We start from the raw sequence: 72,089 nt of genomic DNA, 5'->3' as shown, positions 1-72,089 counted from the left end.
CTGCTGAGAACCATGGCCTCCGATTTAGAGGTGCTGATCCTCATCCCAACCGCTTCACACTGCGGGCGCGAACCGATCCAGTGAGTGCTGAAGGTCGCAGGCCGATGATGCCATCAGGACCACATCATCTGCAAAAAGCAGCGATGAGATCCCCAGCCCACCGAACTGCAACCCCTCCCCCACCCGACTACGCCTCGATATCCTGTCCATAAATATTACAAACAGGATTGGTGACAAAGCGCCGCCCTGGCGGAGGCCAACCCTCACCTGAAACGAGTCCGACTTACTGCCGGAGACCCGACACAGCTCGTATCAGAGATTGGATGGCTCTGAGTAGAGACCCCCTCACCCCATACTCCCGCAGCACCTCCCACAGTATCTCCCGGGGGACCCGGTCATACGCCTTCTCCAAATCCACAAAACACATGTAGACCGGTTGGGCATACTCCCAGGCCCCTTCCAGGATCCTTGCGAGAGTGAAGAGCTGGTCCGTTGTTCCACGACCAGGACGGAATCCGCATTGTTCCTCCTCAACCTGAGGTTCGACTATCGGCCGAACCCTCCTTTCCAGCACCTTGGAGTAGACTTTACCAGGGAGGCTGAGAAGTGTGATACCCCTGTAATTGGCACACACCCTCTGGTCCCCTTTTTAAAAAGGGGAAACCACCACCCCAGTCTGCCACTTCTTTGGCACTGTTCCAGACTTCCACGCAATGTTGAAGAGACGGTCAACCAGGACAGCCCTCCACACCCAGAGCCTTGAGCATTTCTGGACGGATCTCATCAATCCCCGGGCTTTGCCACTGTGGAGTTGTTTGACTACATCAGTGACTTCCGCCGGGAAATCGACGACAATCCCCATCATCCTCCAGCTCTGCCTCTAACATAGAGGGCGTATTAGTCCGATTCAGGAGTTCCTCAAAATGCTCCTTACACCGCCCTATTACCTCCTCAGTTGAGGTCAACAGTGTCCCATCCTGACTGTACACAGCTTGGATGGTTCCCCGCTCCCTCCTGAGGTGGCGAACAGTTTTCCAGAAGCACTTTGGTGCCGACCGAAAGTCCTTCTCCATGTCTTCTCCAAACTTCTCCCACACCCGCTGCTTTGCCTCTTTCACGGAAGAGACTGCAGCCCTTCGGGCCCTTCGGTACCCTGCAACTGCCTCAGGAGTCCTCTGGGATAACATATCCCGGAAGGACTCCTTCTTCAGTCGGACGGCTTCCCTGACCACCGGTGTCCACCACGGTGTTCGTGGGTTACCGCCCCTTGAGGCACCTAAGACCCTAAGACCACAGCTCCCGCAGCGCAGCTTCAGCAATGGAAACTTTGAACATTGTCCACTCGGATTCAATGCCCCCAGCCTCCACAGGGATGCACGAAAGCTCCGCCCGGAGGTGCGAGTTGAAAGTCCGTTGGACAGGGGCCTCCTCCAGACGTTCCCAATTTACTCCACACTACACGTTTGGGCTTACCAGGTCTGTCCAGAGTCTTCCCCACCCCTGACCCAACTCACCACCAGATGGTGATCGGTTGACAGCTCTGCCCCCTCTCTTCACCCGAGTGTCCAAAACATTGGGCCTCAGATCAGATGAAACGATTATAAAATCTATCATTGACCTTCGGCCTAGGGGGGTGCTGCTTGGTACCAGGTACACTTATGAGCATCCTTTGTTCGAACATGGTGTTCGTTATAGACAATCCATGACTAGCACAGAAGTCCAACAACAAACAACCACTCTGGTTTAGATCAGGGAGGCCGTTCCTCCCAATCACGCCTCTCCAGGTGTCTCCATCATTGCCCACGTGCGTTGAAGTCCCCCAGCAGAACAATGGAGTCCCCCTGGCGCCCCATGCAGGACTCCACTCAAGGTCTCTAAGAAGGCCGAATACTCGAACTCCTGTTTGGTGCATATGCACAAACAACAGTCAGAGTTTTCCCCCACAACCCGCGCAGGCGAAAGGGAGGCGACCCTCTCGTCCACCGGGGTAAACTCAACGTAGCGGCGCCAGCCGGGGCCTTGTTAGTATCCCCACACCCGCCCGGCGCAGCACACCCTGAGCAACTCCGGAGAAGAAAAGAGTCCAACCCCTCTCCAGGAGTACGGTTCCAGAACCGAGACTGTGCATAGAGGTAAGCCCCACCAGATCTAACCGGTAGCGCTCCACCTCCCGCACCAGTTCCGGCTCCTTCCCCACAGAGAGGTGACGTTCCACGTCCCCAGAGCCAGCGTCTGCTGCCCGGGTCTGGTCCGTCGAGGCCCCCTGACCTTCACTGCCACCCATGTGGCAGCGGCACCCCACCCCGCGGTTCCTCCCACAGGTGATGGGCCCATGGGCTGGAGATGGGAGCCACGTAGCTTGTTCGGGGCTGTGCCCGGCCGGGCTCCGTGGCAAACCCGGCCACCAGGCGCTCGCCCGACGAGCCCCGTCTGGGCCTGGCTCCAGACGGGGCCCCGGGCTTCCTCCGGGCAGGGTCACTCCATTTCTACCTTGTTTTTCCATTGGGGTTTTTGAACCATTCTTTGTCTGGCCCCTCACCTGAGACCACTTTGCCTTGGGAGACCCTACCAGGAGCACAAAGCTCCAGACAACACAGCCCTCAGGTTCACAGAGACACACAAACCTCTCCACCACGATAAGGTGATGGTTCACGGAGAAGCTAAACTTTAAGAACACAAATGGCACAAAAGACAGCAACCCAGCTAGCTAACAGCCTAATGTTAAAGGACAATTCCGGCGCAAAATGAACCTAGGGGTTAATAACAGATGTGTACCCACTGTGTCATTCTCTGGGACACGTTTTCATGCTAATCAAATGTATTTGTAGCTTGAAACATGCTAGCGCGGACCGCTGATGAGCTTAGCTACAACGCTAGTATTTGGGGCACAGGGACACACAAATTAAATCGCTATTTAATACCACTAAAAAGGCTTTATAATCTCTTTTCATGCTTTGGTTAACATTTAGGGACCCTAATTAAACTAAGGTTGAAGTGTGGTGATATTTTGAGCCTTTTTAGTGGTATAAATAGCGATTTAATTTGAGTGTCCTTGTGCCCCAAATACTAGCATTGTAAGCTCATCAGCGGTCCACGCTAGCATGTTTCAAGCTACAAATACATTTGATTAGCATGAAAACATGTCCCAGAGAATGACACAGTGGGTACACATCTGTTATTAACCCCTAGGATTGTTTTGCGCTGGAATTGTCTTTTAAACTGTTAAAAGGATTATGGAGTGACACATTAAACGTTAGCTAAATGATAGGTTCAGTTAGCTAGGGTGTATCTACCTAATTATAATAACAATTTGTACCAGCCTTAAAGCGTTAAGCTTTACATTGATGTAACAAAAAAAAAAAAAAGGCAGCATGGTGGCCCAATGGTCAGCACTGTGGCCTCACAGCAAGAAGGTTCTGTGTTCGAATCCAGGTCGTTCCGGGGTCTTTCTGTGTGGAGTTTGCATGTTTGCGTGGGTTTCCTCCGGGTTTCCTCCGGGTGCTCCGGTTTCCCCCCACCATTAAAAACATGTACTAGGTTCTCCAGTCAGTACCCTTGATCAAGGTACTGGCTCAGATCTGAGTTGGTCCCCGGGCGCTGTCATTGGCTGCCCATTGCACCCTTGAGGGATGGGTTAAATGCACGTGTATGTGATAAATAAAGTACCTTTACACATTAACGGTGATAACAAATGTACAGCAAACACTAAAGATACTTACTTTTAAATGATAATAATGATAATAATAATAATTGATAATCCTGCTTAGGTCCGCCATTGTTTTTTTTTTTTAACGAGCCGGCAAAGCCGAGTGCATAAGATTGTGAGTGATTTGGTAGGGCGAAAGACAGATAGTGCGTCTGTCCAATCAGGAGGGTCCGTCCTCTGCTAGATAGACCCTACCTTTTCCGGTAGAAGTGAATGCCATTGTGTTTCATGATTTGTTGAAGTGTTTTTCTATTTGCCGTTTTGTTTTATGATTTGTTTAAGTGTTTTCTTATTTGCCGTTGTGTTTTATGATTTGTTGAAGTGTTTTTTTATTTGCTGTTGTGTTTTATGATTTGTTGTTGCTTTTTTCTTATTGCTGTTGTGATTTGCACTTCAGGGCCACCATAGAGCTATCCTAATAACTATGAATGTTATAGGAATCAACAGTGGTTAATATAGTTACTAACCGAACTAAAAGCAGCAGCTATATACTTATAGTGCACAATAATATTATCTGTAGCTGTTACCAATGACACAAATAGGCTACAGACATGGAGCGTTGAATAAACCACAACGTGATTAAATACACATAACCTACAGAGCACAGAAACTGAGATTCACTTCACAATAACCTCCTACACTATATTATAAAAAGTAAGTTAACTTTAACATATAAACACTCAAAGCACACACAGAGTGTGATATAAACTGTGTGAAACTGGCAGTATCACATATTAACGGCGATGATTAGCTAAGTAGACTAACGAGCGTGCCGTGGAGAAAGGAAAATAAGGCTTTCATGACAACTCTTTTAATAACTTTGATCTAAATAGTTAAACTATACAGATATATTTGTCCTACACGGTGTCATACAACAAACTCCACATGTACTCACGTTTTCCTCACAAACGCACAACCAGGGGGGTCGGTGCGCACTCACAGACGGCTTGTATCATGTGGACGCGCCGACAGTGTTGTTGTCATTTCTTAGAATTCCTCATGGGGGAGACAAAATCTATCTCAACAAAGCTAGTTGCTTACGTAAGCATCTCAAAATCCCAGGCTACACAACTGACCTGAGATCAGGTAGTCTTCTGAATCTAGGTCACGCAGATCTCTGCTATTCCATTACAAAATTCACTTCTGAAACTTTTTTATGCAAGAAATCAACTATGTAATGCTCAAATATGGGCCGTTTTACAAAAATGTATGTCTAATTGCAAATTTTGTCCAACTGTGTGTTGGTGCTGCTTGGGTTATTGCCTCGCCGCCCGGCCTGTCTTCCTTCACAGACCCCAGCCTGCTGTGAGCTCGATTGAGCTCCGTTACGGCTGGCAACCCACGGCACTTCATACCCGCGCAAAGTCACCGCTTTGTGGGCTAATGGACTACCAAACGCCGCTGCCTGGACATACAGTAGCTACAGGGCCTGCAGTTCCCCTCTTCCTAATGCCAGGTGTATGTGAGTGAGAGCGCGGTCAGTGAGCTTGTTATGCCAGCAATCTCTTACCACAGGTTCCAGTTAATCTTATAATGTAATTATAATGTGTTGAGTTATTTAAACAAACGATTGGTGAAATACACGCCTCTTGTCCGCGAGTCTCATTGATAGAGCCTGCGGCTGGATGTGATAGAGCCTGCAGCTGGATGGACCTAGCTAGCCTCCGCTTAGAATTCCTCTGGAATTCAACCAAATTCATTAACTTGAAATCGGACACCATTGTTAGCTTTATAAGACATTTAGCTAGATGTTGTATACATGCTGTGACAAAATTCAAACTGTAAATATACTCGAATTACGCCGAAAATGAAGCTAACTATCCGTGATTTGTAGCTAGCTACACACAGCTAAGATTGAAGGGACAGTCGCAGCTAACGAAACACCTAGTCTTCACAAATATTCATTAACTTGAAATCGGACACCGTTGTTAGCTTTATAAGACATTTAGTTAGAGGTTGTATAAGTGGCGTGACATGTGTGTAACATGTGGTAAGAGATTGGTGGTGTAACAAGCTCGCTGACCGCGCTCTCACTCTCACACACGGGCCATTTAGCTAGCAGGAAGATGGGAGTTGAAGGCCCTGGAGCTCTGTCAGGACAGCCAGCCGTAACGGAGCTCACAGCAGGCCGGGGTCTGTGAAGGATGGCAGTCCGGGCGGCGAAGCAGCAGCACCACCGCTGAACTCCGACACACAGTCTTACCAAATTTGCAATTAGCCATCAATTTTCGTAAAACGGCCCATATTTGAGCTTTATATATCTAGTTGATTTCTCACATAAAAAAGCCTCAGAAGTGAATTTGGTAAGGAAACATTGCAGAGTCTGGAATATGAGATTCTGTCGCTTCTCTAATGTGTGTGTATTGGGGATTCGCTCAACCAATCAGCGTGCATCTCTAATGTGTGCGTATGGCAATTTGCTCAACCAATCAGCGCGCAGCTCATCTAAATATTCATGAACATACCATATATTACAAATAGGGCCAAAACACAGGGATGCATAAGGGCCAATAAAATATAAACCAGGCCATTTTCAGCCCAACCAATGTTACATACCCCATTAGGAGACCATAAGGAACAGTGTGAAATACCCTATGTAATCATTCTATCAACCCTTTAAACTTCTGACTTAGGTTTTAGACAGACAAGTTAATCAAGCTACAAGGAAGTTGAAAAGTAAAAAATCTGGAAGATATGTCATACGTTGGCAATTTCTGTACCGTTTTTTGTTGACTACAAATAGCGTGAAGAAATAATGATGAGCAAATTGATAATGATGATGATTAATGTAAAAAGATCAATTGACAAAAAAATGTTTTTAAATCAAAACCAAAAATGCTTAAAGTCACCTTTATCAGTGGACTTTTACTTATAAATGCTGGGTATTAAGTTTACAAAGTTCTACAAATTATTTTGCCTAGGTTATAGTTTTTCAAGCTGTAACCATCAATCACTCTTTTCAGCTGTCAGAAGTTCCTTAATTCCCATTGTGCATTGCATTCTGGGATAATAGTGTCTATCAACACCAGTTTTACATTATTACACCACCACTGTCTCAAAACAGGGTTAGATTTTTATTGTATCCAACTAGGACACAATGTTAGAAAACATGATAGTATAAGTAGTATATTTATATGCAAGAATACTGCATCTCTCTCAAATATATTTCCGTTGTCTTGCACACATCATCCAAAAACTGCATTGAAAAATGTCTCTTGTCTTCCCAGAAACAATGTCGACAATTACTCTGGACAATCAAAATAACTCAAAAAGTAAATGCAAGAAAGAAGTAGTAATACAATTTTGTGAAATTCAGCCACCTGCCACTTGAGGGCAAAATAAATCAGAGACTACAATCACAATAATACTACTCGCTGCTTCATCACTGGCCGATTTGCTCACTTGTTTTAAGCAAATACAACTTTTAGTTATCATAAAGTGACAAAACCTGAGTTGATAAGAAACTGTGTATAGGCTGTAATAAACAATGTATGGGACATAAAGTCTCACTTACATTGGCAAACACATTGCTTACCCATTGGCAAAGGGCAAAAAAGCAGGAAAATATACGGCGTACCTACCAGTGACAGCACCCCCTTCTTTCTGGCTGGATTGGAAGCATGAAGTTCTGTCCTTCGTTTGCTCTCTGCCCTGTACCTCCGGCTTGAGAGTTTGACATTCCGTACAAGCGATGGGTTGATGGGGCTGTCCTTCGACAGTCTGGAGTAGTGGTGAATTGCTGAGACCTGCATGGCCTTCACCTGGTACTTAACAACTTCATAGGCCTCCACATTCAGGCTTGATGTTGGCCATGATGTTGGCCATCAAACTAAACGAAGACTCTACTTTAGGGCCATGAAAAGGGCATAAAGCAAAGAGTGCTATCTTGACAAGTGTTGGGTATCTCAATGTTTGTCTTACTGCATTCCACCACAGGTCAACTCTTGTGTCATCCGTCATTGGTGGCAACATCATGTCATGGATGAGAAATGACAAAAACATGGTAAATTTTCATTTAGCACACAGAAAGTAAACATTTTCTAGCACTTCACGTTCAGTAAAATATCTTTTCACCTTAGTCTTACTGTGATATCCTATGTATTAATAATATGAGTTAATGTTAAGCTGATAATTATACGGCATAATTATATGACTTAATATGTGCAGTGACTGTTTAAGTAAAATGTACATGATGTCCAGTAGATGGCGCTCCTACACTTTGGATAGTGTTAAGTTCCATGACAAGCTAATTCAGAAGTGTGATCCAGCCAGATATGCGAGGTAGGAAGTACCAAGATGTGTGTCAGTGTGCAATGAATATGCTGACCATCCATTAAGTAAAGTTCATATTCAAACTGAGTGGACAACACTCACAACAAAAACTAATAAAGCAATGTGCATTTTAACAAAATCTCTTTTAGTTTTTAACTACTGCCTTAATTATCTTTATTATCACTTCTGTATGCTATATGAATTTGAGCTTTTAATGACAATGTAATGTCCATTGTTATCGTTAAGAGTAACTTTAAACAAAAACTTCAGAAAATGGTTATAACCCAGCTAGCCACTGCCACTGTATGTTGTGCCATTAGCAGTAAAGCTAGACTTAACAAACAATATACCACTTACCTATACATGCATGATATATGTAAAACCATTTCACAGTAATAGAGACCATCCATAAAGCAAATGTTTCTAAGTTGGCTTCCTTGAACTTCAACATAGTGCTGGTTACCATTTAGCATAGCTAGCTTATAGCTAAGCAATAACCAACCTGGCTTGCAAAGTTTAACATTACTTTGCTAGCCCAGAATCATTTTACATTGATGTCAATGGCTCCATGACAAAAATGATCAATGGATCACTTGATTAAGTTTAAGTAGACCTGCATATAAAAAGGAAAGACAATACTGGCTTTGCCTACGTGAATCATCCGTGTTCACCGTCTTGCCAGCTCAATCTGTTCACGTGAGTAGATTGTTTGGCACGGTTTACTTTCTTTTTCTGTGTTGCTTGCTTCGCATCTTGGTGTCACATACATCACATTACTGCATGAAAATATCTAAAAATCTCATCCAAACCTTTAGCAAACCCCAAATTTTAAAGACAATTATTTTCTCCTTTGTCTTGTAAGGGGTAGATTACAGAATTTATTATACTTGTCAAAATGAAAAAAAGGAACTCCACTATTTCTCTCTTTACATTTATTTTGTCCCATTGTCGGCTTCAGCTAAGAAAGGAATAGTTTGATCCACATGAAGATCCATCGTGACAAATGAATGGACTACTTGCGGAGTGACATGGAGACAGGAATCAGAGGCAGCGGTGAGAGGCCATTATGTTTACCAATACGCGACCCGTGACTTGCGCAAAAATTGCATTCAAAAATTTCTCTTATCTTCCCAGAAACAATGTCTACATTTACTCTGGACAAACAAAATAACTCAAAAAGTGAATGCAAGAAAGAAGTAGTAATACAATTTTGTGAAATTCAGTCACCTGCCACTTGAGGGCAAAAGAAATCAGAGACTACAATCACAATAATAATACTCCCAGCTTCATCACTGGCCGATTTGCTCACTTGTTTTAAGCAAATACAACTTTTAGTTCTCATAAACTGACAAAACTGAGTGGATAAGAAACTGTGTATAGGCTGTAATAAACACTGTATGTGACATAAAGTCTCACTTACCATTCTGAAAAACAGCCACAAGGGGGCACTCAAAGCTCACAGAGTCAAGTCAAGTCCACAATGAAGAGGTTAGATGCACAAAAAAGGGCGCTGACTGCGGTCATGTTGTGTATTTGGTCTGCTGTGTGTGCCCTGTGTTTTTTTTCTGTTGTGTTCAATGTTATATGCAAATAGGGGTGTGCCATAGCCGTAAGAGGATTGGTGGAGAAGTTCAGGCCCGACCCTGTGATTGGCTGCAGCTGGTGAAGCAACCCAGATATAAGGAGCCAATATGGCGGCCATCGGTGGACAGCAGGCATTTCCAAGGGGGTAAGCTTCGCTTCAGAACTCGAGCCATCTATGGCGCCATTTTGTTGCTACCTGGCCATCACCTCATGTTAGCATTCCGCTGACCGCCATTTTTTTTTTACGTCACTTGACTGTGAATAACTTTACATCTGAAGCGTTTAAAGACTCTATTTGTCCGTTGTTTATTTCTAAAGAAACACGACAATGTATAAAAGGCTCAATTCCCTTGTACCTCATGTTATGGCTCCGTAGCAGACGTTTTTGTAAAAATAGGCTAACGATTGTGTCACATAGTAGAGGAATTACCGTATAGTACAGGATAAGCTTGCAGGCAGTTTGGCTTATATGAGCTGTTTAGGATTAATTACTAATGTTAACTAGCATTTTCGTTAGCAATGATTAGCCTGTGCCTATGTTATCTCCTTACATATACCTACACTCTCTGTCTCTGTAAGATTGGGAATGATTGAGATTTCTCTTGGCGCAGCTACCAGAAGACTTCACACTTTCAGACAGGTTGCTCACGTCACATTCTCTCAGTTGGAGGCTGCACAGTAAAGCTGGCCATCACCGGAAAAGTGCTTCTAATAGCCTTCACTGGTCTCCGTCCAGAGCAACGGGGTCTGTTGGTCCATTATATACTGTCTATGGGCATTTCTCATCCTCCTCATCTCCCAACCGGCCACACCTTTGCTTTGCACAACTTTGGTTTAGATTAGGTCTTGCTTTTGGTTTGTTTAGTAAGGGTGGACCACCAGGCGGGTTGATCTTGTTTTCTCCTGTTTAGTTAGTTAGGGAGGTAAGTCTTTTGTCATTCGTTTTCCCCTTTTGTTTGTTAGGTTAGTTTCTAATCTCCCAGTTAGAATTGTTTTGTTTGTTACTTTTTTGGTAGGCCACCCTGAAGCCTTATACATCTGTGTTTTGTATATATTTTTTTCTGTGTAAAATAAATACGTATGCTGATCTAACCACCTAATTGTTTGTGGCTACTTGGGAGACGGGGAAGATGGGGCCTTTTCATGTTGCATCCTAGGCACCCCTAGAGTGGGGCGTAACAGCACTGAAATGCAAGAGTAATTAAAGCTGTGAGCAGCGATGGACGGGCCCTCGCGCCTCTGCGCGCGTCGGGGTTACCGGCGGACGCCGCTCCTTGCGACCGTGCATTCGCGCAGCACTCAGAGGCCGTAAACAGTCACCAATGAAAAGGGAACTCCCCGCCGAGTTCAACGATAGCTCACACAAGACTCTATGTCATACGGTTCATTAGCTGTGAAAGGGGGCGTGGCTAAAGCATAGGGGGCGGGTCCAACCATCACCAATTAAAAATGAAGCCTCTGCTGAGATGAATGATACCTCACACAAGACTCTACCTTAAATGGGTCAGCATGTATGAAAGGGGGCGTGGCTTGAACATAGGGGGCGGGCCAAACCATCACCAATGAAGAAGGAAGTCTCTGCTGAGTTCAATGATACCTCACACAAGGGTATACTTTAAACGGTTGAAACGTTATGAAAGGGGGCGTGGCTTAAGCATAGGGGGCGGGCCAAACCATCACCAATGAATAAGGCAGTCTCTGCTGAGTTCATGTCAATGTCAAACTTCCTGTTTCGGCGGCGAAACGCACAAAATTGGCGCCCCGCCACGGCCACGCCCTATGACGAAAAGTTTTTCTTTTAACAACTTTTCATCTTTAACGTCTTAAGATGGCACAGACCGAGTTTGAAGTTGATCGGATGAAATCTCTAGGAGGAGTTCGTTAAAGTACGACATGTGGAAATGGCCAAAATCGCACTAATTTCGAACTTTGATATCAAAATGGCGGACTTCCTGTTGGGTTTAGGGTATGGCTCTAATGAAGTTTTTTGTACATCTTGACATGTTACATATGTGTACCAAGTTTCGTGAGTCTACGTTAAACGCACTGCAGGGGCTCAATTTTCTTAACTTTCTAGGGGGCGCTAGCGAGCCATTTTTGTGCGCCTATTCCCGAAACCCTTAAAATACGTAAATTTTCACCAGACTTGATGTGACCGCCAAATTTGGTGAGTTTTTGAATATATTAAGCCCCTCAAAAAGCCAATTCATTTGACGGGAAAATAATAATAATTCCTTCAGTTTCAATAGGGCCTTCGCTGCTGTCGGCGCTCGGGCCCTAATAAAGCACAATTACTACAGTTATGATTTTGCCAGATCAAATCTTATTTAACATTGTTTTGGTACAAATCTCTTCTCCTATTACAGACACACATTACTCCATCTATTCAACGAACCCAGCTAGTCAGCATTGTTAAGCCAAGCCGTTTTATTTAACCAGGAAGTCCCTTGACAAGAAAATCTCTTTCCTGTTGGAGAGCTGGCCAAGTCCGTCTTGTGATCGTCACAGCTGTGTATATTCCACCCGACGCCAATGTAAACACGACGCTTTCTCTCCTGCTGAACACCTTAAACAAATAGCAGTGGGCCCGCCCAGACGGTGTTCAAATAATCGCAAAAGACTTTAATAAGGCCAACTTGAAGCACAGACATTTTAATTGCATTTTGTGTCTGTTTAGAGGCACAAAGGCACTCTTTAGAACATGACCCCACAACTGGCATTTTAGCTAACTGGGAGCTCTGGCCGTTAGCTGCAGCAACTCCAGTTTGCTAGCACCGATTTTGGTCTTATTTTCATATTGACAGTACTCGGAGACATCTAGCGATCAAGATTCAGGTAAAACACAGAGAAACTTTGCCCTTCAGCAGATGGATGTAAAAACATCTTCCTAGTGTCAACCTCTGCACACATAATCCTGCACAGTGAAAACCAAACATCCAAGTGAAGGAACAATAGGAAAAATACATTTTTGAGTGAGTTGCAATGTTTACGGTTCACTGAAACAACCGTTCAGCTGTTTATATTCCTCCATATAAAAAAAGTATCCATACTGTCCACCACCACAAACAAGGCATGGCTTTAAAAAGAAGTTCCTATCCTAACCAGCATAAAACGGAAATATGTTGTTAGAATCGGAATGCGGTTGGTTTTATTCATGGATTTATTTTAAGATGGTTTTATTTCCTTTAACCTTGGGAGTGTAAGCAAACGAAGTGTGAAGAGGTCCTGCCAAATAAAGAAGATATGAACGCGTCTTACGCTGCCTGGCGGAGAAGTAAACAACGCTGTGGAGAGAAATAAATGGCAACTATGATTTAAAAACGGGAATAATAAAAAACAAACATTTTCATTTTTAAAGCATTTGGGTCAGCAGTAGTGTAACAATATAAATAACAACCAGACTAACTTCCCAACAAATAACTCCAATGCACGAACAATGTCGCTGTCCTTTAACAGTGTGCTGGTAATGTTTTTAAAGAGCATGCGAAAAACAAATCAGTCTGGCTGTCAGCATGAAGGAAGTGAAGCCACATGTCATGTGATTTCTGTGAAACAGGTCCACATGGGTGTTACCACCTGGTGTTGGTTTTGCGGTATACAAGGGCATTGAAAAAAAAATTGTACTCACAGAACACATGTCTGCACACTAATTTAAAGAGAGAGTAAAGAGAGAGAGAGAGTTGCGCTCCTAAAAGTTAAAACAATAGAGACCGACAACCCCTTTAATATTCCCTGATGGGTATCTTTATGAAAGATACAGATTTTAAGCGGAGGGAATTACATATCGGCTATTTAATCGGCTTCTTTAGCAGTGTGTTGCCATCGGTTAGAATTATGTTTTGATATTTTTTTATTTGCTCTCACAATCGCTTACCACTGCCAGGGTTGCAACTGAAAGAAAAAGGCTAAAGCAACGACAGTTCATGGAAAGGAAAAGTGTAATTATGGTCAGATCTTGTGCCTGACTGATGGGGAAGTGACCAGTGTAGTCTGAAGTATTATAGTGGGTGTACTGTACTCTATATTGGCCAGAATCTGCCTTTGGGGGAAGAGGGGGGGCATATCATAGTGGGGGGGCCTGGGTGTCCTCCCCCAGGAAAGTTTTAAGCATCAACAACTTCATTTCCTGCATTCTGATACACTTTTATGCACCAATTTATGGTAAAAAAAAAAAAAATCTTTATTCAGCCTATAGATGTTAAGAAAAATGTTGTTGACGACAATGTTGTTACGTGTCATAGGGCATTTTTAAGTGGGTATATAGAAATCCTGGAGCTTCCTATCACGTAGACTACACCACTGGAAGTGATATTGATAGGATAAGCATTGTGATTAATGCAAAACAGCGGCAGCTTTTTTGCCAGCTTTCCTTCCTGTGTTTTGCCTGTAAAACCGTGTCTGTGTTCTTCATATTCATGTAGAATTATAGTTTGCTCTTCTTGTTTAAAATATGCGGCTCTGGTAGATGTTTGCGATTGGTCATGATGCGCAAACACCGCCTCTTTTACGTGAACGTGCGTGCAGCTGGATTGGGTAACCCTGGGTTGATTTAACTAGTTAACCACCATCGTGCTACTCGGGCACAGAGACATCGTCAGCCCGCGGGGCTCTGCGGCCGGCGCAAAGTCACTGTTTCTGGGTTAATTTATAATTTAATTGATACTGTTTATTGATCCCCAGTGGGGAAATTACAATTTAGTTTGAATTACAATTTAGTGGACAACCAAATGCTGCTGCCCTGACTGAGATCCGTGGGGCTCTATTTATTTTAAGATGGTTTTATTTCCTTTAACCTTGGGAGCATAAGCAAACGAAGTGTGAAGTGTGAAGAGGTCCTGCCAAATAAAGAAGATATGAACGTGTCTTACGCTGCCTGGCGGAGAAGTAAACGATGCTGTGGAGAGAAATAAATGGCAACTATGATTTAAAAAACGGGAATAATATACATAACAACCAGACTAACTTCCCAACAAATAACTCCAATGCACAAACAATGTCGCTGTCGCTGTTGTTTTTAAAGAGCACGTGAAAAACTAATCAGTCTGGCTGTCAGCATCAAGGACGTGAAGACACATGTCATGTGATTTCTGTGAAACAGACTGTTTATAAGAGAGGCTGGTCCACATGGTTGTTACCACCTGGTGTTAGTTTTGCGGTTTACGAGGGCGTTGAAAGGGACATTGTACTCACAGAAACCCATGTCTGCACACACTAATTTAAACAGAATTTGATATTTGATATTGTTATTGTTGGCCAAAAGAGCTCAATACAGCAGCGTCGGGAAACACAAGACCAAAAAAAGACCAAATGAAAGCAAGACATTAGCCATTTGACCCCAAATACCAACCAAAGAAACTCTTCAAATAAATAAAAGACAAACAAATTAAGAAACATATTCACCATTTTGTTAACACATGTGGCAGAAACATGCTGCAAATAAAGTCACGTGAGTAATATGCCATTGTTCATACAAAGAACTGTATGGTTGAAAAAGCTGGGGGAATTTCTTGGGGTTGTTACTAGGGATGCAAATTATCGATTAATTCATTAATCATTAGTTGATTAACTTTATCGATCGATTAACTGATAAGCGGCTTTTTTCCTGAGAATGTAAATTTCTCACAGTATCAATAGTCTTTAAGATAAAAAGCAAAATATTGCTTATATACTGAATAAAAATGCATGTTATATTGCTCAGTTGATGTTTTATTGTACCAGTTGGGATATGGTACAGATAATGGCATTTATGTAGTTTCACAAAATAAATTATGCACAGAAAATTAAAATGCATAAAAAATAATTGTGCACTGGATCACCTGTTGCATGTGAAACATTAAGCAACATAATACATTTTAAATATAAATCTAAACAATATGGGTAGGCTTAGCCTACATATAATAATCTGGTAAACTATGTGGAAACATTAGCAGCAACACTTATAATCCCCCTTGGTCTGAGAAAGGTTAACAGTAGGATTACTAGCCCAGAAAACTTCAAATATAGAACTGAACACAACTTAATCATCCCTGAGGAAGGTGACAGTACAAGCGTTGTCGTGCACACAGGCTATTACATGCCCGGTGAGTCCCCATGACTCCACAGCCTGGTTGAGTTTGTCAGCTAAATTATCAGCTGTATATCTCTCTGACAGGCTCTCCGTGAGAAGCACTGTTGACTTTACCTGCCAGTCGTTTCCAATGTAGTGGCAAGTGATTGTTGTGTAGCTCTCTGTAGTCAGTGCCGTCCAACAATCCGTCGTCAGAGCCACATTAGCCGCGGCTAACTGTTTTTAGCTCAGCCTTCTTGTTTTTGTAGCGTGCTTCCAAGTGGGTAGTAATGGTCGCTCGAGAAGGGATATTATATCCTGGTTCCATGTAGTGTAATAACTCCCGAAATCCCTCACCGTCAGTGGTGGTAATTGGCATCATATCTTTTTCGATCATGCCGCAAATCCTCTGAGTAATGCCCTCCGCTTTCCTGTGGTCACAGACTCTCCTTCCCACCACAGCAGCGATTGTAGGTTGTACCACCTTCAAGTTATGAAGGTGGTATCTTGGCGAACTCGTAGAGCTGCTGAACTTAAACGTAGTACCGCGGAGTTTACATTGGGCGTCTTTGTCATCATTAATTTGAAATGCTCCCACACGCCACTCCATTTTGACCGCCTCATGCTTGTGTCGGGTCTCTCGCCGCCCGCGAGAACCTCGGGTCACGTTCAATTAGGCCTACGTCCTGTGGAAAACAGTCTTAGTTTGCAATGTTCAATTAGCCGCCAATTAATTTAATAGAGTAAATTCTTAGACAATTAATGATAGTCTAACTGTTTACATCCCTAGTTGTTACCCAGCCAGACTTATTTACTAAAGGAAGATAAAGTTCAGAAACCAGTTATTCTGGTGTATCAAATGCTTTCGGTTTCTATGTGCAGTATTATATTAAAACCACCGCTGATCCAGAAAGCCCCAGAGTCTCCTGCCGTCTGTCAGGTACGTTTCAGTCAAACTTTATAACCTGGAAACATTTTACTTCGTTTTGTTGTTCGTCTTTATCCAAACTATATTGCAATAACTTACCTATAACCATCAAATGCTCGACACTAAAATTGCATGCAAGTGTATCTAACCAATAACAGACTAAGGATACTTTGTGCAGTTCTTTAATTACCTGATTTGATTGTTTGCAACTTTTCTGCAATTAATGATAAAGAATACAATGTTTTTGCTTTTGTGAAAGTAAAGAGATTTATTTATTATTTTATCAAGATTTGAAAGCACAGGGGCATTAAAGGAAAAGTCTGACCATCTCTACACTGAACAACATGCAGGTACATTCCCATTTAAACTACATATAAACCAATGATCAAATTAATGAAAGAAATTCAGCACAAATCATATCAAACTGTAATGTAACTCATAAGTGTGGTCAGCTTTCTTCTTGATCTTAAAACCAAAGTGGGCAAATGGTTGTGCTACAAACTTCAGTTACACTTTACTTGAAGGTATCGGCATAATAGTAACATGACACTGTCATGAACGTGTCATAAACATTATAAACAGTCAAAAACGTTTATGACGTATCGCTTCTTTTAGTAAGTGTCATTCTGTTTTTGTCATGACAAGTTATGGTTAGGGTTAAAGTTATGGTTAGGGTTCATGTATCATGACAGTGTCATGTGTTCATGACAGTGTCATGTCACTCTTATGTAGATACCTTCAAGTAAAGTGTTAGCCAAACTTCTCTAATACAGAATCTATGTTGGTGTGTTTACACCAACATCAACATTTCTGAATTACAGAATCGGACGTTGGTTTTGCCGTTTACTCTGGAGGGTGTTGGTAGTGACACTATACACACACTAACACACACCTGCACACAATAACTTAAACAAATAAGTTAAGAAACACATGCAATGCAAACAATTTGACAACATGTACAGTATGTAGCATAAACCTACATTCTGAAAACATAATGAACAGAGCAAAATTCCTATGTCTAAATCCAAACTGCTTTCTTTTATATAAAATTGTGAAACCAAAGTTAGAGCGTCTCTAGCTTTTTTACTGTGACGGATTACGTGAAACGAATAGTTGAGCAGTGTACAATCACCAAACAACAGGGATTTAAAGCATATCCTTCATATCCTAAAAATAATTTAGCACAATTGTTACAACCCCTTTGATGGATTCAGGGACAGTAACATGACAAAGTTTGACAGAGTCAGCGTAAAAGTGTAACATTTGGCTTTTATTCCAAACATGGAAATATCTCACAACAGGAGGGTGGAGGATGGGACCTGGAGGTTGTGCCAAACAAATGAAATCAATATAACAAAACAGGGCCTAACTCACCACTAGCTCTACAAGCAAAACAAAATCAAACCAAATACCTAGCCTGCTTCTCTACAAAAAGATTAAGAGAACGTTACACAGGCGGCAACAACCACTAAGCCTGGTGTATCTATACAATGATCAACTACGTGCAAAAATGTACAGGGTACCCCAACTTACCTACGGTCCTCAACCTCCACCTCACAAAACTCTTAAGTTTAAACCAAGCAGCCACAGCTTAAAGGACAGGAACACTGGCAACCAGCCAGCAGTGCAGAGCAAGACTGAGCTCCTGCTTCTCAGGCGTCCTTTTATTGACTTCCACCTCGCATGCCGATTGGTCCACTCCAAACACAGGTGGAAAGCAATCATCTCAATCACCTGGAGAGAAAACAGAGTGAGCAAGAGAAAGAACAACAAGAGAGAGCCACATGCAGACAGGCGCTTGGTCTGGCATGTAACTACAATACAGAGCTACAGACGATTGTCAGTCACACTCTTCCCTCACCTGTTGTTTGATCAGGAAGAGAACAAGGGAGAGATGAAAGGGTGGCAGCACTGTTTATCTGCATGTGTTGTACTGTAATTAATGTTAGCTCTGTGCTGCTAAACATTGCAGATTGATTGATTGGGTAGAGGTCATGTTTGGTTGGATCCCCGGATTGTCCTACCTGATGTCAGGTAAGTTTCAGTGAAACTTTATATACTGGAATTATTTAACTCTTTTGTACTTGGTCAGTGTTTTCATCCAAATTGATTGCAATTACTTACCTATAGTTAATCAAGTGCTTTACACTGAAATTGCATATAACCATATCTAATCAATGACACACTGAGCATACTTCATGTTCAGTGTTTTGACTGATCTGATTGTTTGTGTCATATATGCAGAGGTGTCAAGTAACGAAGTACAAATACTTCATTACCTTACATAAGTAGAAATTTTGGGTATCTATACTTTACAGGAGTAATTATTTTACAGCAGACTTTTTACTTCTACTCCTTACATTTCAGCCCAGTCTCAGTAAAAAGCATACAAATAACAAGGGTTTCTCACTTTGAAAATACGTGCAATGTGTACGCCAAAGTCAAAATGTGCGTGCAGTAGATACGTGGAGCGCTCCAATAACAGTAATGGAGATCGGTGCGTTTTATATGCACGCGGCTCTTGCAATCTTGCTCAAGTATAGTATAAACGGACGTGGGACCATGTAAGGAGGTTAGTTGGGTGGCGGATGGGTAAAACACACTTTCACCTGGGAGATCTGGGTTCGCGTCCTGCGTGTGGTGATTTTCAGCCATTTTTTTTTTTTTTTGTTAAGCCTTTTTTTTTTTTTTTTTATTTAAGCCTTCCCCAATATTTCTTCCCTAAACCCAACCGTTTATTAGCGTGTTTTTGTGGTTATGTGCCGTGTTTTTGTCACTTTCTTGTGTTACTAAAGCCTTTCCCTGCATTCTTTTCCTAAATCCATCCATTTTTTATTTTTTTTTGTGTGACGTTCTCGCGATAACACGCAACGTGGCGACGCGATCCGCGTGCATATAAAACGCACCGGTCTCCCTTACTGTAATTGGACTGCTCCACGTACTGCACGAAGAATTTGACTTTGGCGTACACATTGCACGAGTGTAAACCCATGTTATTTGTACGCTTTGTACCAGACTGTAGCTGCCATTGTCTGAAAAACACAGACTTAGCCTGAAATAAGTTATTGTTATTACATTTTTAATAAATCATTTAATTTGGACCCTGTGGCCTTAGCAATACACAAGCCGTTCTTTAATGTCGCCTTGTGCTCCTTTTTTTTTTTTTAAATTTAGATAAACTGTTAATTGTTTTATATTAGAGAAGAGAAAAAAAAAAAAAAAAAAAAAAAAAAAAAAAAAAAAAAAAAAAAAAAAAAAAAAAAAAAAAAAAAAAAAGAAAGAGAGAGAGAGATCACCTTTTTCAGCCCTTCTGAGTTTGAAGGTATGATTTTAATATAACAGTCATTAGGCCCCTGTGGGGCGGGCTAAGCTTATATCCTTAATGGCATTTCTTTCCCCTTACATTACTTTTACTTTTATACTTTAAGTAGTTTCGAACCAGTACTTATACACTTTTACTTGAGTAAAAAACTTGAGTTGATACTTCACCTTCTACAGAAGTCTTTAAACCCTAGTATATGTACTTCTACTTGAGTAATGAATGTGAATACTTTTGACACCTCTTCATATATGGTATTCTAATGCACTTGCTGTGTGTTATACGGTAATGCAGAAAACGGGACCTCCATGGTTCTCGTGAATGTAGATGTACATATGTTGAAGTGTAGTAGCTGACGGTAATTTATTAAAGAACAGCTAAAGCTAAGATAAGCCTCCATCACAATTATTTATAGTTTGTAACTGATCAGCAAGAAATTATGAATAGCTTACAATGTTTTGTGTAAAACTAAAATATATTTATTGTTATCTTTAGGTGCAAAGGCCCAGGGGAGTAAAGAGAAAAGTCTGACCATGTCTACGCAGAACACAGACAGACAACATCCTGCAGGTACAACCCCACTTAGAATACAAAATATATTTTTAGAGGGGGAGCGATTGATGCATGTAGTAATTCATTTTCAATGAGTGGGAAGTCGCAGGTAGGTGGGGCTATTTTCTCAACAGTTATAAGGACATAACCAGTAGGGCTTTCGCAGCATTGGCGCAAGACTTTATGTATCAAGTAACGTTTTGTATAGTTTTGACTTAAATTAGGCTTTAAAGTTAAGACTATGGTAATTAAGCTCACTTTAGATATCAACAATAACAGTCTTAGGTTTAGGATTGACATTTCTTTTTATTAATAAACCTGTGATTAGGGATCATTCAGTTGTAGCGGCAGGGATCCAGTAGTGCACAGATGCCATGGTTACCACGCATATAATGTAGCATTTGGCCTTTACTCGCATAGCTTTTATGGGTGTCTTTTTACAAATTTACATGAGTAGTGCATTTAGACCCTGCAGACCCAAGCTGACATGCAGACAAAGTGTCGCTTACCGTCTAAAAAGACCTTATCCAGTAATGCGCCAAGAAACAAAGTAATGCACCAAAAAAGGCAAGGAAAAAGAGGAATGCAAGCTAGCAGACATGGATGTAAAACAATGCAGTTTTTAAATATTGATAAACTTTGGCTGTGCTGATGTTATATGAAGAAAGAAATGCCTTCAACACGTGTCAGACCTCAAGGATACACACAATGCTTACAGAGAGTAACACTGAATGGAAACATGACTCCAAACACACATTTACATTGGGCACATTCAACATGCATCCTATCAAAAGTCATAGTTGGAAATAGTTTATTTTATCTAGGGATCAGTGATTGAAAATGTATAGCCACTAATAAAATACTAATTGCATAACATTCTAAACTTGTTGTTTTTACATGTACTAATAGGAGTATTTCAATGTGGTAAATGCACTCATGATGAAGATGGATACCACCCTCATGTGAGTTCAATGGCCCTCACTTATGAACGAATGTACGACAGAAAACAAGCTTAAAACTGGCATGCGGTCATTGTGTACGTAAGTTTTAGAGTCAGTGTATCTCGTACATTGCGAATTGTAGGGGCAAGGCCTCAAAACCGAGAATATATTGGGGTGTGATATTTAAATATGATTGTTTCCAGCCGCTGCATTTTTCAATGTACAACCATTCTTACGCTCTGATTGGTGGGATACAAACATTTCATGAATCACACCTGAAGCCTGTCGATTTCTGCGCTCATATCTGCACTGGTTTCTACGTTAGGTTGATAAATGAGGGCCATTGTGTATCGACCTTTAGCCAGCAGGCAGTTAGCTTAGCATACAGACTGGTAGCAGGGGCAAACGGCAATATTGCCTCTGTCCAAAATCCAAAAACATCTGCTTATCAAAACCTCCAAAGCTCACAAACCTGTACACAAACACAAAATGTAAAAAAACCCGCTGATTTTTGATTCAGAGGGAGTTACAAAGTCACTCCTCCCAGGTGTTACTCTCAAAGATACAGCATGTACCTGTAACTCACAAGCAAACACAAACACACAATACAATATGGGCTACTTCGTTAATTTCTAAAAGTGATCTTCTTTCTCTTTGACAGTCCTACTCAACTTCCTCTCCAAAGTTGGACTGGAGAAATTTTATCCTAACAAACTCACTCTTCGGTCTCTCTTGGAGATCAACAAAAACAGCATACATGAAGAAGCTGTCTCATCTGTGAAGGACATCCCATGGGGTTTTCTCAGAAAACTATTTAAACTCAATTCTGAATGCAGGAGCTGTACACAGTTATCAGACGATGATGATGATGATGATGATGATGATGATGATGATGATGATGATTATGACCCTTACACTGCTGATGACCCTGCAGAGGATAATAAGGTCAACCCTCTCGACCTCATAGTAGCACTCTTCCTTTGTGCTGACAGCTTCTTGCAACAGGAAATGGCCCTCAAGATGTCAATGTGCCAGTTTTCTGTCCCACTGCTGTTGCCCCATGGCAAGAACAGTCAGAGTACCCTGATGCTTTGGGCTCTGAGAGACATCGTCAAAGAGTGGCGTCCACATGATTTGTCTGAATCAAGAGGGTTTGTCGAGAACAACATTATCCAAGCAGATATTCCATTCTACTCCTTTGTGAGGCTGAAAAACTGCAGTTTATCCAAGTCCCAGTGTTTGAATCATATTCTCAGCTTTGGTCAGTACAACAACAATATGTTCATACACCGAGATATGAAAGGAATAGCACATGAAAGGAAAATTGCCAATGGTTTAGTAGAGGTTTGCTGGTACCTTCCCAGTGGTACTGAAAATCTTGACATATTTCCAAAACCAGTTGCATTCGCTAATTTGCGAGGAGACGTTTGTGAGTCACTCGCACAGTTCCCTTTTCTTTTCAAGTGTCAACTGCTACCTTTGTATTCCTTGACAAAGTTGAAGAAGAGGAGCACAAGATTCTGACTTCTCTTCAAGATGTCAAATCCAAACTGTTCTTCGTTGTTAACCGCAAGGAGGGGAATGTTACAGAGGATATGGTGTCTGTCGAGAGAACACAGAAAGAATTAGACCTACCAAAGACCAGGATAAAAATCAAAGATCCAAGGGTAAACGTTGCAACGTTTTCAGATAAATTGTGTACAGCCATCAAGAAATCACTGACAGATGTAACAACCACAATGACAATTGAAAATATGCTTGAGAGAGCTGTTGAACTTGGTCTGTCTGTGGATGAACGCACAAGTGACGATGAAAAGAAAGCAGCTCAGGAGATTGTGAAAGGAATTGGGGTGCAGCGTATACAAGACTACAAGAACCAACAACTTCCTTTGCAAGGTGTTAACTGGAAAAGGTTATCACAGTTAGAAATGGAGGAATGTAGGTTACAAGAACCTGGTGATCTAGAACCAGAAGAATATAAATCTCAGCTACAGGTAGAAAAACAACAGATTAAGAAGGACCTTGGCAAACCACAACTATCACATGTTATGAAGACTTTTATTGACCACTTATCTACAGCTGACAAAGACAAAAGAGATTTTTTCGTAAAGTGGGTAAAACTTCAGCTTAATGCACAGTTGCAGACTGCCATTCAACTACCTTTACTGCGTCACAAGTTGACAGAGCAGAGCAACAAAGAGGAGAAAAACATGAAAGAGATTGCACAGCTGGATCAGGATTTGCTGGATAGCTCTTTAGGAATAGAGCATTACATGAGAGAGATGGGGCTGATCTATGAGTTTTCGTTGCAGTCACAAGACACTGCTGATGAAACATCTCGTCTCCCTGGTTTGGCAGCTGAAATGCTGTTGGATGGATATCCTTTAGAGCTCTTAGATGGAGATGCTTCTAACATCCCAGAGAGATGGGTGACAGATGTGCTAATCGAGCTTCACAGGAAGGTTGGAGAGCAGAGTAGACTGTTGGTACTGACGGTGTTGGGTGTTCAAAGTAGTGGGAAGTCAACACTCCTCAACACCATGTTTGGTGTGCAGTTTCCTGTCAGCAGTGGCAGATGCACAAGAGGAGCTTATATGCTCTTCCTCAGAGTAAGTGAGGATATGCAATGCCAGCTGAACTGTAACTTTATAGTTCTCATTGACACAGAGGGTCTTAAATCTCCTCATTTGGCACAACTAGAGGACAGTTATGAGCATGACAACCAGCTGGCAACCTTTGTCATTGGCTTAAGTGATGTCACCATTATCAATGTCTCAATGGAGAACTCCACAGAAATGAAAGATGTCCTGCAAATTGCAACACACGCTTTCTTGAGAATGAAGGAAATTGGTAAAAAGCCAGTTTGTCATTTTGTGCACCAGAATGTTGGTGGAGTCTCAGCTCACGCACTAAGAGCCCCAAAAAAATTTTTTTTTGCCCACCTAATGAAAAGTAAAGACCCAAATTGCAGCCGAAATGGAAAAGCAGCCCGCTATAAAAGCTTTCACAGATGTGCTGGACTATGACATGGAAAAAAACAACTGGAACATCCCAGGACTCTGGCATGGGACCCCACCGATGGCACCAGTAAACACAGGTTACAGTGAAGCTGTGGCAGGTTTAAAGAAAAATCTTTTGAAGACAGTAAAAAGAGACAAACGCTATGAAGTCCCACAGATTCCAGAGTTTCTAGAATGGATGAGAAGTCTCTGGAAAGCAGTCAAATATGAGAACTTCATCTTCAGTTTTAGAAATACTATTGCGGCTCAAACATACGACAATGTCTGCAAAGAGTTCAATCAATGGGAATGGGAGTTTAGAAAAGAGATTCTCTCCTGGCAGACATCAGCAGAGTGGGATATCTTATATGGTGACAACAAATCTGATCTCAGTCATTTGAATGAATTAGTCCAATCAAAAAAATTACAGGTGGAAGAAAAATAGCAGACCAAGACAAAATAATGAAGCAGAAACTGCAGGAATACTACAAAAGGAAAGACAGACATGTGAATCTGATAGAGAAATTCAAAACTGAATTTTTCAACAGTATCAGTAGTCTTGCAAAAGAAATCCGACGATCAGTAGACAATAAATTGGATTGTGCACTCGAGCTAAGAAAAAGTTTAAAAGAGGTCCAGGACATTCAAAGAAACAACAGAGGAATGATTGAAGAACAAGTTATGAACCTCTTGAGTGACTGCAAACACCAAACACTGACTGACGAAGAATTGGAAGAGGAGTTTGAAAAGATGTGGGCGGAAGTCACTGTAAATGTGTCCGGTCTGAAAGAACAAAACATACCAACAAGCATCTTAAAACAGTTGAGAAAACAGTTCTTTAATCATAATGTCAATGAGGAATTAGATAAGATTGGAGACCTAAAAGACATTGTGAAGGTTCCATTTAAGGCAAAAAAGAAACACTTGAAAACACACCTGCCCTTGATGAAAGACTCTCTAAAAAGAGAGTTGCAGAGCTTTGCAGACAGTGTTATTGTTTCTTGCACACGGTTTGTCCATGATACTGCAAAAACAGAAAGAGACTACAATGATTCTTTTACAAGGGAGCTTCTGGAAAAAGTGGATGAATCTCTTACACAATGGAGCAAGCATTGCATGCCCAAGTTTGAGTTTGACCTGAAACTTTACATGTGTGGCATTGCCTCAAGAGAGTTCCTTCACATGCACAGAAAATTCTTGTCAGATAGGGATCCAAAACTTCAGCTGGAGAAGTACAAGCCTCAGTACTTGTCAGATTTTCTTGATTTATACAAACAGAGAGATGATTGCCAACGAAAAGCAAATGATTTTGTCAGATGTATCAAACCTGCTGTTGAAGAGTACATCAGTAGATCTCTGGGAATAGACATTGTAGATGAGATTTTGACAAGTTGTCATTCAGCAGAGTACAGTTCACGCTCCTTTTTCCAGTACAACATTCAGGAAGAGTTGCTGCAAAAGGACGACTTTGAGAGTTTTGTCAAGTACATTTGTAAGTATGAGATTTATGTCAAAGACTGGATATTTCAACACCTATTGCAAAAAATGTCAGAAGACAAAACTTTGTACAAACTGAAGAACAGGAATTTGGAGGTCATAGTTAACAAAATAACAGAAGCAACAAAACGAGCCTCAAAAGGAGAGGATGGAGTTCAGCTTCCAGATAACCAGGAAAGCATCACAAAGCTCATCGACAACATGCGCAAATATTTGATCAAAGACATCTCAATTTCAGTGGAGGCTGAAAAAAGCACCTTGTTTCAAATCCAAAGCACATGTCATCCATTTACAGAGAGCCTCATTAAATCATTGAGTGAATTGAAGGAATTGCTGCAGGAGGAATTCTCAAACTCTGAAGACATCACTGAGACTCTGAACAAACTTCCAATCAAACCACAAGATGAGCTTTTCAAGCGGGTGTTTGGCTGTGGACAACAATGTCCATTTTGTAAAGTTCCTTGTGAGGCTGGAGGCAAAGAACACAAGAAACATCATGCAGCTGTTCATCGGCCACAAGGTCTTGGTAGATACAGGGTTGTGGACACTAAGAAGCTGGATCCAACACTGTGTACAACATATGTGCACAGTCACTGTAAATTCAAAAACACAGAAACTAAAGGGGAGTGGCATCCTTATAAGAAGTACACCACGTACTATCCAGACTGGCACATTCCTCCTGACTCCACCATCGAGGCATCGGACTACTGGAAGTATGTCCTGGTTCAATACAATGAAAGATTTGCTCAAGAATACAAAGCCAAACCAGCTGATGTTCCAGAGGCCTGGAGGAGAATCACAAAGGAACAAGCACTGAAGGGATTAAAAGACGCCTTCAATATAAAGTGAACAACATACCATCCTGAATAGCTTTAAAACTAAACAACATTGAAACATGGAAGATTTTTTCATATACAAATGTACAGAGAAGACCAAAAGGAAACAGGAACTGAAGACATTAGGGCCTTCAGCAGAACAATCAGTCAAGACAGATTAATACTGTTTGAAAATGATCAACTTGTCTGCAAAATAATCTTTATGTAGAAAAGTAGAAGTTATCAGCCTAATGTAGTGTAATGAAAACATCTCAAATATTTTAGAAGCTGCGCAGGAAATAATTCAACTATGACAGAGTATAAGATGTTAGGTTTTATTTTTTAGTTTAGAATTGCAATAGATGATTCAAACAAGTTGCAGAAAATGAAATGCTGTAAATAGTTATGTTAGACTTTTAAATATATTCTATACTTTATATTTATTATTTATTTGTTTTTATTTTTTGAAGATTAAAAATGTTCTTTTATCAATCTTCTGTAGGCCCTCAAGCCCATAAAATGGTGTGCACAATAATGACATTGACAAAGATTATTTAAAAGAAGAGATTATGTTTTGTTTTTATTTGTTTGGGTTGTAATCATTAGAAATGTTTTCAAGATGCTGTATGTCTATGTTTATAATGACTTGTGTTTATAATTACGATGCTGAAAATGTATTTCAGAGATCACCTGGAGAAGGACATCATGTCAATGCTTTTTGTCAGTTTTTGTTTTTTGGCTACTACTCTTTTTCTTCATATTTTTAAATGTTAATATAACTGGTGTGCACAATAATGATGATGTCATTGATAATGAGGATTTATAGAAGTTTTGTTATAGATATGTCAGCATGGTTCATTGTGACTTTGAGTTGACTTACTTTTATTAGTACTACCTATTATTACTTACTCCACTATTTAAATTTATATAGTATATACTTTTTCCGATGTTGATTTTAGTTTTAGTTCAAGTTTTTAAACTTTTCCTGACTTTTTGTCACTTTTTCTGATTTTTCTGATCAAGTTTTTCTTGTTTTTTTTCCACGTTCTTGTTTTTTTTTCAAATGCTACAAATCTGATAAAATACCCAAATTAATTGAAAGTATTGAACTGATCATTTATTTTACACTAAAGAGTGTTGTATGGAACCATCCATATTATTTCTTTGGACAATGTGTTACAAGAAGGAGGATTAACAAGAAACAAATAAATTATTAAATTATTCTTTTTTTTAAACATGTTTTGATGATTACAGCTCTGTCCATAATGACTAAAGATGCTGATGTTGATGATGATGATGTTAAACTACAAAGGCCATGTAACAGATGTTTTCTAACTTTAATATTTCTTATTTCTTTACTTCTAGTAAAACCATTTTTATCTCTTGATGTGTATTTGATGAAATTGGAATCAGAGAATAAGAAATATTGACTTTTGATGCTGACTTGCTTTGTTTTTTGTACTTTCAAATATTTACAATTATTTCTTGTTTTATTCCTTTAAAATATGTTTCATAAACTAACGAGGTGACTTGTGTGTACAAAAATGTTATAAGTCTATGTTGTACAAATAGCATGTGATGAGATTATGTTTTACTTACTGTTATTAGTATTACTACTTATTTTTGTTATTACTACTTATTACTCCACTTATTACAATATTTTATTTCTCAAAAGTCTGAAGATGAAATCTTTAAAAAAGTAATTAATGTGTTCTTGGAGAGTACAGAAATCTGCATCAGTTTAAATGTATGCATGTTGTTGTGAATGATTAATGCTATTATTATATTATGAGTTATTCAATCTACAAGAAAGTTTAAAAGCTGGAATATTTCATATGTTGACGATTACTTTACTGTTTTTGTTTGAGTTTTGTTGACTGCAAATGTTTCTTTTTTCTTTTTTCCAAAGTTTATACAGAGTAAAGTAATGATGATGATGATTCATGTAGAAAGATCATGTGAGTATTTTTCTTTGAAATAAATATAATAAAAGACAAAATGCTTGAAGTCACTTTTGTCAAATTTAAATTTGTAAGTTTACAAATGTTAAGTATAACGTTTTGTGGGACAACAGTGTTGTTGTCATTTCTTAGAATTCCTCATGGGGGAGACAGAAACTATGTGCAATAGCTTTGATGTTTAGTTTTCCAAATCTGTAACCAACAATCACTCTTTCTAGCTGTCAGTAGTTCCTTTATTTCCATTCAGCATTGCATTCTGGGATAACTGTGTCTATCAACACAAGTTAATAATTATTACAACAACACTACATGTTAGGGATGCACCGAATATTCGGCCCCCGAAAATTTTTGGCCGAAAATGGCCCAAAAGGGCATTTCGGTTTTCGGTCGAAATACTTTTATCACAAAACAATACGGCCGAAAATGTTGTGATGACGCAAACAGAAACCGCGACCTGCACGTGTGTCAGTACCTGATCCACCTGCAAAGCGTCTCCTAAGCAAAGAGGTATGGAACGCCCAAAAGCTCACATTACGTCACTTTCCTACCTGTTTTGAACGGTCAGGACGTCGTCTTTTACGTCGTTTAATGACAAAACGCCGTAAAAACCGCCGTGGAACGCTCATCTAACGCCGCTTTTTACGTGGCTCAGTACGCGTAACATAACGCGTCAGAAGACATGTAGTATATATGATAATGAGTTCCAACCTGTCTTTTCCAAAGCCAATACATTTGTACTGTTATCAACCAATCAGTAAAGAACAACAACAGACCACATTAATCCAACCCAGCACAAGTATGAACAAAGCTTGGTGGATTTGGGAGAGATTTTCTTTTTTGTACAGTTTATTTTTCTATTAGTTTGGCAATCGGTAAACTAAAATTGTAGGCAGATAAACTGTATTGTGTTATCTTTGAATAGGTTATCATTTGTGAAAGGTTTGCTGCAGATATAATTATATAAAGGGGACTGATATTGTCCTAACTCGCTCTTGGTAAAATAAGTGCACCAACCTCCAATAATTAAAACCACGGACTTTCACCTAGCAAAATGAATGAGCTAGTTTTGATTGATATCCCTGTATTGTAGCTACATATCAAGTAAATAACGTCTGTGTTTCCCCCTACTTTTATTAATAGAACCAATACAACCATCCAGTTGATTTGAAGAGCCACAATCCAAACATAATGCAAGATATCCACTAGGGGGCACTCACACTATAGAAATTCGTTTTTAACAGGCTTTAAAGACTTGAAGTGTATACATCCATACCAACTATTGATGTAACAAGTCCACCAACATGCTTAGGCCTACTTCCTACATTATTAGGTAAAAGGAGATGTAGGTAACAGTACAAGTAAGTGGCCTAATGATAATAACGTAAATAGTGAAATTGTAGGCTTTCAACTGGGAGTAGCCTATATTGGTGTGTGCAACTGACTGTTCAGCAAATGCACAACTTGTGTGTAAGCTTTCATTCAGCAGGTCTTGGTTTGGATGCAGCAGCACAGACGATTGGACCACTGGAGGCAGAACAGCAAGTCTGTTCCTACCACGTGACCTTGAAACCTGGTCTGGTAGAACTTCTCCACAAAGAGCAAATCTGATTAGGTTTTCAGCCACCTTCATGACATTGTGGATGGACTTCCTGGACTGTGGAAAGCTGGATTTCCATCCACTTTCATCATTTTAAGCAAATATTTTAACATTTTACTAAAAGAAATGTTAGTCTGTGCTTATTCCCATCTGCTCTCACTCTCCTAATCAAGTTGTGAACAGTTCTTTAGCCACCTAAAATGTCAAGGACTCTGGTGCATCTCATAAAATTATAATATAGTGGAAAAGTTTATTTATCTTTTATTTTTTTTCAAAAAGTGAAACTTTCATATAGGCCTATTCTAAATTCATTACACATAAAAGGAAATATTTCAGGCCTTTTTTTGTTTTAGTCTTGATGATTACGAATACAGCTCATGGAAATAAAAAATCTGTATCTCAAAATATTATAATATTACACTACCGGTCAAAAGTTTTAGAACACTCCAATTTTTTTAGTTTTTTATTGAAATTTTAGCAGTTCAAGTCCAATGAATAGCTTGAAATGGTACAAAGGTAAGTGGGGAACTGCCTGAGGTGAAAAAAGTAAGGTTACCCAAAACTGAAAAATAATGTAGGCTACATTTCAGTATTTTACAAAAAGGCTTTTTTCAGGGAACAAGAAATGGTTAAATAACGTAAAGCTGTTCTACAGCAATGGAGGTTGATCAAGCTTTGAGAGTTGGTGCTACCAATTCCCACAGGTGTTCCAACATGTCTGGATTACTTACAACCCTCTCTGTTTGTATAAAAGTATTGTTGGAACACACTGTGGTACCATACCCTCGTGAGCATTATTTGAACAGTATTGTACTGCAGAAAGTAGTGTGTTGCCATAAAAATGGCGGGAAAAAGGCAATTAACAATGGAAGAGAGACAGACCATCATAACACTTAAGAATGTTGGTCTTTCCTACAGAGAAATTGCGAAGAAAGTCAAGGTGTCAGTGAGTACAGTATTCTTCACCATCAAAAGGCACTTAGAAACTGGGGGAAACTGTGACAGGAAGAGGTCTGGCAGACCCAAAGCCACAACAGAATCAGAAGACAAGTTTCTGAGAGTCAACAGCTTGCGTGATAGGCGGCTCACAGGACAACAGCTTCAAGCACAGCTTAATAGTGGTCGTAATAAGCAAGTCTCAGTTTCAACTGTAAAGAGAAGACATCGAGCTGCAGGTTTGATAGGTCGAGTTGCAGTAAGAAAGACATTGCTAAGACGTCAGAATAAGAAAAAGAGGCTTGCCTGGGCCAAGAAACATCGTCAATGGACTACTGAAGACTGGAAGAAGGTGTTATGGACTGATGAATCAAAATTTGAAATCTTCGGTTCATCACGCAGGATTTTTGTTCACCATCGAGTAGGCGAAAGGATGGTTCCTCAGTGTGTGACATCAACTGTCAAACATGGAGGAGGAAGCGTGATGGTCTGGGGCTGTTTTGCTGGATCCAGGGTTGGTGATTTGTACAGAGTGAAAGGCACCCTGAACCAAAACGGCTACCACAGCATTTTGCAGCGCCATGCAGTACCCTCTGGTATGCGCCTAGTTGGTCAGGGGTTCATCCTACAGCAAGATAATGACCCAAAACATAAGTCCAAGCTATGCCAGAACTACCTTAGGAAAAAAGAACAAGATGATAAGCTTAAAAACATGGAGTGGCCAGCACAGTCACCAGACTTAAACCCCATTGAGCTGGTTTGGGATGAACTGAACAGAAAAGTGAAAGCAAAGCGACCTACAAGTGCCACACATTTATGGGAACTTCTGCAACAGAGTTGGGAAGAACTTTCTGAAGAATATTTGATTTCCATTGTAGAAAGAATGCCACAAGAGTGTTCAGCTGTTATATCTGCCAAAGGGGGCTACTTTGATGAGTCAAAATTTAGAATACATTTTGGTTTATAAATTGATTCCATGATTTCTTTTTTAACTTTCAATTTTTCATCTTTCATTTCAGAGTACAATAACACATTGAACTGCATGAATTTCAATAAAAACCTGGAAAAATTGGGGTGTTACCGGTAGGTGTATACCGGTAGTGTATAACAAAGAATGTATAATACAGAAATGTCGACGTGAGAAGAATCAATCAAGATTTTAAAAAAAAGAAGCCTGAAATGATAAACTTTATGTGATGAATCTAGAATATAAAGTTTCACTTTTTGAATAAAGTTACAGAAATAAACTTTTCCACGATACTATAATTTTATAAAATGCACCTGTATCACTACACAATGGCTTCATTTAAAAGCTCAAGTAAAGTTGTTGGTTTAAAATTGCCTGTAAGCTGCTGTCATTTTTGACTTTTGAAGAGTTGAGACTGGGTGTAGGCAATTGTCAGGCTATAGCATTAAACAATTAAAGGAAGTGAAACACTTATTCTTTGAAATTCATTTAGGTGGTTTTCTGTTAATTAATTCCCACAACTCAAGCAGGTTGTTAGAGAATGTTTAAATATGATATGTAGGCTGGTGAAATCACCTTTAAATATATATATATATATATATATATATATATATATATACTGTACAGGCCAAAAGTTTGGACACACCTTCTCATTCAATGCATTTCCTTTATTTTCATGACTATTTACATTGTAGATTCTCACTGAAGGCATCAAAACACATATGGAATTATGCACTAGGTGTGAAATACCTGAAAACATGTCTTATATTTTAGATTCTTCAAAGTAGCCACCCTTTGCTTTTTTATTAATAAGGGAAAACATTCCACTAATTAACCCTGACAAGGCACACCTGTGAAGTGAAAACCATTTCAGGTGACTACCTCATGAAGCTCATTGAGAGAACACCAAGGGTTTGCAGCGCTATCAAAAAAAGCACATAAAATAAAGAAACACATTGAATGAGAAGGTGTGTCCAAACTTTTGGCATGTATATATATATATATATATATATATATATATATATATATATATCTTTAAATAAGGCTTTTTGGAAAATGTATGGGAAATTTAATTCCGGAACCTGAACCGCTAAATGAGCTCTATTTAAGGATAGGCCTACAATCTGTTTTTAATCAAAAGAGGAGAGAAGAACGACGACGGCGGCGGCGTCGACTACTACTACTACTAGCTACTACTATCCTGCTTTTTTTTAAAGATGGCTAGGATAAACTTTATTTCACAGTGCAAGTGGACATTGGACGACTGCACTCGTCTTCTGCAGACCGATGATGTCGGGCCTTCTCTGTTGGAATCCACATTAACAAGGTGAGAGTTTGAGCTGAGAAATGCAGTTTTGTTTACAATATTGCTAGTGAATGTCAAGTTGAACCAGTGTCTGGGTTAGTTTTTGTTAACGTTAGCCATGTCAAAGCACCTGAATTTAGTAAGAGGATGACCATGATTTCTGTAGCTATTAGGATTAACTTCAATGTAACGTAACGTCAACCTGGCTCATTCATTCATTCTTTTCATTCAAACCTTTATTTAACCAGGAAAAAACTCCTTGAGATTACAAATCTCTTTTACAAGAGGGTCCTGGCAAGTGGCAGCAGCTTGGTTTCAATAAATGCAAAGACAATAACGAAATAAAAACCAGACACACTTTCACTCATCCTATTCAAACACCAATGTCATCATAAAGAAAATCTGGGTCCTATATCAATTTAAAAACAATGACAGACTGCCTTTCTGCAAGGTCTTTTAGAAAGCCTTTAAAAGAATTAAGTGACACCAACTCCTTCAACTGTAGCTCATTCTGAAGCTGATTCCATGCAGGTGCTGCATAATTATCGTAGCTAGATTTTGTGTATCCATCTTATTCTCTGTAAGTTAACTGGGAAAGTAACGTTAACAGTTCGAGATTTCAGTTCAAACTAAAGCTTGGTAGTTTTAGCAGTGTGAACAAAACATGTTGGGCAAAAGTTATATGGCTGTTGTGGCAAGCAGTTATTGTAAAACTAACGTTTAGCCAGCTAACGTTCTATTCCTAATGCATTGCAGATAAATTTGTCGGAAGGTTAATTTATGAGTGCTTGCTTGTATAGGCTAATTGAATCTGAAATCAATGCACTCGAGCCGCAGGTGAATCAACTGGATCTCAAGGAAAACTATAAAAACAACTTGCTGTTTTCTTTCGAAGTTTTTATTTTTGCTCTCTGGGACACATTGTTCCATCGTTCTTGTCGTTAAAGGAGTTAATGATCAGGATTAAAAATCGAACGACAAACTCTCAGGTGCGACGTGTTAGTTGTAGTGACTATAAAGTAATCAGGTATTTCAATTGTCCGATCATCTGTCCCATACATTTAATTGACACCCCTTTTTCCTGTCTAGGATACTTAGAGTGCACGTGTAATGAGATATGCTAGTGAATCTTAATGGGAAACGAAATGTTCTCTCCCTTGGTGTACAGCATTGTATAGCCTAAATCTTGTTCCTGATTGAATCCCGTTTTAAATTGTCTTTTTCTGCAGTCCTAATAACTCCTATCCCAATGCAATTCCCCTTCCCAGTTATGTTAAAAGTCAAATTTAGACTCTAGACACTCTACTGAATTGTTTCCTGCCAATAATCTTGATGTTAAATCTTTAAATTTCCTGGGTTCTAGGTTGGAGACCATGCAGAGGAGCCTTGAATGGGCAAGGGGGAGGCTGTTGGATGTTCAAGCAACAGATTGCTTACTTGGAGACTTAGCTCAATATATCAATGAAGTAACTACATGTAGATGGCATGAACAACAAGGTAAATTAAAATGACACTGCATCACAGATTGTGATGGTACGTTTGTAGCTAGATTGCTTCATGTCTTCCCACTCTTGCTTCAGTATTCTCAAATTAAAATGGTAATGGTTCATTACAATACCGCTGAACATCAATATCAGATCCTTCAGACATCCACACAGCACACAAACTGCAATTCTAACAAATTCACTTGAATGACATTGTGTGTTATTCTGTTGCAGCCAGTTCATCTTACCAGGCTCCACTGGCTTGGACTGGTGCTAGAGGTCCGCCTCACTTTTCAATCTCTCCAGAGCAACTATCTTTCCTGAAATCATGTGGCTTTACAGTGTCACAGACTGCAGATATTCTGCAGGTTTCTCCAGCTACAGTCAAACGACGTTTGAGGTAAGTTGCATTAGGACCTAATATTGCTGTGATATCTTGCTGACTTGACAAGCAGTTGATGGGTTACAAATGTGTGGTTTATGTGACACTTTTTACTTTTTTTTTTATTTTATTAAACTTATCACATACATGCATACAGTGATTCTGTAATTCATTTACTTCTCAGGAGGTTCAATTTGACCCGCTCTGCGTCATACTCTGACATGTCAGACTCTGCCCTGGATGAAATGGTTAAAGATCTTGTAGTTGGGAATGACCTACTTGGACCAGAGTCTGTCAGGGCACAACTACGGTCACAGGGAATTTGTGTACAGAGACGCAGAGTGCGAGAGTGTATGCGGCGGGTTGACCCAAGGGCAGCAGCCCTCAGAACAATGTCGCAGAGATTGCACCGAAGAGCATATCGCGTGGCTGGACCAAATTCCTTGTGGCACCTTGATGGGAACCACAAAGTGTGTGTGTGTGTGTGTGTGTGTGTGTGTGTGTGTGTGTGTGTGTGTGTGTGTGTGTGTGTGTGTGTGTGTGTGTGTGTTGTTGTGTGTGTGTGTGTGTGTGTGTGTGTGTTGTTTATTTTTTTGTTAACTTCTTATATATTAGGTGGAGGATTGTTGTTCATGGGGGAATAGATGGCTACAGTCGGCTCATTGTCTTCCTCCGTGCTTCGAACAACAACCGCAGCAGCACAGTGATGGACCTCTTCATGCATGCTGTGACCAGGTATGGCGTGCCCTCTCGTGTAAGAACAGATCATGGTGGAGAGAATGAATCGGTGTGTCTAATGATGAACATTCTCAGAGGCTCTGAGCGAGGAAGTGCTCTCCGAGGAAGGAGCACTCATAATCAACGAATTGAGAGACTCTGGGGTGATGTGTGGCGAGGGTTGACTAATGTCTATTACGACCTCTTCAATTTCCTGGAGAGTGATGGTATTGTGGACATTGACAATGAGATGCACCTGTGGGCTCTTCATTGTGTCTACTTGCCACGAATCAATAGGGACATCACAACCTTCGTACAGCAATGGAACAACCATGGGTTGCGGACAGAGAGACATCAGAGCCCCTTGCAGCTTTTTGTAAGAGGTTGCATGGAACAGCAGGGATGGCCAAGCACTGCAATGCAGGACATCTTTGGTGCCAGAACTGCACCAGAGGGAGGTGTTCATGCTGCAGGAGCAATAGGTGATGCTGATCCAGATGGTGCTGGTGCTGCAGAAGACTCTACTTCAGTAAGGGCACCACTGGTAGACTGGTCTGACAGAGTGACTGTACCTCCTAACGAGTACATGTTGAACAGCACAATCATGGAACAAGTTGCAGCACGATTTGATCCACTTAGTGGCGCCAGAGATCGCCTCGTCCTGTGTGGTGTTTTGTCTTTGCTAGGGTCACTAACTCCGCAGTGAAGGTGTGTTTGCTTTCAACATACTAAATTATGTATGTATGTATGTATGTATGTATGTATGTATGTAAAATGCGCGCACATTTGGAGAGGATTTTGTAAAGATTAATTACTGTATCCAAATTACCATGAATTTTACACATTTTGACGTGTTCTTAATTTATGCAATATAATCAAGACTTTTTTTTTTTCTTTTTCCTCATCCAGAACCAAAAAGTTTTGTAGGTGCACTAAAGGGTTAAAGTAATTTTCACTGTTTTCTACTATAACGCTACCTAATTTAAAATGTGCGGTTTAAATATTTCCCAGTGTTTTCACCCCGCCTTTTTTTTTTTTTTTTTTCCTTTCAGAGTTTTGCGTCCAGATCCTTGCGGGTTTTTTTTTAAACTCAGTTTTATTGGAGAGGATGGCTGAGAGGAGAAGTCGTTTCAGGGCAAGAATAAATGACCTAAGGGACAGAATGAACGCGACAATTTAATCGCTTATTGAATGAGGATGGTCCCGAGGAGGAAACTGATGTTTTATCAAGGCAAGAGGCAATAACCTTTCTTTAATTTGGCGCTTATATTTACTTATATAACGCTATGCCACTATAGTTGTGTGGCTTAGCACCAGTCTATAAATTAAGTTGTCTTTGCAATTTGGGCATGTACTTTTTAATGATTAAAAAACTGACTTATCTCTCTCTGCTAACCGCCAAAAGCAATGACTACAAAGCAGGCCCACGATAGCTAATGCATCATTTGTACAGCAGAGCAGAAGCTAGTCAAAGCTAGCTTCACTCAATTGGTAAGAACTAACGGCCAGTGTAACGTTAACTAATAACCGGGCGACTTATATTGGTAGCGCCTTTTCATTTTCCCCGATTTCATTCCTTATTTTACAGTTCTATCCCGCCGCTGATATACCTTTTTTAAAGATTTCCGTGAATTTCCTGCAGATTTTCAACATTACTTCTATTAAAAAACAAAACAAATGCTGCTACACTGCAAGCTAATGGTGAACATTACAACAGTGGACAAGAAGTCAGCTGCACATCAATAAAACGCGAACAGGAGGGAGGGAGGGAAGGATGGATGGAAATTACTTTTAAAGTATCCCTTCTGAAGGAATTCCATTCAGAGGATCACTTCACGTATGGGTAAGTCTATCCTGTTACCGCCATGACATTTTGGTCTCGAATTGTTTCAGCTTACCCTTTTATGCATGTGTTCTTTACTTTATCTACCCGCATGTGTTAGTTGGATAAGTTATTCCCACATCACTGAACTCGCGATATTCCACTTGTCTTTGCACATGTCACTAGGAACAAAGCAACAACATGCAGCTATTACTGAAATGCATTTAGCAGCTTGCAATGAATGGGCTGATGACAAAGGTAATGCTTTGTTTGATGCTTTGTCAGATGCCACTGAACCTGGCGGATGCGTTGTACCCTGGTTAAGAGCAAGATGAATTCCTTCAAGTCCTGGGGACACTTTTTCCTGATTTGCATGCTCGCCGGTTTTCAGTAATGCACAGAGTCAGTGGCCAAAAGAACTGAGGGTCATTCCTCTGAACTTGAACACTATGTGCCCCAGTGAAATACATCGGAATAATGCCTTGCGCCGGTCAAACCTGTACATTCGGCCACAGGTAGGCAAATATGTGTGAAGATTTTCAGTACCATACTTAAGGGTTGACTGCATTTACATATTTAAGCGAAAATAATTTCGGATCAGGTGGATCTCACGGTTATATTTATGTAATTGTGAATCCTTTAAGAGCAGATTCTGTATATAGTCATCTAGAGCAAGAAAATATTCCACCTTAAGTCAAATCAGACTAAATGTTTTATGCTATATAGTTAAGCCATTAAATAAAACCTATCAGGTAATTATGTAACATGAATTTAGATTAGTTGTATATGCTGTGACATGAGTGGTTAGTACATTAATGTATGCAGTAAGTGTGTATTATTGTCAGGCTCAACCAAATGATGTTTCGTCGGGCACTTTCACCCCAGGCCACAGGACCGCCAGTCCAGGCTAAAAAGAAAAAAAAAAGGAAAGAAAAGGGGCGCAAAGCTACATTTTAACACAAAAACAAAAACCACCAGTCCAGGCTCCAGCTGCTACTTTCACCCAGGCACAGGACCGCCAGTCCAGGCTCCAGCTGCTACTTTCACCCAGGCCACAGGACCGCCAGTCCAGGCTCCAGCTGCTACTTTCACCCAGGCCACAGGACCGCCAGTCCAGGCTCCAGCTGCTACTTTCACCCAGGCCACAGGACCGCCAGTCCAGGCTCCAGCTGCTACTTTCACCCAGTCCACAGGACCGCTTGTCCATTCTACAGTCGCCACTGGTAGCCATAATCCTGAGGATATGAGGTTTGTTTGGCTATTGGTTTGTTGAAATATTCATGGCCACTTTTTTTTTTTCTTTTTCAGGATAAGCTTTGAATGTGAATTTACTGAAAACGGTTTGTGTGCTGTTGGCTGACCCCAATATTTGAACTGCCTTTCCTAATCATCATATTGTATCATCTGTGTGACATAGGGAAGACTTCTACATGGACTCCTCTGAATCAGAAGTTGAAATCCTCTCTGTTCTCCAGTCTCCAGTCAGGTGCAACAGCCCCAATGTATGCAAATATAGGATTTTTTTTTTATATAAATGTGTATACCCTATATGGCCTGATTATGCATGTGTGGTCATTTTGTTTTCTGTGTTCTCAGGATGTCAAATGTCTGGCTGACATTTTGAAAGACTTTCAAAATGACCATCTAGACCTCGGTTGCAGTATCACAGTCATTGCCAGGCGCAAAAACATTCTTCAGAGTGCATGTGTTGCTCTAAGCAGGAGCTATTTTGCCTGGCATAAACTGCCACATATCGAGTTCGTTGGGGAGATGGCAGAGGACTATGCACAATGGACCAGGTGTCCGATGCCTGAACCCAGACTTACTTCTGCTCATGTGTGGCCAGAAGCCTGAGATGACCTCCTTTGACCTGGATATTTTCCAGGAAGAGGAGTTGAAGATGAAGCTTGAAAATGTAGGTTTTAAAAGAATAACACATTACTTATTTTTATAACTTGCATTACTATCTTCAAACATTGCCTAAAAATCTATATTGACTACAAATATAACTCATTTATTGGTCTACTCAGGTTGTGAGATGCGGCACCAGTGAGGAGTTAGAGGAGCTCAAATGCACAATGGGGGACTGGATAGCTGACTGTGGTGTGCCAAACATTTACACAGCCTCTGTCAGGGACCTGCCTACAATTCACGGGCAAATAGTTACTCATTACTTGTACCACAGGTAAAAAAGAAGAGAAAAAGATGGGGTTCTAAGCACACTTGCATAGCTGGATTTTGAACGCAGTACTTCAGACCAAACACTTTAATGTAATCTGTTTTTGGTCGTGTAAATTGTAGAAGTTACTGAATATTAACAATTGGATATTTGTAGTTATGTTGACAGTTTTTGTCATACTGTTAGACTATTTAATACTGAATGTGTTATTGATGTGAAAATATTGACATTAATCAATGTTTTAAGGGTGGCCAGTATGGTCCAACAGTTCATTGCCGGGATGAATTCATGTGGCCAGATGTGGGAGATTGTGGCGATGAACTGGAGAGAGTTCCTCCCACTGTTCACAAATGCAACACAGAAACTCTCCAGGAATGACATCAGGAACCTCTTCACAATATCCTGGAGTCCACAGGGCAGCAACCACAGAGAACAGGAGGAGGAGACGGTCTTCCAGTGGGAGTGCTGGCTGATGTCCATTCAAGGTGTGTGACACTAGCTGTTTGTAAGAAGTACAACTGAATATTTTTGATGCTATGACTTTTTGTTTTTGCTACCATTGGAAGAATTAGGATCTTGATAGATAAATGCCTCTCTAATATTTATGGATCCCACACACACACCTTGGACACCCCTGAATACTAAATTTACATTCTGAAGTTCTTGCATACAACTATAATTAGTTCCTTTTTAACAGCCATTTGATTTTACTGTGTGTCTCAGCAGAAGAAGAGATGGATATTTCCTTCGAGGAGTTGCTGGTGTTTGTGACAGGGGCCGATTCTATCCCCCCTCTTGGGTTCCCGCAGAAATGCCAGCTTGACTTCTATAATCAGGAGGATGGGAGCTGCCGCATTCCTTATTCATCAACATGTAGCCTTTGCCTTTTCCTCCCGAGAGGGGTTACAGAAGAAGAGTTCAGAAGACTTATGTTCCTTGCCCTGAAAGGGTCTCTTGGTTTTGGGAAGGTGTGAGGTAGAACAAAAAGTGTTCATTTAATGGGAAGTAGGCATTGGATTGTTTACACCAATAAAATATCTGAATATCTGATTTGAAATCTTATTTATTTTAACTAGCATGATAAACAAATTGAAGTATGTTGTGATCTTGGGTGATTTATATTCTGATGCTATTTATCTAACTTTTGTAGCTAAAATAAACTATGTATGCCTACTTATTTAAGTGAGTGTCTTAGTGCAACGTAGAGGTTTGATTAGGCTAATGAAAGGAGGAACAACAACTCAGATGTAGTTTATTACTTTAATATGCTTTAGGATTAAATCACAAAAGCATCCCCATTTGCATTAAACTGTCTCATAAAATTCCCTAATCTTTGGTTTCTAGCTAAATCTAAAAAGATAAGATCTGGACTTTTTTCTTATGTGTAGAAAGTAGCTGAAAACCTAGCTGTGGTAGGGCTGCCTTTCCACAGTCCAGGAAGTCCATCCACAATGTCATGAAGGTGGCTGAAAACCTAATCAGATTTGCTCTTTGTGGAGAAGTTCTACCAGACCAGGTTTCAAGGTGCATCGTGTAGGAACAGACTTGCTGTTCTGCCTCCAGTGGTCCAATCGTCTGTGCTGCTGCATCCAAACCAAGACCTGCTGAATGAAAGCTTACACACAAGTTGTGCGTTTGCTGAACAGTCAGTTGCACACACCAATATAGGCTACTCCCAGTTGAAAGCCTACAATTTCACTATTTACGTTATTATCATTAGGCCACTTACTTGTACTGTTACCTACATCTCCTTTTACCTAATAATGTAGGAAGTAGGCTTAAGCATGTTGGTGGACTTGTTACATCAATAGTTGGTATGGATGTATACACTTCAAGTCTTTAAAGCCTGTTAAAAACGAATTTCTATAGTGTGAGTGCCCCCTAGTGGATATCTTGCATTATGTTTGGATTGTGGCTCTTCAAATCAACTGGATGGTTGTATTGGTTCTATTAAAAGTAGGGGGAAACACAGACGTTATTTACTGGATATGTAGCTACAATACAGGGATATCAATCAAAACTAGCTCATTCATTTTGCTAGGTGAAAGTCCGTGGTTTTAATTATTGGAGGTTGGTGCACTTATTTTACCAAGAGCGAGTTAGGACAATATCAGTCCCCTTTATATAATTATATCTGCAGCAAACCTTTCACAAATGATAACCTATTCAAAGATAACACAATACAGTTTATCTGCCTACAATTTTAGTTTACCGATTGCCAAACTAATAGAAAAATAAACTGTACAAAAAAGAAAATCTCTCCCAAATCCACCAAGCTTTGTTCATACTTGTGCTGGGTTGGATTAATGTGGTCTGTTGTTCTTTACTGATTGGTTGATAACAGTACAAATGTATTGGCTTTGGAAAAGACAGGTTGGAACTCATTATCATATATACTACATGTCTTCTGGACGCGTTATGAGTGCAGCGTACTGAATACGCTAAAGCGCGTTAGATGAGCATTCCACGGCGGTTTTTACGGCGTTTTGTCATTAAACGACGTAAAAGACGACGTCCTGACCGTTCAAAACAGGTAGGAAAGTGACGTAATGTGAGCTTTTGGGCGTTCCATAGATGAGGGGCATGCACCCTAGTTGTCTGATATGTTCAGCGAAATCCTGCAACAAAGTGCCTCAAATAATAATAATAATAGGTAAGCTATTCTATTCTCTTAGGCTACTGTATACTGTATGTGACTATCAGATTGTAGCCATATTTCTGCTATTTATTTTTTAATTAAACTTTAATATTAATTTATACAATTGCAATGCCTTGATTTAAGTAAAGTTAGTACACAGTCATAGCCATAAATGCAATGGTACTAATAATTGGCATAATTTCTTTCGGTGTTTCGGTTTCGGTTTTTGGTCATGGTTTCCTCTTTTTTCGGTTTTCGGTTTCGGACAAGAATTTTCATTTCGGCGCATCACTACAACACGTCATCACATATCTCAAAAACACAGTTAGATTTACATTGTTTTCAATCAGGACACGTTATAAATCGGATTGTAATAGTAGTATTTAAGGGGAGGGGGGTATTTTTATATGCAGTAATACTGCATCTCTTTAAAATACAATGGAGGTCAATGGAAATTTAGTTGTGGTGCTCACATCTTTGAAAAATTACATTTAAAAACAGATCTGTCATCCCAGAAACAATGTCCCCAGTTACTCTGGCCAATCCACTCAACTCTTTGAAGAGCAAATAGTGAATGCAAGAAAGAAGCACTGATACAATTGTGCAATTCAGCCTTCGGACACTTGATGGAACAATTAATATACTTCACAATCACTGTAATAACTCCCTGCTATGGGATGGCAGATTTGCTCATTTCTTTTAAGTATCCATCCATCCATCTTCACATTTTGCTCTCATTAACTGGTTAAAACTGAGTTGATAAGAAACTGTGTATAAGCTGTAATAAACACTGTATGGGACATCAAGTCTCACTTACCATTCTGGAAAACAGCCACAAGGGGGCACTCAAGGCACACAGAGTCAAGTCAAGTCCACAATGAAGAGGTTAGATGCACAAAATTTACTCCACACAAAAGTTTTGAATTTGCATAACACAATTAAACAGGATTATTTTAACAACACTATACCAATTCCAGTTATGATTTTGCCAGATCAAATCGTATTTAACATTGTTTTGGTACAAATCTCTTCTCCTATTACAGACACACATTACTCCATCTATTCAACGAACCCAGCTAGTCAGCATTGTTAAGCCAAGCCGTTTTATTTAACCAGGAAGTCCCTTGACACGAAAATCTCTTTCCTGTTGGAGACCTGGCCAAGTCTGTAAGGTTTAGACTTGAGCGACCATGATGAAATAGCATCATTCATGACTGAAGAGCAATATGTGTCTCACTTTCCTAAGAGGATCTTTATTAAGTGTTAACTTGGAAGTTCAGCAATTAGTTTTTTCTGTGTCACTAAGCATCTGACCAGCTTAACTGTGACTAAGAAGTTTAAAACATGGCTGCATGCTATGTTGCACATATTAAAGGAGAACTCCGGGCAAATTTTACGTTAATCTTGATCGCTATATGTATATGATTACTGTCGATAGCAAAAAAAACGAGCCGAATCGGTGCTAGCAACACGGAGCTGCTGCAGCTAATGCCAAGAGCTCCCACTCAGCTAAAACGGCAGTTATGGGGGCATAAGATAAAGAGTGTCTTTGTGCCTCTTAACAGACACAAAATGCAATTAAAATGTCTGTGCAACATGAACAGGGCCCTTACATGACAACAAGATGCATTTAGCAACTTAGCCATTGTTTAAATTCACCTACCCTCTTAGCTGCTAGCTGCCGTCTGGGATGAGTGAGTGTGTTCAGCCAGGCTTCGGTAATAGTCATCACGCAGCAGTTCCATGTGTATTTGTAGCATATATATCCATTTTGTGTGCTGTCGTTGGTGAATATGAGTCTCTGCAGTGGCGAATTGTGTGGTAGTTTCCTTTTAATTGCATTTTGTGTCTGTTAAGAGGCACAAAGACACTCTTTATCTCAGGCCCCCATAACTGCCGTTTTAGCTGAGTGGAGCTCTCGGCATTAGCTGCAGCAGCTCTGTGTTGCTAGCACCGATTCGGCTCGTTTTTTTTGCTATCGACAGTACTCATATACATATAGCGATCAAGAATAATGTAAAAATTGCCCGGAGTTCTCCTTTAACCCTGGTGTTGTCTTCCCGTTGACCATGGACTTGTCCTTCCGGGTCGAAAGTGAAAACTAACTTTTTTTGGCGCTTTTTTCAACACTTTTTTTATTCATGGTCAATAATTCTAATTTAAAACTCATATCAATTTAAAAAATAAAAAAAGATGATTTTGATAATCAATTTGTCATTTAAGTTGTTTGAAAAAAAAGAGAGAAAACAGCTTCCCAACAGTGAATATTTGCTATTTTACTTAAACTAGATACTACACTGGATATCTGGATTGTTGCTCAGACAGAAGAAGACATTTGAATAACAAAATATGCAATTTCACTATTTTCACATTTTATGGATGAAAACGACTAACTGAGAAAACAAAAATGCATAATAAAAAGGATCATTAGTTCCAGATTGACCCCTGAACTCTATATCCAATGGATCTTATTCTGCTCTCAGCTGGGGTTTGAATATGAGCTAAACAAATGATCTGCCAGTCATGAGGAGTGAAAACTTTAATGTACAGTTAATTTAATGAATGCACATGTTGCAGCTGAGATGCTGCCAGTACCCAAGCACGGTGACATCTGCTGCTGGCTGGCATTTATCCTAAATACTTTCTGCTCAATACCTTCTGTGTGTTTGTTTGTCTTGCTGCTGTAATTTAATGGCACTGAGAAAAACCAGCGGAGCAGAGTTGTTAACCCTCAGTACACACTGCTTCATGCAAACATATGCACACAACTTGCAGAGTGGAATGCCTCAGATTAGGAGAAAGAGCAGGGTGGCACTGAGAGCCACTCCTTATGAGTTTTTATCTCTTACTCACAGTAGGAGGAGCCCGGGTTCAGTGTCACAGTGACATCATTGTTAAGTGAGATAGAGGCAGTCGTGGAGGGAGTAGAATACCCACACTTGCAGTATCATAGTAAAAATACAAATATAATGTCAGCAAAAAATGTACTTCCAAAGTTTTTATTTGGTTATTTAGACAATATCTGCACATGGCCACCTATAGTGCAGTTAAAGGGCCAGTTGACCCAAATCTTACCCAAACATTTGCTCATGTACCTTATGATATCTAATGATGGAGTATAAGTCCATAGTAAGAGTACATTACGTTACAAGTAAAGGTCCAATGTTCATAACTGTTCTTTAGTGAAATTAAACAAGTCTCAGTGAAATGTACAGAATGTAAAAGCAAAACTACTGATAGTAAAGAAGACAAGAAGAGTTTAGTTTAACTGTCCCTATATTTCATTTTCACGAAGGAATGAAAGGAGAAAACATACATAGAAAAGAGAGAAAGAGATGACATTTGCTAAGTTCATGACATGCAGAGTAAATTCAGCACTCAAGATAAATGTGGAGGAGTAAGAAGTACAACCCTTTCCTCTAAGGTGAAAGTAGAAGAATGTCAAATGTAAATTTGTAAACCTAATTACCTCCCACCACGATCAGTGTGACATCACATTTCATGCAGTATATCCAGAAAGGCTGCATTCCACAGCTTCACTCCTCCTCCTTCACATCTTCCTCCTCCTTCCCAGCTGAAGTATCTGTAGGTGAGTATTTGGGTCAGAGCCGTGCATCAGCCTGGACACACAACAGGGACAGAGACCAAGGACCATCATTAAAACTGAGAGAAGCTTGAACTAACAGGTGAGTGTGACTCTAATGACCCTGTTACCTGGTCGGACTAACGCTAATTACTATCTCGTAAAATAAACAGAATGAGTTAGCTCTTCATGAGAAAAAGAAAAGGTTAAATTTGTGATTTTTAACTTGTTTGTGGGCCTATTAATTTCAACTCATGCATCATGGAAATGCCTTTATCTTTACCTTCATTTGTCTTCATTCATAATAAGTATATTATATTGTACATGAAGGCATTAATGTTTCTTTACTTCACTGTCAGAACTCTATAATGGGTTAAAAACATTTCATGAGCAGCTCAAGACAAGCTAGATACAAACCTCAGAACAGGTGCGAATAAAATCAAGCAAACAAGTTGAAAATAAACATTTACATAAAATCACTTCTATAATAATGAGTCTTAGTTTAGGAGTATTACATTAAGAGATATCAACGCTACAATAGTGATTTTGCAGACTGTAAAATATTTAAAATCTTCAAATGAAACTGAGTAGGTTGATAGTTTACTTCTGTCATTTTACATTTAAGAAATGTTATTGTATAATGTGTTTTAACATACTTCTTAAGGCAACACATTTTTGTTTTGTTTCAATGCTTAAATATTTTAAAAGATGAGTGAAATTCATGATTATTCACATAAAGAATATCATTTGTGTGTAGCGTTAGTTTTTAAGGTTTTGAGGACTTGTAGTGTCTATTGATTCATTTTCTGATGGTGATACTGAACAGTGGAAGTTAGTAAACAGAGAGTAGAGGTATTTGTGGGCGGAGTCTGAGTCCTCCAGGAATTTCAGCATGTTCTGCCACATTCCTGCCCTCAGCAAACTTGTGTGTCTTCTCCTGCAAATACGGGGAAACTACACAGACAGAAACTTTCACACGTCACTGTCAAACACCTGTTTCCTTGTGCAAAATGTAAACTTGCCTGGTGTGTTAAACTGATCACTCTGATGCTTCTCAGTTAGAAAAATGTTCACTTAATGCACCTTGTTGCGTAAATGTGCTGGTAATCAGCTCACTTGACAATATTACTAGTAGGGATGCTACGATCCTACTATTCAGTCCCGATAGAGACCGAGCACATCGCATCATACTCTGAAAGCCACGCCCACCGGAGGGGAAAACAATTGGCGCCACAATATGCAACTAACGGCTCAAATGCTTACAAAGGGTCTGTAGCTAGCTAGCTATAAACATCAGATTTAAGCATGTCAAAGGATTATTTTAGCAACCTATGTCTACCAGAGAGGACCAGTTAATATTAGTAAGCTAATGTTAGCTATGCTATGCAAGCTAAGGCACTTGCAAACATAATAGTGAAGCTCCCGATTTATCCACATTCCACTTTAACATACAGTCAGTTGCATACTGTGTACTCAATGCTTTAGCTTAACTTAATGATATAAAGTTAGCCTAAAACTGACATTTGGATATTTGACTTGATAACAAAATGCTTGATGCACACGTAATATTGGGTATAACGTTAGCTTAGTGTCTTCCCATTATTCTTGCTGATTTTTAACATCTTTATCCACTTTTGTCTTCATAAAAAGTCAGTTTTTTTCGGTTTCTGCAGCTTATACAACTTAGTTAGGCATGGTTTCTTTAAATTGTTGGTAGTGCATCCCACCACACAGCAGCTTTTAGGCATTTTTCTGTTGTTAGAGAGTCAATTTCTTAACATAAACGGGGGACAATGCAATGAAAAAAACAACCAAACAGAGTGCAATAACAATTTGGCATCTCACAAAGAAATTTGGCATTTAGCATCTTTTGGGTGCTATAACAAATCTAAGAGTGAACAGTATTTTTAAAGTGTGTAGATTCCAGGTAAAAACTAAAGTACAACTGTATTTCGATTCAGATTTTTTGAAGGCTCCATTATTATTCACTTATTCATAAGTGTGTGTGTGTGTGGGGGGTCATTTGTACAGCATGCTGGGATGCCTTCTAACAAGCTACTAATAAGTTTAGTCAATAGTAGAGATGCACCGATTAAAACTTTCTATGCCAATTCTGATATCCGATTTTCTTTGAGTTAAGCCGGCCGATTCATTGTTTCTAACCACTTCACAACACACACAAATATTTATTTTCTATGTTTTCTTTAATAGAACATGTTTTGAACAGATAATGGATCACTATAAAATAGAACTATATAAATTATTCCTGGTGTGGGAAATTCACACACATCTAAAGAGCAATGTTAGAACCATTTCCTTCGTTTCACATTCAATATCCAACTAAAAAAACTTTCGGTGTCGTCCCTCCACGCCCAACTTTTTCCTTGCAGGTGTTGCATATTGCAAACTTGTTATCTTCTGCACACACGCTGAAGAATTTCCAAACAGCTGACATGTTGCAGGTTAATTCACGAGGTTCCCTACATGTGGGAGAATAGCGCGGACGTGCGTTTCACACCGCGATTGGGTACTCGCCACACACGGTGGAAAAGTTGAGAGAAAGGAAAAAAGAGACGGTGCTGTGGCGTCCGTGTGTCCTTGAGAACTGTAACTCGTATAACATCTGTTGTCAGTTAATTGTAGCGTTGACCGGCATGAAATGGGCATATGTCAGACTGACCTGCCGGTCGCCGGTGATGGCCGAGCACGTGAAAACCGGCCAATTCCGGTCACCAGCCGGTCTATCGGTGCATCTCTAGTCGATACAGTAATTATATATAGTTTCAGCTGACTGAAACTGAAAAACATATTTTCTTAGATTAGATTAGAGTTTTGGTTTGCTGACACTGCCCAGTGAGTTGTAACAGTGAATCTGCTGTGTGCTGTTTTTGTTTAAACAGTGCATAGCTTCTATCCCCAGTACATGATTTTATCATCTTATCTAATGTTGACTGTACAGTAATCAGCAACTCTTGCCATCAGATAAATGTTATTGACTTTCTACTTTTTCTTCACTGAAGCAAAATTACAACGCTTTCCAAAACTCAGTTACTTCCCATTTTTGTCTTTAAGAATAAGAGAAATGGTTTAACACAATTGGAAGTCAGGTCTCTGTAGTGTGCATCATTGATGTTCCATGTCTTTTTGTGGATTTCCATTTCCTTCCGCTTTCTTTCTTGTTGGAATTCTAACCTCTGGTGGATTTATGAGGACTATGGTTAACTGCTCCTCAGATCTCTGCAGGGTAAATCCAGACAGCTAGCTAGACTATCTGTCCAATCGGAGTTTTCTCTCGCACAACTATTTTGCAGCGGCTCCGTGCGGAGCTTAGCGCCGCTACGCCACTATTAGGCTTTGGAGTTGCTGGCCGTCAGTTTGAGAAACCCTGTCATGAATTTTAAATTAAAAACATGATATCTTACCGAATTTAATTGCTCGTCCGCAGGGTCACTCTGAGAAATACTGCTCTAGATCATCTCTCCTGCTCCTGAATGTAAACGGGAGTAGGAGGGACAACATGTTAAAAAAAACATATTAGCTTATGTAGTAGTATTAGATACCTATTATTGTTCCCGTGTTTCCTGTGGAATTCAGTATGTGAGAACATTCCTAAACCTGTGTGTTGCGTATCGGTTTGCCCATCTGTATACTGACACCGTGGGAGAGTGATTTCTTAAACTTTTCTTCACTCTCAGGCTGGCTTAACTTTCATGCATCACACAGATGCATATGTATGTAACCATACATATTGTATAAGGTTACAGTATTATATGTATGGGAACAGCAGGGTGACAGTCGCTGTGTTCCCATGACAGTCGCTGTGTTCCCATGACAGAGACAACTCTTATCAACTTTTATTTGACATATTCAATCATCTCCCCAATTATATAAGCCACAATAAAATGTTACTTTTCCTTGCCTCTGTGAACAATTATAGCCTATATCTTAAGAATTTCAAATATTTTACATTATAATAATGCGTTTTCTAAAGACGATTGTAAAACCGTCTGAAATTGTGTGTTGTTTTTTTTTAGCATCACATGTCAGCTGCAAAAATTGTCTAATACCTTAGGTTTCTATTTGGTTATTTGGATAAAATCTGCACAGGGTCACACATGGTGCAGTTACAGTAAAGGGCTAGTTGACTCGAATCCTACTCAAACATTTGCTCACGGAGTAAGACCATTGTGAGGGTAAAATACTCAGATATTCAGATAAAAAGTCATAATTTTACCAGAAACAAATTGTATTATTTCAAGAGCAGTCACTTTTCTTCCCTCAAATATGTGCAGCCTGTCAATTTAAAGCCTCAATTCGCACATATTACTACTGAAATTACTATTTACTCACAAGCATGTGGAAGCATCTATCCATCCATAAAACATTTAAAATGCAACATGTCTTTCCAGAGCAACTGCCCAAATGCAATGGAAGTGAAAAGATAAGCCACGTGATTAAGTGTCTATAAAATTTCATGGGAATATTTTCTACTGAAGAAATAGTCTCCATGATAACTGTCAACAGTGAAGTGTGCAGCAATTTTCAATTGGGTTGGAGGCAGGAATCTCAGAGACATATATCTTGCCTGACAAAGACTTAGCTGCACTAACAGAAACACAGTTTAACACTCAGGTTAACTGTTATTTAATCTGCGCAACAGCCCGCGTTCACACCCCAAACGGCTGCATGACTGCAGGAAATGCTAACGTTAGCTTAATATTTTCTCTTAACACAAATTGACAAAACAAACAACAGGAAACGAACTAAGTATAAGTTACTGACAAGTTTGGCTACACATTTAGCTTGTGAACAAACGCCCAAAATGGCTAAACGTTAATAGCTACTTGTTTGACATTAATCATAGATATATACACTTTTTTTAAACTCACCAAGTCCTTTTTCAAAACTCGACCCAAAAACTGTGTTCAGCAAAAAAGACAGAACGGGAACTCAAAATCACTTCTAAAATTGTTATTAAAAAAGGGTTAACTTGTTTCTTTTCACCGTTGTTTCTTTCCCCACTAGCTAGGTTCTCCTTCACTCCTAGTTAGTTACCGGGCGCGAATCCTACTATGGCCACGCCAAGACCCGCCCAATACACTACTATTGGCCAGGCGTCCATGCGTACATGTATCCCCTGACCAATCGGCTATCCCTAACCTTAACCACTCGAGGTCAATGCCTAATCCCAACCAATCGAGCTGTTGTTTAAGAGTTGTCCTCTTAAAGAGACAGACACACACAAACAAAAATGTAAGGCTGTCTGTTAAGTTTGTGTAGTTATGTATAACCTTATATACTGTCTATGTGTATAACCATAGACAGTTTAAAATAGAGGATCTTTGTTCTTTCTCTTTTGAAGAGTACAACGGTACGAGAAGCAGTGGGTGATTTGGATACAATTCAATATGATGTAATATTGTGAGATTGTCTGATATATATTGTGAAATCATAGGCCTTTACATTTCTGGAAATGAAGTTGACTGTGCATCATGCTTTATGCTGGAAAGTAACTATAAGTAGGCCTACATTTACTCAAGTAGCCTAAATTTACTCAAGTAGCATAAGGTTACTACAAGGTTGGTGCTTGTATGCCTACTTTACTTACTGCAAGTCTCCATTTTGTGCAACTTTATAATTATACTCCACCACATTTCAGAGAGATATTAATGCACTATATTTATTTGATGGCTAAAGTCTTTTTTCAGTTTTGACATTTACAAGTAGCCTAAGAAGTAAACAACTGATACCGTCGTATGGTTTGGTGATCTTGTAGGATTAGAATTACATTTTTTAATTATACCCTGTTTTTATAATTTTTTTTATTCTAGCTAATGTTACAAGTGCAGTTCACTGATGTGTCTGTCTGTCTCTTTGCAGGTCAAAGATGGAGCTGAAGGTGTGGGTGGAGGGCGCGGTCAGAGTGGTCTGCGGCCTATCACTGAAAACTTCCTGCCAGGATGTCGTCATAGCTCTTGCACAAGCGATTCGTAAGTCTCCCAATTTTCATTCAACACATGGCTCATCCTCATCCAACACTGTTTTAGTAATACACAATTTGGATTTACAATACGTTGTTGTTCTCGTAAATCTTTCCATCACTGTTGTTAGGAACACTGTCCATTTCGGACGCTACATTAGCTTTCCTATAAGAGGTCAAAATGAGTGATTACTGTAAGATTTGCTGAGAACTCCCAATGTTGAAGTCAAGGTAGTCAAAGTAGCTTTATTGTCATTAAGGGGGTCAGACAACAACAAAATGAAATTTGCGTATAATGACAACATTTAAAGACATAAAATCACTAAGAACGCAAACAATGGTGTGCCCTGGTAGCTCTGGTTGAGCGTGTGGCCCATGCAAAGGCTCAGTCCTCACCGTAGTGTCCCTTTGCTGCATGTCATCCTTCCTGTCTCTCTCCTCCATTTCCTGTCTTCAGCTGTCCTATCAATTACGGGCCAAAAAAGCCCGAAAAATGATCTTTAGAAAAGAAAGAAAGAACACAAACAATAAAGTGCAATGCATTGTGCAAACACATTCCCAATGGGATACAACTTGATTTTAATGACCCTACAGCCTTTTCTCTTGTGCCAGCAATGAAAAAAAATTTATTTGCATGTTTTTCTCTTCGAATAGCAACATCATCAGTAGGTCTTTCCCTTTGTCCAACAGTTTTTCATTGCAGAGTGCATTTGTATTTAGAAAACTGCAAACTATAGATTGGTTAAGACTTTTTTGCATTTAAATACTTTGTGCCACACCAAAACACATATATAAAGATTTCCTGCAGAAACTTTTGACGTGATACCACTGTAAACTGTTTTCATTCTGATTGAAAATTCTCACTATTAAACAGTTAATTCTTCCTGCAATACTGTTCTTATGCAGCCCCCTTTCCACAACATCCAGCTGTTTGTTGCTTGTAATAAAACAAGCTGTTAAGTATTAATCCTTCATGTATCTGTATTTTCCACAGGTCAGACCGGTCGTTACATTCTTATCTTCAAGATACGAGGCACTGAGAGACAGCTGGTTGCCGACGACTGTCCTCTTCAGCTTCTGGCTCAGCTGGGACAGCTGGCTTCAGAGGTCCAGTTCATTCTGCGGAGGACAGGTCCCAGCCTCAGTGATGCTCGAGACACACCCGAAACAAAAAGACGTTTTCCCCTTCCCCAACCATCAGAACCCGAGCCCCTCAAACGCAACGAGCCACACAAGGCTCTCACCTTCAGTCTGGGCCCCTCAACACATCCCAAGAGGACCAAACCCAGCCGGGCCTGGTCTCCGTCACCCCGAGACTCCCCAGAACCCAGAGCTTCCCCTGTCTCTTTCCTAGACCCTGTCAACCCTGTGGAGGCAATTCCCCCTTCCTCCTCCAAAGAGGAGATGTTTAGGCAGATTCTGCAGCAGCAGTATAGGCTGCAAGACCTGGAGATTCAGCTTCACGCTCTGGAGAGAGAGACAGAGGTGTTGGAGCGAGCACGGTCGTCTGCCACAGTTCCTGGTCTGACTCCGGTCCCTGAAGGCGAACTGGAGAAACTGGAGCAGCGTCTGAGGCAGAATGAGGCAGATTTGATGCACAGCGAGCATTGGGAGGAGCAGTTACAGGAAGAGCTGGACCGAGAACAAGGTATGTGTTCAAACCAGTTTACATTTTCTACATTTTTTGGTGAGCGACTTCTTCCTCATGACGTTTCTATAACCAGAAATGTTAACCCATTATCAACAGAAATGCATAGACGTCTACACCAGATACACTCATCAATGGATGATGACAGTCATCGGATCAAGGAGCTCCAAGCGCGTTCTGAACATCTACAACAGCACATAGAGCACAGAGCCCACAGACAAAGGTCTCGGGCCAGCGCTCGGCAGCCAGAAGAGACCCTGAGGCCTCTGGAGCAGGAGCTCCACTTCCGCCTGCAGCAGGGAGAGGAACTGGCTGCAACGCTGTCAGAGACAAAGAGGGTCCGACAAACTACGGAGGAAAAGCTGCAGGTATAAATCTCAATAATCTCACTATATTTCAAAGGGCTCAGGAACACCAGGAGTTATGTCAGCGACATTTCAGACCCGAATCAATTCGTTTCAATAGAATCACCACACTAAAGGAAGAAAAAGGAACTTTATTTGCCACTAATAGGTACAGCATGGCTTTGTCACTGGGGCGGTACCTTAATGGGACAATATTGTACCTTTTCCAGAGGTACTTTGTTGTACCTTTGTACATAATTGATCCTCGAAGATACAATATTTGTCCCTTTAGAAGGTACAAACAAGTCAGGTACGATTTTGTTCCTCTGACTAAGGGCTCCTTCACACTGGCTGCGTGGCGTGAGCGTGTCAGCTGCATGGCGTGTCCGTTTATATTTCGGCTCCCATGTTAACAGGTTAGAGCGTGCACGCTGACTGCGTGACACGCACATCTCAGGCGCGCCTCTCTCACGGGGGAAAACGCGTGCCTGCTAGAAATAGCACCGACGCCTATTTTTCACCCGACATGCAAGCGTGTTGGAAGTGTTTCCAGGCAAAATAGAATAGGAAAAGATGTTTATATGTCATTTTGACACAAATACAAATTAATAAATGACATGTTGATGTTTGAAAGTCTCTAGGTTTTGACATAAATGCAGCTATTTAAAAAAATAAATAATAATAATTATCAAATATTGCACCTGTCAATACAGAAGGAAATATTCTGGAGCCTATTTTGCCGTCAATACTGCCGACGTTGTCTTTGCTGTAATCAGATCAGTATATATTTATGTGTAACGTGAAGTATCCTACACATCCATGTGTCCAGACAAGTATAGCAGCAGCAGCAGCGCCGCGTCAGACACATTTCTGGTGAGCAACGACACACGACAGAAACGCCACGCTCGCGCCACGCTCGCGCCACGCAGCCAGTGTGCAGGAGCCCTAAAGGTACGAAGATGTCCTATTGAGGGTACCACCCCAGTGACTAAGTTTTGTTCCTTAAAGGTACTGTTTTGTTCTTTTTTTTCTGAGAGTGCACAAACAGTGTAACGGTTCAACTTTGCTCCATCGACCAATAATAAACAGTCATACCCTCTGATGACAGACTCAAGGAGTAGGGCGGCAACTAAGGGTTATTTGCAACCAAATGTTTTCAACCATAAGTGTGTGCTGTTAGTGATCTCATATTCCCTATGATATATAATATGATATTCATCCTCTAGGACCGATGGAAGACGGTGGAGGATCTGAACATGGAGCTGAGACAGTGTAAGCTGCAGCAGTTTATCCAGCAGACCGGCAGTCCAAACGCAGACCAGACTAACTTTCTGCCTGTCCCTGAAGTTTACCTCAGCAGCGCTGGTATAATGGAGTAGGAGCAGCCAAGTCACTGTACGTCATCAGATTATTTACAGTAAACAGGGACCGGTTTTTCAAAACACTACACACAATTAGCACAACCACACACCCAATTAGCAGAACACCTCAGACCAGAGGATTTCTAGTAAGGGGAGAACTTCCACTCTCTGGAAACTTCCGGCTTCTGAACTGGTTGCAGTTCCACTCTGGTTCCATATGAGGGCGCTCACGGGCCAGTGTAGAATGAATGTAGGTCTATGGAGATATACCCCTCAAAATCCACTTTTCTCATAATATAATTTTTTGTCTAGTAATTTGAATGTTGCATTCGAAAGGGGAGGCAAAGAAAATACACACCGCTGGGTGTTAGAAGTGGCTTTTTTGTTCTAAAAAGCCTTTTAAAATGTCAATGACGTCATACACGTCGTACAGCCAGAGATACTGCTTTACAGAAAGCTCTGAGTCACTTCCTTTTCTCTCTCGAAGCATCGGCAACACAGCTGACAGGTTAGGCTCTCCCCGTCAGTACATGTGCTAGAAAGAGGTTTGCTGATGTTTTAAAGACCACGCCGAAATATTCACTCTGATATTCTGGTTCTGCTTCGGATGCCATCAAACGGGATCTCCGATCGTAATCAGTCCTTCACTGACCAATCAGCATTCATTAGCAGAATGCTAGCGTGTTATGGGCTACAACGACTCACCCTGTAAGAAATCAAAAGAACATAAGTACTAGGCGAAAGAGACATATTTAGCCGTCTAGTTCCATAGACTCCCATTCATTTTGCACTCGCCCGCGATCACTCCCCCAGTGGAACTCTGGTGGAACTGCAACCAAATTCGGTACAATGGGGCTGAATAGGGAGTGAACAGCCTCTCCATTTTTTTTTTTTATAAAAAAACATATTTTGTTACCATATAAAACACACATGTTTTATATGACTTAATTCAGTTTGAACCAGTTACACACTGCTGTTGCTAACCTAAAACACTTTTAGCAATTCTACTTCCCAGTGATTAGAGTACTGTAAATGAAGTACACAGAGAAAGTGCAAATATACAATAAGTTCACCAAGAAATACACAAGACCAATGCTGCAGACTGAGGAAAAGATAATACATTTCTCTCCATATACCAAAATCAGTTAAGATGTCAACATGGAGAATCACAACAACATGTCCCAGTTTTCATATAGCTACTACAGTAGTGTGCATAACACTGTTCGCTCAGCAAACAACAGACAGACATAAAATACTGTATCCAGTACAGGTCACAATTACAGTAAAAAAAGAAAGATCTGAAACAAAAACTGAAAATACAGTACAGAAAATATTAGACTTACATGCTACATTTTGATAGTGCTTAAACCTGATTGGTGTGTCTACAACTAAACAGTCATGTGTTTGCGCACCTGATGGCTGTGTTTAAAAGATTGGCTCATAGGCAGTGACGGACTGGCCATCTGGAATTTGGGCAAATGCCAGAAGGGCCGCCCCAGTATTGACCCCTATGGGCCACTACTGATCATTTATATTTGGTTAATTTTGATAAGTTAATTTATGCATGCAGCCACTAATATTCAAGATTGTACTGCGGCGAGGTGCATGGAAATATCACTCGGAAGGCAGAGTTCCTAATTTCCAATCTAGGTTATTGACAAAAATAGCGCCAGCGTGTTGCAAATACCAGGGCCGTTTTTTGATCCCAGTCCATCACTGCTCATAGGTGTGGTAGGAAGTGACATCATGATATACTTCTGTGTCTACTGTATACAAGTGTATTTAGTGTTTTGCATATCACTGTGTGTATTGTTTTGTAAAAAGTGTGAGGCTGACATTGTGCTTATAGTGGTGCACATCTGGCCCAGTGTTTGGCTCCTTTAGTGTAAGCTTTTGATAATTGTGTAATACTTTTGATTTCAGCGTGTAAGCAATCAGCAAAAACTGTAAAGTGATTATAAGGAGCTGTGGAAGAACTTTATAAATCATTTACTTAAGTTAAAGTAGTACTACTAGTGTTAAAATACTCAGTTTAATGTAAAAGTATTCTGCTTTCTTGCTTTTAGTAAATGTACAGTATCAACAGAGAAATACTGGCACTGAAGGAGAGTCGAGACTAGTTCCACTGAAAAAGTTGTCCTTCCAGTTTTGGGGAATTTGTATTTTTTCAGATCACATAAAGAAGTATTGTGTGAGAAAGAAAGAAAGAAAGAAAGCACAAAAGAAAGCAAATAGGAAAGAAAGAAAGGAATACCAGCTAAAATAAATAGAAATGATGATGAATAATTAAATAAACACAGATGTCTGACACAATTTTCTGTTTCCTCTGCAGGACCTCATGAACTGGAAGTTCTCTGAAACCTCTAAAGCCCGTCCAGTGTGTGTGTGTGTGTGTGTGTGTGTGTGTGTGTGTGTGTGTGTGTGTGTGTGTGTGTGTGTGTGTGTGTGTGTGTGTGTGTGTGTGTGTGTGTGTGTGTGTTCTGTGTGTGTGCGCAGGTGTGTGTGTGTGTGTGTGTGTGTGTGTGTGTGTGTGTGTGTGTGTGTGTGTGTGTGTGTGTGTGTGTGTGTGTGTGTGTGTGTGTGTGTGTGTGCATGCTTGCATGTGTGATAAGCTCTTCACTGACAGCTTCTTTGTAAAAAAATAAATAAAAATATGTCTCTTTGAAATAAAATATAACAAATGACAAATGTTGATGCTACTGATAGAAATTAAAATTTTTATTTTTGCTTGTTTATATTTTGTACTTGAACTTGTCACATAAAGTCTTTATTTTAATTCATTGCTCATCTGTTGTTTGTTGTTTAAAATCAGTTGATGTTTGCTCCATCAGAGGGCGCCACAGCTTCATCCAGGATGAGATCATCCATCCACTGCACACGTCACCTCCAAGCCTTAGCATTGGCAACAGCCCAGTGCACGAACACACATAACAGGGCTCTGGGGGGGTGGTCCTCAGCCAGAAAAATGTTTTCTATTTAAATCCTTTAAATGTCCTGCATTTCTACATACATGTAGGGACTATGATGATACAAAATCCAGGAAATAATTAAATTGAGGATAATGATGATGATGATCCTGCCAGAAAGAATAGTAATAAGCTACATATAAGTAAAATATGTCTTACTTTCTTTATTGTTTAATATAGGGGCCGATCGCCAAGACTTAAAGGTCCCATGACATGCTGTTTTATGACCTCATAAGGAGAAGATTCCAGATTGGCCCATCTGAGCTTTCATTTTCTCAAAGGCAGAGCAGGATACCCAGGGCTCGGTTTACACCTATCACCATTTCTAGCCACTGGGGGACCATAGGCAGGCTGGGGGAACTCATATTAATGTTAAAAAATCTCATAACATGACATTTTCATGCCATGGGACCTTTAAGAGAATCATTTTATAGTCAGAAATGTTCACAATTTGGGGCGACCTCTAGCTCACCCAGTAAGAGTGTGCGCCCCATGTAGTTTGAGTCCTTTGCAGCGGCCCGAGTTCAAGTCCGACCTGCGGCCCTTTGCTGCGTGTCATCCCCCATCTCTCTCCCACCTTTCTTGTCTATCCACTGTCACCACAAATAAAGGGAAAAGCCCCAAAAAATAATCTCAAAAAAAAAATAAACACTGTCCACAAATGTGGATTGGGGTTGACATTTTTACATCTAAAATTATTTAAATAATTAATGGGTGCACATTTTTTTGTGTTGATTAACTGAACGATTAAACGACTAATTGATTAATTGCTTGTTTTACAAAATGTCAGATAAAAGTATATATTAATATTAACTTTCTGATGAAGTGAGTTGAATGGCTGGATGGAAAGACGTTCTCAGTCTATGTAGATAAGTCAAGACTAGTTTACACAAAAATATATGGCCACCTCTGGTCTTGTGTAGCTCTGACTCCTGCCAGATCCTGTTACAGGCGTGTTGTAACAAAGCGATGTACATGTGGGTTAAAGATCACATGACCCCCTCATAATTTAAGTCGTCAGGTGTAATCCGATCTAAACACTTACCCCCTCGCTACAAATACACTGCTGTCAGCCCTGTCGTTGTCCTGTGCTGACCCTGCAGGGTCTGTCTATCAGTGTGTCACCTCCACTGACTTATCCTGAAAACAGAAAGTAAAAAAAACTACTCCTTTTTTTACAATAGAAGGAAATAAATCTCAATACAATGTTGTTGTTTTTTCACACATTGTTGACTGTCTGTTGTCCCGATAGACTGTATAATAATGGATGAAGCTTCCAGGATCTGAAAAGTGAAGCCAATGCAATAACTTCCAGCAGGGGGGTGACTCCACTGGCTCCAAAAAGAAGTCTGTTTCTATAGAAGTCTATGAGAACATGAGCCTAAGTAAACATTTTCATAATGAGTTTATGGACTCAGTCGCTAGTTTCAAGTCTTCTTCAATACAGAATGATGTTCATTTAGTAAATTATGTTCCCATTTATTTTTAAATAGACAATAAAGAAGGGGATGTCAATCAGGACAGAGGCTTAGCGATGCTAACCATGCTAACACTGTGGACATTAAAATAGACCTCAACTTGTGTTTCATCGCAAACTTTCAACCTCTCCCTGTGTGTTTTCACTTCATCAAAGGTAACTGGAAAATTGGTAATTGGTCGCCAAAAAATATCTTCTCTAGCGTTCTGCCAACCAAGATAGCTAGCTAACGTTAAAGGTGCTATAAGTGATGTGAGGTGTTTTTTGAGCTACAATTTTTTTTGTCACATACAGCAAGCATCTCCTCACTATCCGGGAGCTGCCTGTCCCCTGAACACACTGTAAAAAAATGCGGTCTCTGTAGACAGCCCAGGCGAAAGGTTGAAAATCTGTAACTGACCCTCTTTAGTCTTTACACAAACAGAGGACTCCTGAGTGTAAGTAGAGTTTGTTTGACCGTTCCATCCACCCATCTCCTCTCTATCTGGACTTTGTTGCTCTTTAAACTACGTCATCTGACTTCCTACTCAAGGTACAGATATACTTTGCATTATTTTCCAAATTTCGTACACAACCAACGGACCAAACAGACGCATGAAATCACGCGTTTGCGTAGTTGAAAGCAAGTATATCTCCGGCTTTAGAAGCAGTCCTGATAGTACATGACTTTTCATCAGTATATGTACCAACAGTGAATGAGAACTGCATCTAACCCACTGTGGACTAATTTAATTACTTGTAATCTAATCTGATTGTAATGTTATCCAATCAAGTCATATCTAATCTGTTCTACTGTACTGAATAATACATTCAGAAAGCACAGTCTGCCAGCTGGCTACAGTTTTGCCTTCTCCAAAGTGCATCATTCTTAAAAACTAAGAAATAACATTTACAATCTCAATAAGATTTGCTAAAATGGTTACGAGCTGCTAAAGTGTGACATGTTTAAACCATTTTCAACTTTATCGTTCTGTCCCTTTGGCTACTGAACACGTATCAATGCAAAGTCCCATGCACAGTTTCTACTTGTTTTTATTCCCCTTTGCTGCAATGAAAGGGTCATTTAGCTCATGATAACCCATAATGCTTCATGTCTGGTGTGACTGTCCTCCCCCGGAAAAACGCTCCCAGAGGTTGTTTTTTCAAGCAGCAATTACGACCTATATTAACGTTTCTAGTGACGCCGCCCTCTTGTGGCCATAGTAGTTATAACGGGAGTAAAGCTGGAAGTAAGGTGACGAAATATAAGAGCGCCACATTTCCATGTTAGGAGGCAGGTCGGGGTGGTGGATGGCTCAAACAAACAGGACCTTCTCCCAGAAGAGCTGGGTTTGAGTCCCATTTGAAAATAAAAGCTAACAGTGAGTTATTTTTAAAATAACGTACGTCACGTTTAGCGTCACGTGCGTAACCGGAAGTGAAGTTACGTCTGATCTTAACCAAAACCACAATCTTGTTCTAAACTTTGCTAAGTAGTTTTGGTGTCTAAACCTAACCAAACTGTGATTGTTTCACAATGTTAAAGACCAGTTTAAAATTGCAACCTTTGAGTTCAAAACCGTGACCAATCTTGTCTGGTTTGGATATGAGGCTGGTTTCCGCCACCAGTTTGGGAGCTGTTTTATGAAATGCTACTGTGGGTTGCATAGGCGTTGATACAGAAAAAATACTGAGCACCCACGTGTGCCAGACTGCCAGTGGGTTACATTCATTTAAAATTAAACATTGCAGTTGGTGCTAAGTGGAGCGTCTGTCATAGTGTGATTGGTTATGTCGGTGGCATTGATTCTTAATTTCCCACGAAGCTGATCGCAGTTACATGTCAGTTAAACGTTTCATGTAACAAAAACATAAATTGGCGCCTATGGTGGGTTGTATTAGAGGGTGAGAACAAATGACCCATATCTTCGCATGATCTGGAGGACTTGTTGGTCTGCATAAGAGGGGCTTGGGACCACAGGTACTGGCTGTTCTCAGAGTCATAAGATTATCCCTTAAAATACTCCATCTCAACTCTATTATCAGCTTTGTGTCTGACCAGAGCAGGTATATAAACTCTGAGACTGACTGAGAACACAGGACAGAGAGAGTGCAAAAAGAAAGAGAACCTTCTCTTTGTTTTGCAGTTCTTCCTTTGCTCAGCACTTCCCAGACAGCGTCTCTTCACCGAGCCAAACTCCCAGCAAACCAACGCACGCAGGTGAGACTCAGCTGATGCCATACAAAAAACAAAGACTCTAGCTGCAGCAATCTTTGTATGAATTATCTGTGTAGATGTAATGTGCAAGACATGTAAAGAGAGCAATAATGCCACATTATAAACTTCCTTTTAAATATGTTTCTGTGAAATTAAGACATGACAACAAAGTGTTGAGCTTGGAGTTATAACGTGCACTTTGTGTGGGGACAATTTATTAAAATTATAATTTGTTTCTGTTTTTTCATTGTCACTTAATATAAGAATCGTTGTTGATTTCATAGACATGAACGCAGCAGCAGCAGCACCCGGAGGCTCCAAGGCCGCTCCTCCCAAGTTCAAGCAAAAGGAGACCAGGCAGTTCAAGAGCAAGGCTCCTAAAGCCGGACAGAAGGGGTGAGTCTAGAAAAGAAAAGATAACACCACTGCAAAGGGTTGATTGCAACTGTCAGATAATGGGGTCTCTATCCTTCTCTTTCTTTTAGATTTGATGATGTCCCGGGGATGGAGGGCCTTGGAGGTAACTATCAATCAAAGCAGTAACTGATAAGCAAGAAATTATTCAAGCTGTTCCTATGATTCATTCGTACATATAGCTACGAAAAGTAAAGTAATGTAATTCAAATGTATTCCATGTATGTATTTCTGTTTGCACGACATTGAAAGCTGCTCTATAGAAGCGCTGTGGTCCATGTAGGGAGGAGGTCAGGGTGGATGGGTGAGTCATAAAACACAGCGCTTTCAAGCCATGGAGCGGAGTTCATGTCTGGAAGAAGTTAACCAGTCCCTCCAGAAAAACATGATTATGCGATCGCATAATTCAATGCATAATCAGCCAAAGTCCGCATATTTATGCGGGGGCCGCATTTTTTAAAATACGCCGCACTTTTGCCGCATAAATTGCCGCATAAATTGCCTCATAAATTGCTGCATAAATTGCCGCATAAATTGCCGATTTCCGCGCAAAATATGCAGGGCTTGCATGATTTCATAATCCCCGCATTTTCATTGCAAAAAAGTCATATATCTTAGCAGAACGTTTAAAAATGTTGCGTTTATTACACACAAAAGCAGCCATTTTCCCCATGGGAACGTTATGAAGTGACGTAATTACGCAACGTGAACATCATGGAAAAGCAGGGTGTTGGGGGAATCACTTTTTTTTCTCTTTTTCATCAAACCACAGTTTTTGCAAGTTCCTGCAATTTCATCGCATAAAATTGCATAGATATCCCGCATATTCCATCGCATTTTTTAAGAAAACGTGGCGCATAATCAAGGATTTTCGCCCACAACAATCACAAAAAACTCCTTATTTTTCTGGAAGGACTGGTTAACGAGAGAACAAAAGGAAACGGGTGTCCGTGTCCCAAGTGTCCGTGTCCCGGGTTAACTATTTATGGGGACCCATGTTTCAGTCCAAACTAAAAACATTTTTTAATCTAGTCGTTTTGGTAACTATCCTAAACTTAACTGTCGTTGCCCATGGCAGTCACTTTTTGTCGGCTAAACTTAAATGCAACAGCCCCGGAAAGGACTGTCACCTCGCGGTGCCCTGTACATTATGTATATTTCATAGAACATCATATGAATTGGTGTGCGTGCATTTTCGTACGATATCATAAGAACCCGAGAATGCGTTTGAATTAAAAAAAAAAAAAAAAAAAAAAAAAATTTAAAAAAGGTGTTTTTTTCTCCGAATGGGGGGGGTTGTTTGTCCTTGGGAAGAAAAATTTTAATATTTTTTTTTTTTTTTGAAGATGGGGGGTTGGTTTAACCCTGGGGAGCGTTTGGTGACATGGAGCTGTGTGATCTGGCCCAGTTTGGCATCGTCTAGACCTTCTGCCAAATGGGAACAGTTTATTCCTGGTGGCTGCAATCCAGCAGCTTTTGGTTTGTGCTCTAGTGTGGAGATGAGCCTGATTGGGTACCATAAGGACAACTGATGAATGGAGAGCGATTTCTTTTCCCTCCCCTCGATAAGAGGAGGAAGAAGCTCTTGGACAGCAGCCCCAAAGAATGACTCTTCCTCTGCCCTGGGCTGATGTACCTCACCACCTGGAAGTTTTAGCATCTCTCTGAGCTCTATATGTTCTAAATTACATCTGAATGAGATTTAGATAAGATAAAATAGACTTTCAGGATGTCTCTGTTGTGGCCTTGTTGTCCTGTGTAGCTCAGCATCTTTGTAAAAGTGTAACACACTGTACCACTGCTTGGGTTTCATGAAAGGGATGATGGGTGAACAACTGGAAATCAACTTCTATGTATGTATGTATGTATCTATCTATCTATCTATCTATCTATCTATCTATCTATCTATCTATCTATCTATCTATCTATCTAACTCAAGTAGAGTTTTGTTCTGTGTGGTTAACGCTGTATAACTTATAATAAAGTTTATTCTAGTCGCATTATTCTGGTCTGTCCATTCTGAAGATCATTTTCCCTTTTTTATCATCAAAACGATTCAATACGCAGTAAAACACATCATTATTATCATTATTTCTGGCAGAGGTTGTTGTGTTGTCAACTGAAATGCTACAGATATTTATTTTCTACTGTGGAATAAGTTGCCGGTCCAAAATGACATCAGTCTTTTATTTGTGTTGAAAATAAGGACCAGTATTAATAATCAATGTTTTACTGTAACAGTGTAAAATTCAAAAAAAGACACTCTTTAGGCCTGAATGGTTGTTTCATTTTATTTGATTAGATAATACTATTTTAAGACAGTGTTAGCAAACAGAAATCACTCATTATAGCAAAACTCAGGAAACTCCAAGGCACCTAGAGAGTGCCTTGGAGTTTCCTGAGTTTTGCTATACATGATTGTCCCATCCAAAGAGCACCTCAAGCAAACATTTTGAGTCCTGGAAGTGCTCCTATGTAGACATTTTGAGAAAGCACTCATTGTTGAAGAAAGAACACAAGATAGTTTGTCCTTAGGACCTTCTGCTGCCTAAAGCACTACTGTAAACAGTTGTGCGCTGCGACTTATTGGACGAGGGGAAGTTAACGTGACATACTTTTAACAATCCAAATACTAAACCATTGAAAAACGGTATCAAACTCCAGGCTCCTTGGGGGTCATTACAGTGAGATGTGTTTTGGTAGCCTTTATTAAAGGTTCTATGTGTAACATTTTACATGTATTACAGTTGCCTAAAACAGGCTGTTTACTGATTTCTAAATAAAGGACTTGGGCTGGTTTTTCCAGGAAAATTTAAGTATGTGACATTTATGTGCAATCCTAAACTGTATTTGTGTGTATTGTGTGTCATTTTATAAATATCTCTCTGAAAGTCGTCTTTACATATTTGGGATCTTTTGGAAAGGATCTCCACTAGGATTTAAAATAAAGTATTGCGGGTTTTAAAATATTTTAATGTTTGGCTGTGTACATATTTCTTCTCACAATATTTAAAAAAACGTGAAGGCTGCTTATATATAAAACTTCCATCATCCCTAAATGATATTCTAAAAAAATATTAAATAAAATAGGGGTTATGGTATTCTATATTCTATTATAGATTATAGCTATTTACCCATTTGTTTTTCTATTCTACAGTTATCAGATTGTCTCACTGTGTCATAAAAATGTGCATTATACACCCTTTATAAGCCACACAAATTTTCAAGGACAGATATGGGTTTTTCTATGCACACAGAAAGTCATTTGGGGATGAATGGTATTTCTGTATCATGTCATTTCCTCATTGTGAGTGTAACATTTAGTTTTGTTCATATTAGCCTGCTTTTGAAGACTGAAATGTCTCTGATGCTGTTACTGTAACAGGATTGTGTAAAGCCGAACTCAGTTTAGCACATGTTCCACATTATGCAAAGGTCTCATGTTCCTCTGGCTGAGATTATTACCTGTAATCCTTTTTTTCTCACCGTGCTGTCCCTGTGCAACCCCTAAAACAAACTAATTAAGGAGCACAGTGATCAGCAGAGTGTCATTTATTTTATCATTTGGTCAACAGTTATAAGTAAGTAAAACTGCTGGGACAACAACACATTGTGATTTACCATTTAGGATTTGTTTTTAAGTGAGTGGTCAAATCACCAAATTACATTTTGGATATCATAATTTTAAAAGAAAAAGGACATCTGGACACTGGCACAATGAAGGTCTAGTACTTCAGGACGGCCGAAAGCCTTCGCATCTTCCTCCGAAGGCTAAAACCACCATCTCTTCTGACTCCAAATAAATAAATAAATATATATATATATTTTAATTAATTAAAAGCTAATGTACTTGCATTTGAGTTTGCAGCTTCAAGGTTGAAAGCATTTAATTGGAAGTCGCTTTGGATAAAAGCGCCAGCTAAATGACATATAATGTAATGTAATGAAATACTTAAAAGTTGCCAGCTTTTAAATGTATCTTTGCAAGTTAGACAGTGTGCAGGAGTGTCTCTCCGATGCACCTATGTCATGTTATACATGTGCAAAGTATTTTTCTGTTATAAACATAAATGTGAAATTCAGATCAAGGTGCCTGCTGAGGAACTTGCAGTTTGTGGATCCCCAAAACTGACAAAAGACGGTAACGGGTTATCACAGTTATCAGTCAAAAAAATACTGAATACATCAAAAACTAATGCCTTAAAGGCCACAGAATACAATATTATCACCATACTTATATCCCGATACAATATCATTGCGATTTTAAACATATTGCGAGTTTCTGTGATGTATTGCAATCTATTGGCTTTTTTTGAACTTCAAACTATGTCCCCAAAGGAAAACCTTTGTATTTTTCACGCTGACAGTCACCCCTGCTGACCTAACCCCAAAACTATTTTTAACTGGACCATCTAGTGGACTGAAAAAGCAATGGATTTCATTATTCTAGAACAGTAACCAAGCAAAGTTCATCACCAGTCAGTTGATAAAAATAACTGTCTCACACACGGACACTCATCCCCCTGGACCATTCCCTGCCTATGTTCAATGCCCACTTCATTACCATATAAGCATTAGGAACATTGGAAATGTTTCTTGGGGAAAAGAGAGAACGGATAAATGAATACATGTGTGCAAAAAGGAAATAAACAGCAAAATAAGTATTATACAGTTACATCTTTCATTCATCTGATAATCTTTGGTCCATTTTGGGGCTCCATAGAAAGAAGTAGAAGTAGAATTCAGACTGTATTTATATTATTGTATCTGTATCTGTATCTATACTCTATTTACTGTGTCTATGACAGCTGATATCAAAGCCAGGTGGTTTAATTAACTCTACCTGTTCTATGATTAAGTAGATACCACCGTTATCACTGTTTTTGGCGCTTGGTGACAACAGTATTGCCAGATTGTCATGTCTTCTTGGACAACACCTTGTTGGCTAAAGGTCAAGTGATTACCGAGTTAATACGATTGACTGCCATCACTCTGCCTGCTCAGAGAGCAGCTGGACAGTAGTTCACAGCTCTTCAGTTTGAGTAGATGCCTAAGTGCCCTGCAGACTTTCGGATCCAAACTTTTCGTATCTTTTCTCAAAGAAATCAAAGGCACAATGGGACAAGAAGAGAGCCACAGTGAGGAGATGGATTTGGCACAAATTCATGATTTGTGCATCATTTTCATGAAGGAGTGTCCGAGCGGTGCGTTGCATTTACATGAGTTCAAGAGGATCTTCAGGGTGGCGAGCAGCTCTACAGAGGAGTCCCTCTACATCGAGACAGTATTCCACTCATTTGACACAAATAAGGTCAGGACGCAGCAATTTCTCATTTTAGAAGTAGATTTTTAGTTCTATTGCGAGTGCAACTGTTGTGAATCTGTTACATTCTATAAAAATCTCTCTCTCATCTCTTTTAATTTGTATCGTAAATTGTTACACTGTTTTCCTTTCTGAAGATTTATCTGTGCAATACCCCCCCCATTTCAATCTTCAATAACCTTTTGGTTTTTAAACATAGAAATCTCAAATCACTGCTATTATATAGCATGACAGCCATTAAACATTAGTGAGTTAGTGAAAAGAACATTTTATAATATTTTAAAATACAGCAAATCAAAGTTTATGCACATTTTAAGATTGAAATTTAAATAGCTTGCTCATTTCTGAATATATTGACATTAAATCACCTTGCATGTGTTTTTGACAACCTCTCACAACTTTCACAACTGTTAGTGTGTAAAAAATAACAAAGTGAATGGCGCGATTATTAGAAAATGTATATCATTGTGTGTCTTATTAAACCTTTAGTACATTGTGAACTGAACCCTGTTTTGTGTCACTTTGTTCCCTCAAGCTGTTAACTGCTCTCAGAATCAAACAAACATGATTGGATTGTTTCATAGCAGCCACTTTTGTATTATTTGCTTACAGAATAACACACTTGATTTCGTCGAGTATGTAGCAGCACTTCACTTGATCTTACGGGGGAATCTTGAAGATAGGCTCAAGTGGTCCTTCAAGATGTACGACAAGGACGGGAACGGCAAGTTGGACAGGCAGGAGGTGAAACGGATCATCAGGGTAAGGAAGACATTTTCACAAAAAAATGTGATGTTCATAATGAACATGACTTTTCTGTGAATTGTTTCTGAAATAAATACAAACGTTATGAGTGGCAGTTGTGTAGAAAGTGGAGTGGGATATGTTCAGCTGATGTGTCAAATTGTCGAAATCCCTGTGTTTTATAACACAAAGCCTCTCAAGACAGATTATAGTTCAAGGCTTAGGGCCAGGAGTCACGGCCTGAGGGGTCTCAGGGTGTTAGGTGAGGAGAGGACGGTCTCTGTAGGGACTATTCTTATAGTGAACATCTTAAGTGTGCTTTACAGTAAGCCTCTAACTCCAGAGACCTCAAATTAGCCTACTGTCAATGCGATCTGATTTGCACAACAGGAATTAGATGATATGTTATACAGTATGTTACCTCAAGGTGAGCTCCAAACAAAATGTTTTATTTCTTATACTTTTTGGGTATAAATCTATTAATATTCTCAATTTATGGGAAATATTTGGGAGTCTCTTCAGTCATTTCATTTAAGACAGTAGAGCTGAGAAGATGAAGCGATTAATCAGTTAGTTAACTATTAAATTAATCGCCAACGATTTTGATAATCGATTAATTGGTTTGAGTAATCTTTTAAAAGAAATAAAAGTAAAACTTCTCTGATGTCAGCTTGTTAAATGTGAATATGTTCTAGTTTCTTCTCGCCTCTGTGACAGGAAACTGAATATCTTTGAGTTGTGGAGAAAACAAGACATTTCAGCACGTCATCTTGGGCTTTGGGAAACACTGATCCACATTTTTTCACCATTTTGTAGACCAAACAACTAATCCATTCACCCAGAAAATGATTGACAACAGCAAAAATAATTGTTAGTTGCAGCCCTATAAGACTGATCCGTCATTGTAGTTAGGGTTATATCATCTTTCACAAAGCCTGTATGACATGTGCCTGCTGCAATTGACATTATCACACACTGTATGCTGTGCAGAAGTAAAGGGTTTAGTAAATAGAAGTGATCGTTAGTTGTACTTAATCACAGACTGTGTCATGTATCTCACACAGCTCATTTACAAAATCAAGCTCCAGACGACTGAAGTCAACATGACGCCGTCTGAAATCTGTGACAGGATCTTTGAGCTGGTTGACCAGAACAATGACGGTAAGGAAGTACACATTAAACAGGAAAAAAGAAAATGTCACCTTAAGTTATATATGTTTCAGACCTTGGACTAAGCACCCCTGAAAAGAAAACGCCACATATAATATTAAATGAAGTTAACTGTTGACACAATCCAGTACCGTGAGCTATTTAAATGAGCTGATACATGGTTAAACCTCATTGGCTCTTACCAGTGTATCTCTGTGTGTACTTCGTCCACAGCAATCTCCACCAATCAGTCCCAAAATGTTCCAGTTAGAGAGGAAATGCCTTAAACATATTCTTTGTAAATCTTTACAATCATTCCCTGAAAAAACCAAGCAGGTTGTTGCACCGTCCAAATGTTATTCAAAACTTTTTAATGTGTAGCTAGAAGAATGCATTTCCCGGCTGCTCACATAGACAATGAACGGGAAGCATAGACATGACACTTGGCAATGGACATATACCTTTATTCTTTGACTCTTTGTTAAAAGCAAAGTCATCTGTGTGGATTGTGTTTTTGTGCCCTCACAGGTCAGATAACCTTGTCTGAGTTCATGGAGGGAGCTCAGAAGGACGAATGGGTCATGAACTTGTTGAAGTTGGACGTTAACGCCAGCGGCTGGGTCCTCCAGAACTGTGGTAAATTACCCTGATCTCCCACAGTTTTCTTTTTTTTTTGAGGCTGACACAGAGGTGTCCATGTCTTCGGTCTCCATGTTGAGTTTCCTGTGACTCGGAGATGGAGCTCAGCGCACTTCTTCAAGGCTGCAGATCTGCCGTGATTTACACTGCTGGTCCAAAGGCCAAGTGTTCGCTGTGTGTCTGTGGTTTGGCCTTGAGCTGATGTTTCTAACTAAGGAAACGATGCTCAGAGAAAGTCTGCTGTTAAATGCAGTACAGTCAATTATTGTGTATTTATTATCACATGAGGATGCCGACGGCAGCCATAACAGTATTCATCATTATTCCATGTGTTTATATTGTATGTTTGATAGAAGAGTTATGAATATATAGAAATGTATTGGTGGTAAACTTGTCTCTGCAGAGAGGTGGTAGAAATAACATTATTTTGTACTAGGAAACAGACTTTTCATAACTAAAACAGTATTAACTGAACTGTGTTCATGCTCTGATACTTTTTTGCTAAAGTTCTATCAAACATATCTTTTTTATTACAAATATAAATGATCTTTCAGGTATTTCATGGTGTCAAACTAAATTGCAACTTCTTACCTTTTTAACGGAATATCGATTAAACCATTTACTTAATCTTTGTCTTTACAAGAGACGGAAAAGGAAGCTAATACCGGTGAATTAGCTGTGTGCTCCCCTTTGCCATACTCGGACACATCTATCTCCCTGCTGTAAATGACATGTAAATGTCCATTTCCATGTATGAAAATTCGGAACACAAACACAGTTACGTTAATTGTTTTGGGTCACTTGGGGGCAGCGAAACAATCTAAAACCATAAACAGTATATTAATAATAATTGTTTGTTTAAAGCTCCATTGTGTAATTTTTGGAGTTGATTCTTAGCAAAAAAACCTTTGTTCTTTCACAAATATGTGCTCATTCATGTGTAATTACTTCAACCAACTAATGAAAGTATTCTCGTACGCGTAGAATCTGAATGGTGGCAGCCATGTAGTGTCTCCATCTTGAAAATACATTAGCCAAAGAGGGACGTACCTCCACCTTTCACGCTTTTACACTCAGTGGCACCGTGACGAATGCCAGCCGGGAGATTACTCACAACTGCCGGCAGATTTGAAAGTCTGTTGAAGATGGAGGATCATGCCTACTCTCGAGGACATGTAACGTGGTCGCCAAGGAAGTTAAAAAGAGAATTAAAACGACAACGCGACAGGCAAACCAACAAGACTAAATGTAATATTGGAATGGAAGGAACACTCACGGACAAAGTCGTACTTCTTGGAATAATACGGCCACCGTAGGAGTTAAAATGTGCTCGGAATGGGAAGGGCTAGAAAGTAATATTCAGTTGGTTGTCATATAAAATTTCACCGCTAGATGGGAGAAATTCTTCCACAATGTAGCTTTAAAGGTTCCCGGAGGAGTTTTTCTGTGTGTGGCTCCCTGGTTTGTTTGTCTCGTGCACAAACACAGGGTCACACATGCATGTGCGGAGGGGGTTGTGACGGGCCACACAGTCCTGTCGATGGTTTCACACCATTCCACTCATCTACAGATGTCTGTAAAATGCCAAAATATGCAGCAATATGCCAGCAAAGGCA

General features: G+C 39.9%; 3 protein-coding genes, 1 long non-coding RNA gene and 2 pseudogenes across 6 annotated transcripts; 5 read left to right on the top strand and 1 right to left on the bottom strand.

Annotated features, from left to right (window-relative positions):
* The first annotated feature begins 18,372 nt into the window (after window positions 1-18,372).
* LOC120556463 lies at window positions 18,373-28,668 on the top strand (annotated as a pseudogene).
* A 9,587-nt stretch (window positions 28,669-38,255) lies between these two features.
* On the top strand, window positions 38,256-41,044 carry LOC120556173 (G2/M phase-specific E3 ubiquitin-protein ligase-like). 2 transcript variants are annotated; one of them, XM_039795589.1, is made up of 7 exons: window positions 38,256-38,346; window positions 38,883-39,079; window positions 39,249-39,333; window positions 39,428-39,746; window positions 39,862-40,016; window positions 40,257-40,495; window positions 40,737-41,044. In XM_039795589.1, the coding sequence occupies exons 4-7, from the start codon at window positions 39,615-39,617 to the stop codon at window positions 40,982-40,984; spliced, it is 774 nt and encodes a 257-aa protein (XP_039651523.1). In that variant the 5' UTR covers window positions 38,256-38,346; window positions 38,883-39,079; window positions 39,249-39,333; window positions 39,428-39,614; the 3' UTR covers window positions 40,985-41,044. The 2 variants fall into 2 exon arrangements, with proteins under 2 accessions (XP_039651523.1, XP_039651522.1); XM_039795588.1 differs by lacking the exon at window positions 38,256-38,346 and having other exon boundaries at window positions 38,846-39,079.
* Window positions 41,045-46,161: 5,117 nt separating this feature from the next.
* On the bottom strand, window positions 46,162-51,288 carry LOC120555412. The gene is made up of 3 exons (XR_005638710.1): window positions 51,121-51,288; window positions 49,654-49,718; window positions 46,162-46,268 (listed from the first exon to the last, which is right to left on the bottom strand). It is a non-coding gene; the product is annotated as an uncharacterized LOC120555412 (long non-coding RNA).
* On the top strand, window positions 46,204-58,036 carry LOC120555411 (ras association domain-containing protein 7-like). 2 transcript variants are annotated; one of them, XM_039794090.1, is made up of 6 exons: window positions 46,204-46,334; window positions 52,112-52,221; window positions 53,206-53,859; window positions 53,959-54,227; window positions 55,430-55,475; window positions 57,897-58,036. In XM_039794090.1, coding segments are annotated over exons 2-6 (1,074 nt in total). In that variant the 5' UTR covers window positions 46,204-46,334; window positions 52,112-52,118; the 3' UTR covers window positions 57,899-58,036. The 2 variants fall into 2 exon arrangements, with proteins under 2 accessions (XP_039650024.1, XP_039650023.1); XM_039794089.1 differs by having other exon boundaries at window positions 46,206-46,334; window positions 55,430-55,598.
* Window positions 58,037-62,048: 4,012 nt separating this feature from the next.
* LOC120556094 lies at window positions 62,049-64,621 on the top strand (annotated as a pseudogene).
* Window positions 64,622-67,637: 3,016 nt separating this feature from the next.
* Window positions 67,638-71,821, top strand: LOC120555495 (guanylyl cyclase-activating protein 2-like). Its single transcript, XM_039794198.1, has 4 exons — window positions 67,638-67,929; window positions 68,554-68,703; window positions 69,750-69,846; window positions 70,363-71,821. The coding sequence occupies exons 1-4, from the start codon at window positions 67,735-67,737 to the stop codon at window positions 70,482-70,484; spliced, it is 564 nt and encodes a 187-aa protein (XP_039650132.1). The 5' UTR covers window positions 67,638-67,734; the 3' UTR covers window positions 70,485-71,821.
* The last annotated feature ends 268 nt before the right edge of the window (window positions 71,822-72,089 follow it).

The sequence above is a fragment of the Perca fluviatilis genome, chromosome 3 (assembly GCF_010015445.1).
Source record: "Perca fluviatilis chromosome 3, GENO_Pfluv_1.0, whole genome shotgun sequence".
In the NCBI taxonomy this organism is placed as follows: domain Eukaryota; kingdom Metazoa; phylum Chordata; class Actinopteri; order Perciformes; family Percidae; genus Perca; species Perca fluviatilis.
This window is presented reverse-complemented; position numbering and strand designations above follow the sequence as displayed.

Bases quoted from the DNA above. Each gene is read 5' to 3' on its own strand.
- LOC120556173 (XM_039795589.1), top strand. From the start codon at position 39,615: ATGCACAATGGACCAGGTGTCCGATGCCTGAACCCAGACTTACTTCTG. The intron at 40,017-40,256 runs GTAAAAAAGAAG...CAATGTTTTAAG, and splicing joins ACTCATTACTTGTACCACAG to GGTGGCCAGTATGGTCCAAC. The intron at 40,496-40,736 runs GTGTGTGACACT...GTGTCTCAGCAG, and splicing joins CTGGCTGATGTCCATTCAAG to AAGAAGAGATGGATATTTCC.
- LOC120555411 (XM_039794089.1), top strand. From the start codon at position 52,119: ATGGAGCTGAAGGTGTGGGTGGAGGGCGCGGTCAGAGTGGTCTGCGGC. The intron at 52,222-53,205 runs GTAAGTCTCCCA...TATTTTCCACAG, and splicing joins AGCTCTTGCACAAGCGATTC to GTCAGACCGGTCGTTACATT. The intron at 54,228-55,429 runs GTATAAATCTCA...TTCATCCTCTAG, and splicing joins CTACGGAGGAAAAGCTGCAG to GACCGATGGAAGACGGTGGA.
- LOC120555495 (XM_039794198.1), top strand. From the start codon at position 67,735: ATGGGACAAGAAGAGAGCCACAGTGAGGAGATGGATTTGGCACAAATT. The intron at 67,930-68,553 runs GTCAGGACGCAG...ATTTGCTTACAG, and splicing joins ACTCATTTGACACAAATAAG to AATAACACACTTGATTTCGT. The intron at 68,704-69,749 runs GTAAGGAAGACA...TATCTCACACAG, and splicing joins AGGTGAAACGGATCATCAGG to CTCATTTACAAAATCAAGCT.